At 40.1% G+C, this 72,089-nt stretch overlaps 1 protein-coding gene across 2 annotated transcripts; it reads left to right on the top strand.

Annotated features, from left to right (window-relative positions):
* Nucleotides 1-32,453: 32,453 nt before the first annotated feature.
* MCCB (3-methylcrotonyl-CoA carboxylase) lies at nucleotides 32,454-63,440 on the top strand. Of its 2 annotated transcripts, XM_087696866.1 has the most exons (10): nucleotides 32,454-32,817; nucleotides 33,167-33,286; nucleotides 41,394-41,828; nucleotides 41,997-42,087; nucleotides 60,606-60,838; nucleotides 60,993-61,157; nucleotides 61,231-61,305; nucleotides 62,135-62,266; nucleotides 62,357-62,413; nucleotides 63,033-63,440. In XM_087696866.1, exons 1-10 carry the CDS (start codon nucleotides 32,527-32,529, stop codon nucleotides 63,234-63,236), a joined length of 1,803 nt encoding a protein of 600 aa, XP_087552992.1. In that variant the 5' UTR covers nucleotides 32,454-32,526; the 3' UTR covers nucleotides 63,237-63,440. The 2 variants fall into 2 exon arrangements, with proteins under 2 accessions (XP_087552992.1, XP_087552995.1); XM_087696869.1 differs by lacking the exon at nucleotides 32,454-32,817 and having other exon boundaries at nucleotides 41,401-41,828.
* The last annotated feature ends 8,649 nt before the right edge of the window (nucleotides 63,441-72,089 follow it).

Raw genomic sequence — 72,089 nt, 5'->3', positions numbered from 1 at the left:
ATTGAAGCACTTTCAAAATAATAAGTTGTTATAAAACAAATTTAGCACTTGCACTTTCACTTTGCTTTGACCTTCTTTGACTTTTTCTTTCAAATTTTAAATAATTTTGGTGCTTGCACTTTCACTTTTCTTTGACCTTCTTTGACTTTGTCTTTTACATTGGTTATAATAACAACCACTACCTATAGTCCTTGAGGCACATTTCCTACAATCTCCCTTGGCTCATCAAATTCTTGGGGCTCTATAAAGTATGTTGAGGAAGACATGATTTCTAGTGGTTTTATAGGAAGGGACATCTCTATTTATAAAAGGTTTTGATTCTTATAGCTATACAACTTCCAATTATTGATCTTTGTACCCAATGTATTTTATAAGTTGCAAACCTATATTCCTATTTTAGCTACTGCTCAGTTGTAATACTTTTTGAATGGGCTAGACTTTAAAATTCATGTGCAGTCGAGCAGTGTTGCTCTTGCCATGGTGCTTCTTTAGTTTGTTGAGACGTTGAGCTCTACACGAGTTGGCATCCACTACATGCCTTGGTGATATGGCACGATATTATTCACTGACATGTTAGGTGATTGACATGAGGATACACTAGTGATTCTATAGTTGGATTACACCCATGTAGTCCATCCTTGGTTATTTCATTGTGCCACCACCTCTTTCCTAGAAAGTTCACAATGAATGACCGTGTGTACATACATTGTGCTACATTGAGATTAGTCTTTTATCATGTTGTAGAATTAGTTCTTTTTTGTGGAAGAAGAAGAAGGTTTTAGTCCTATCTCTTTGTGTTCTCAAGTCTCCATTGCTTTTATGTGTGTGTGCTCTTGGGTGCTTCATCTCTCTCTTCTCTTGTCTATTTTCATAGTATTAGAGCCATCCTATGGCTATGCAGAGCTCAATTAAGGGCCGAAGTGCTGGTATTGGAGTAGAAAAGAAAGTAATAGGTAAGAAGCTCTTCCACCTTGCTCGATTTGCCTTAGGTTATAGCCCTAGGAGACTCTTAATACTACCAGGGCTATAGTCTCTAATTGCATTGAAACGATGAGTAGAAAGAATGGTATATATATTGCAGTATACCCAAAACCTATTGTTGGGACTACTTGTTTTGCTGGCCATTTTAGCCTGTGTTCTGGACCTACAAGTGGTCTCAACAGTAAATTTTTGGTATACTACAATTTTGGCTATGTCCACCATTTATAGGTGCATAAGTTATATGTGTTGGATCTATAAGGTTTTAGGTGTTTGCTAGGTAGCAGATACAAAGGACATTTGTATATGGATTACAAATTGTAATTATTATTGTGTACACAAAAAGAAAGTGAAAAAAGTGAAAAAGCGCAAGCCAAGTCAAAGGCAAAAGCACATTCTTAGATGCAAGGTGCCCCTTAAACTTTTTATAAAAGAGTGCCATGCTCCCTCCTATGCAAATTGTAAAGGTAAATGGGTAGTAGAAAGGAAGTTATGAAGAAGATAGGAGGACAATAGGAAAGAAGGCCTAGGCCATGGTCAGCCATGTAAAAAGGGGATAAGGGGATGATCGCCCAGGATTTTGTATATAAAGTTGAAAAGTGAATGAAGAGCTCATTCTTTGGTGTGTGGCAAAAGTGGACTCATCTTCTTCTCTCCTTCTCTTCTCTTTGCTTGCTTGTGAATGCTTGAGGGAGGGAGTGTGATTGAGTGAGGCATCTTGGACGTGAAGCTCTCCATCATCTCCTCTCTTCTTCTTATCTTCTCTTCTCTTCTCTCATCTCGCACGTGGCTATGGAGGATGGAGCTTGGAAGAGGAGGCTTGAGGATGCTTGAGCTTGTATCATGAATCGTGGAGCTATCAGAGTGCTTGAGGGAGAAGGCAACTCATTTGGGCATCAAGGTAAGCTCACTACATCCCAGTAGGATCGAGGCACGTCGGCTAGGTGAGAGATAGCCATAGGTGCTCACTTGAAACGCTTGAAGGAATAAGCAGTCCGTGGGTCTTGTCGGTTGAGCGTGAGCTCCCTTTACATTTTGCTTCCGTTGCCGGGATCAATGGATTCAAGCTTGATCACTTGCGTGCTTCGAATCGAGAGAGCGTCAAAGTAGGGTTCACCCCCAAACCATGCTCTTTGTAGGTAGGAGATTTGGGAGTTTAATCTTCGAAACAAGTATTTTGTGTTGTTGATGATTAGACAAGTAGGAGGGAGCATTTCAATTTTCTATTTTGAATTTCTATTGCATTTAAAGTATATTAGGACCAATAACTTGCAGAGAACTAGTAGGATTTTGCTATTGTGAAACAAGCCCAAACAAGGCATAGATCAAGGAAAAAGAGTGCTAGAAGGATTTATGTCACTAGGAGAATGATTGGAAAGGTCACTGGGGGAGGGTTTATAACCCAAGAGGCCAAGGAAGAGCTCATTTATGCACTCTAGTGTGTGAGAGAGAGCTTGAGAGAGAGAGTTGCAGGTACAAGACGAATCGAGTGCGCTAATTTCGAGCCCGATCTTGCAGTCCAAGTAGCTCCACGCCTTCCTCATGCTCTAATCAATAATTATGGAGGGCTATATGTTAGGCAGCAAACCCCCTCGGGATCTCCAGCATCGATCGAGCTAGCATTCAAGATTGTGCCTACCATAGTCGGGGACCAACAGTCGGCGTCTGACTCCCAAAGTTAGACCAATCGGACCGTCCGACTGTCTAAGTCACAAACATGGCAAAGTCAAGCACTAACCACAAACGAAGCCATGTCTAAGTCACTAATTAGGATTTTTAGACCTGGATAGACCACCACAGTAGGACGTCCAAGGACATCATAGTGGACCTACAAGAGGAGAGAAGACTAGCACGTGAAATTTTGCATGGTATAATGAACTACAATCAAGAGCGGAAAGCTAGGAACTTGCAGCGGCATAGAAATGCAAGAGATCCAATGAGTGTTAGCCTTAGCAAGTAGAAATAGGATAGGTCCTGATGCCGAGAGGGAAAGAGCGCTAAAGGAAGATCTTATGTTGAGTGAGCTTCTCACACGAAGCGACTATTAGACAACACTTCCGTCGAGCGAAGTGCCACTGTGATGGCAACCTCGTTGCTTGCAGGATTAGGGGTTACTTAGGGCTCCAAGAGCCATTCTAAAATCCCAATAGTCACGAAGCAACTAGACAAGTTCGTAGAGCAGTTTGAGCAAGTATGCAAGACCAATGGCCTCACCGATCTTACTTTGCACTCACAATTTTTGGTCTGTACTTAGGAGATAAGGGTAGGACTTGGTACATGATTCTAGACGTTGTCAAGCAAACTGGCTTTAACAACCTTAAGAGTCTCTTCATTAAGAAATTCTTTGAGCCTGGGTACTCAGACAACCTGCTATTAGTGTGGCTCATGAATGTAAAGCAGAGGGATAAGGAAGATATCCAGGATTACGTGACCCACATGAGGAGTTTCTTCAAGAGAATCCCAACTGGCAAGCGACCAACTAAGAGATTAGTGTCCAAAGTATTTAATGGAATATGAATCGAAGAGCTCTACAAGGCCTTGGCCGGCAATTCAAGCTCAAGGAGAGAAACTCCAAGAGGGTCCTTAAAGAGGCCATTAGAGTGGATGACCAACTCAAGGAGAGAAACTCCAAGAGATCGAATTGAGAAGAGAATGCCTCTAGGAATTCCGAGAGAGCTTCAATGACAAGAAAAAGATTGGGCCCAAGTGCTCAAGATAAAGGCAAGGGCACTGACTCAAGCCAGGAGCTAACAGAGATGAAGATGGAGCTAGCTAGACTACAAGAAATGATGAGACGACCAATGCGCCCTCACATCCAATGCGTGTATTGTGACGGGAACCACCTACTAGCTGAGTATCAAGACCCTTAGTCTCGACCTTGTGCCAATTGTGGTAGGTTTGGCCATGATGCCATGCATTGCAGACTACTGAGGGAACTCTCGTACTACTCGCAACCATATAATTAACCATACCTAGTGAATAGGCTGCCAAACTTCTTCTAAAGGGGAGCCCCATTGGCTCTCCCAACATCCAATGACACCAAGCCAACCATTCCTAGAATGGAGATAAACCCTATGGGCATACCTAGACCACCGAGACCCTATGTGACCCATCCACCAAATGATGCTCCAGTTCCCTATGTGGAGGAGCCGAACAACGAAGAGCTTTATGTACACCCTTACATATCATATGATGAAGAGAGCAATGCAATCCTTATGGACTACCGACCAGTACTAGTGATGACGTTAGGTATAGGGAGAGGTGGAGGCTTAGGAGGGCAGACCCAAGAACCATCACATGCTATTGGACTTGCGGCCACCTAGGACGTATCTCTTCACGCTACCCTGAACGTCAGCAAGAAAATTAAGATAAGGCTGATCAAAGATGCGCTGAATGTGGAATCACACACCTCTTTGTTGATTTTCCTAGATGAAATCCCTCCTCTAACTCGACAAACAAGCCATTAGCTCCATTGGGGTTATTCAGTGTCAAGACACTCAATGGGGAGGCCATGCCTATCCTATTGCATGTCATGATCCATGCACAGACAAAGCATGTTGGCATATCATTGCCACGGCCTAGCAACTTAAATGCAACCTCAATTGGAAAGAGGAGTCGTAGGAGGAGAAAGAAACCATCAATTACGAACTTGCTATTGTTACGAAAGAGACAGATGCAAAGATCATGCTAAAAACAGAGAGTGCCACAACGATGCCTACAGGAAAGAAGGTGACGAATGCAAAAGTAGAAACGTCAACCCTAAGGATAACTGAGAAGGAAAATGCGAAGGTCGAGGAGTACTCCAACCCAAAGTGCCAACTCAAAGCCATCGAAAAGGTGAAGGAGTGGGTGAAAGAAGCCCAAGAACACCTAAAAGATGTCGAGCCCATATTGGAGGACAAGATCGATGATCTCTCCAAGCATAAGCACTTCATTGTTGCTCCATGACCAAAATCGAGAAATGCAACTACACCACAAGCAGTGCCGCATAAACAAAGCCTAAACGCTATGGGCCAACGAATTAGCCAAGGCCATTGGCCAGGAAGCATAGGGACAGGAGAGCGACAAGCAGCTCTAGCAATCTCCTCACCTCACTGGTAACCACCCCTATGACACTAAGCATGGGAGATCTGCTTAGATAGCATCTGCTACTGTGGCAAGAGCTAAAACATTGGATCAATGGGGCAAGGTACCGCAGACTTGCATGAACACGATGTAGAAACGTAGATATCGAGTCTGATGCTACACTCAGTGCTAAAACCCTTACACGTCAATGTTTTCTGGGAGGGCACTGAAATGCATATTGTCTTGCTGGTCTTAACTCTACTAGGCGATACCACAAGGAAAGGAATTCTAGACACGAGAGCAAGAGTCGGTGTGCTAAGCCATGTAGTAACTTGGGGTAACCCATGAGTTGAGATGGCCCGGTTTAAAGTCACTCTAGCTAATGGAATGAAAGTGAAGTCATTTGGAGTATTAAAGAATTGGCCAATGAAAATTGTAGGAGTCCAATTTTTGATCGATTTTATAGTCATGAAGAGAGTGGACTGCGATATCCTATTAGGCCTACCCTGGATGCACAATGTGAGAGTCATAAAAGACTGGGGCAATGGACTAATCTTTCTAGGCAATCAAACAGAAGCAATAAGAGTAGAGATGGACACCTAGAAGACCACATTGATCAACCTAGATGCCATCTCCACTATGTTGAAGGATGAGGCCAAAATAAAAAATCTTACGGGCCACTAACTAAGTATATCCCTTGCCCTGAGGACGAGCAAGTTTGGATGCATGTCCTTACTATAATCAACTTGATGTTCTTAGACAATGAGAAATATGAGCAAGTTGTTAAAGCAGTTGGCAAAACCCAAGAAGAGCCCTCAGTGGCAATCCGCATGATTGTTAGGAGCATGCAAAGAGGACCCAACCCGGTCTCATTCCACAAGTACTGATGAACAATGGGCGAGAGCTCCATGAGATCTTAAAACAACTGACCAACGAGTTAGCTGGCAACTCATCAGCAAACCTTAAACCACTCAAAGATCTCTTAAATGAACCTAGCCGGCGATGGATCAAAGTGCACGACTTAAACTTGATGTACAATTAGCCACCGATGAGAAGGACGTGACATGTCAAGACCTAGGAGATGACGACCAACCACACAAAGATAGCTCTAATGACAAATATGAGGACTGTCGTTCCTTCAGTGTTTGACAAGAGTGAAGGGGAAATTGACACAATAGAATACGACACTGAGGGACATGTGATAGAACAAATACGAGCAGACTCCAAACTAGATAGGGGAAATGCTTTTAGAATTGAAAGAGGATTCATACACATGGATTGTGATTGCACCTAGTTGGAGCACATAGGTGCAATAGACTTTGAGCAAGCAGGCCTAGCCCAACCAAGTGCCACGCCATTACTTAAGACGGATTCACCATCAGAGCTACGACCATCCAAGAGACTCCCTCTTCTAGCAAAGACGAACAATTCAATTCCGAATCGAAAGTAAGCTCAAATAGTGATCCTGAGATACCTCGACCTTCCAAGACCAGACGCACCAAGGGGGACTTACCCGTCCACCTCAGGTGCTATAGATTAAAGGAGGGAAGAAGGAAGCAACCTAAGGATGCACAAGCAGAGGAGCAAAGAACACCGCCAGACCTACCAAGGAGATTCACCAAGTTCAAGAAATGAGATAGGGTAGTGATCTTGATGGGAGCCAAATTCCAAGGGCAAGTAAGAGAACCAATAGAAGGACCCTCAAAGGTCAAGGAGGTCAATTTAGCCAAGGAGAGAGAGACAACTCGATCTATCTTTATAGTCGATGACCTGACCAAGGGAGAGGAAGCAAGTACCATTGCTCTCTTGCAAGAGTATATAGATATCTTTGCTTGGTCCCTAGAGAAACTCAAGGGGATAGATCCGAGTATAGTGACTCACAATATATCCATGACACCCGTCACAATGCTGGTCAAGCAACGACTGTATCCCATGAATCCAAAGCACGCCCACACTATCAAGGAAGAAATTGATAAGCTAATGAGAATATGATTCATCTACGAGATTGAGCACACAGACTGGGTCTCCTCCATAGTCATCGTACTAAAGAAGAACGGGAAGATCAGAGTGTGCATCAACTACAAGAAGGTAAATGGTACTATACGAAGAGAGATAGTTATCCATTGCCATATATCGAGCACATGCTCGAAAGAGTGGCTGGTAAAGAGGCCTACAATTTCCTAGATGGCTTCTTGGGGTACAACCAGGTGCAAGTATACCTTGATGCGATAGGCACAAGACTTCCTTTGCCACTGAGTCTCGTCTTTGCCTACATAATCATGCCCTTCAGGTTGACTAACATGCCAGCTACCTTCTAAAGGCTCATGTGTGCGGCTATATTTAAGGATATGCTTAGGAAGGAGTTAGAGGTCTTCGCCGATGATCTATGTGTTCACTCCACTTGGAAGGAGCATATAGACAAACTCCGAGCTGTCTTTGAACATTGTCGATTATATCACTCTCGTTGAACCCCTTATAGTGTTAGTTCAGGGTGAAGCATGGATGCATCCTAGGGCACGTGGTGTTGAAGAACGGCATTACCACCAACTTCTTGAAAATCAGGGTTATTTTCGATCTTCCACCACCAATTGATTACAAGGGAGTTCTGTGCTTCCTAGGCCATACAGGGTATTATTGGCGATTTGTGTTGAACTATGCATTGATTGCTCGACGTCTATACAAGCTATTGATTATATTCAAGTGGAACGAGGACTACCAACATGCTTATAAACAGCTAAAAAAGGCTCTAACCATTGTGCCAATTCTATGAGCTCTAGACTGGACAATCACTTTTCACGTTCACATTGACGCTTCTTAGTTCACTGTGGGAGCGGTGTTGTGCTAGCCTGGTGAACACAACTTAGACTATCCTGTGAGCTTTGCTAGCAAACAATTCACAGATACGAAAATGAATTATTCGACAATGGAGATAGAAGGTTTAGCCATAGTGTTTGTTGTACAGAAGTTTTAGCATTATCTTTTGGCTATACCTTTTACCTTCCTTGTTGACCATCAAGCCCTACTCTACTTGTTAATAAAACCGTGCACTACATGACGCATAGCTCGATGGTTACTTTTGCTTTTAGAATCTGACTTCTCCATGGTCATGTGTAAAGGAAAGCAACATTATAGGGCCGACCATATGTCTCGCACATGAGAGAAGCCATTGGACAAGGCATTGCAGACGAAATACCTAATGCCCAACTATTTAGCCTATCCAGTGCAAAAGGCTAATTTGACGCCTTATTGGGCAAATGACATAGTCCAAGTTCTTTAGCACGAACTCCCTAAACGACCAATAGAAAAAGCCCTACTTAGGCGTCTCATTCTCAAAATCCAACCATATCATAGCAGGCCAACTCTATCAGTTAGGGCAAGATGGATTGCTGCGCGAATGTGTGAGAGAGCATGAAATGTGCGATGCCCTGGCAAAGGCAGACAACGGAATAGCATGCGGGCATTTCAGTGTGGAGACACAATAGCCCACAGGTGCTGCAATCTCAACTATAGTGGCTTACTCTTTTCTGAGATGCAACACTATTCATAAAGCATTGTGATGAGTGCCAAAGGACTAAGGTACTAGTTCACAAGGACAAAATGAAGTTGAGTCCAATCATTACAAGGCAACAATTCAAGAAGTGGAGAATCGACTTAATTGGGCCAATCAGTCCTGCACTATAATACTCACGAGTGAAGTACATCATTGTTGCCACAAACTACCTCACGAAGTGGACAGAAGCATGAGATATAAGAAAGGATGATGCTAGGACCACTGTCAAGTTCCTTTGGGAACATGTTCTAATCATCCATCAAAAATCCTCACCGTACTATCCTCAAGCTAATGGCTAGGCTGAGTCCACAAATAAAATTCTAGTAAACGTCCTGACCAAGGTAGTCTTTGCTTTGCATATCAACTGGGATAACAAACTCATGGCAGCCTTATGGACCTATCGCACAGCCTATAAAACGGCTGTGGGACAAACTCCCTTCAAGTTAACCTACGGAACTGAAGCAATTCTACCTGTAGAGTTCTTCATTCCTAGCCTAAGAATCACTCATCAAGAGAGATGGGATGGAAAAGAGGCATGGACAGAGTGCCTAGTTGAGCTAGAACACCTATCAAAAACTTGACTTCTAGCCAGTCACGCGCTAATATGCGAGAAGGCAAGGTGCAAAAGCTGGTTTGACAAGCATGTCCAAGCAACGAGAATTCGAACAGGGAGACTTAGTACTCTTGTACTCTGTCAAGGGTCATAAACTGAAGATGAAGTTTAGAGGGCTAGGGCCTTTCAGGGTGTGCACCACCAACAAAACTGGTAATGTGGAGCTCAAAACCCTGGAAGGAGAGGGCATAGGCTTCTTCAATGGCAGTTGCATCAAGATGTATTACCTTCCCACACACCCATTACATGAGCCTCCAATGGTAGAATCCCTTGTCAACATACAAGTGGCCACAATTACGGAGATAGGGGATGAGGATGATGAAACAGTAGAACTAGCTTACCTAAGCATAACAGTCACTGCCACCCTCAATGTATTGGTCGATGAGGGAGCTAACTTTAATGTCCTATCTCACGAGCATTGGACCCAAATTGGCAAACCGCAGTTACATCCCACTAATGCCAAACTCACTCCATTTGGGGGGCCGATCATATGCACTCTTGGGAAAGTGCAAAATAGCAATCTCTTTCGAGTCTGAGAGCATACCAATGATCTTTTATGTGCTGCTAAACACTAAAGATGTAGATATGGACTCATTGTTAGGATGCACGTTTGAAAGCAAGCTCATTGCAATGTCAACTACGAGTCCCAGCGCATTTACCTCACCATAGGCAACGTGCATATAGTCACTATTTTCAATAAAGGCTACGCTACTCCTTCAAAGTGTGCAAAGCCACCGGTAGAGAAAACCACCATCAAATCTAAGGAGGGGGGTCATGACCTGTAACCACCCGCCAAACCCCAAGACGAGCAAATAACTAGAGCCAAAGCTGAGGCCTACACAAACCAAGGCTTCAATGGATGCCTAAACATCAAAACCCACCACCTAGGAACACACATCCCTGACCTTGCAAGACTAAGAATCCACACTCGAAACCTAGGAGGCCAAGACAAAACCATAGACATCGACATATGGTCAAGACGTGATGGGTCCCCAAGACCTTATTGCAAGTGCAATGCTATTATGAGGGTAACACTTGGATCTAGGTACCTAAAACCAAAACGGCCAAAGGTCCTACTCAAACGCTGCTCTCAAGCTTGGCCACACAAAACATCAAGACAGATCAGGCACCCATGCCACAAGAGACCCAAGTTGCTGAATCCATAGAGCCCCCAAAGTTTAGGCCCATAGAATCTAAAACAATTTATAAGCCACAATCGCAAGCCGCTACTTACAAGCTGTCTCAACCTAGGCCTATTAGTGCTCCTCAAACCTCGAAAGCACCATTAGCAGTCGCAACTCAGCCTATTGAACAAGAGACCAACCCACAACCTCAAAAGCAATCCAAGCTGCAACAATCACCTATTGAACTATCTTGTCCAACTAGTGGTGGCCTCAGACCCTCTTATCAACGGAGATCCATTCTAACCTTGGCCGCCGTTGACCTAGCTGAAAATATAGGTGACGACTTGGTTGCCTGCCTCAGATGCTTGGATGCCACATTTACTATGCTTGTTAAGAGTTATGATCGACTGGAATTAGGCCTTTTAGACGAGCCTTTAGCAACGGAAGTGCGCACGCTACCATGCTCATGGGAGGAATCTAAATTCATATTCGTCAAAACTCCCCAGGCAACCGAAGAACTCGTTGCCACCAAGATGTCCATTGAGCAAGCCCGCAGACAATGCCTAATCACCTCTTATGTCAAAAGCAAACTCCTTGCCACGGACCAAGAAAATGCACAGTTGCAACAGCTCACAACCAATGACTCCTCCTTCTTACACAAATGGTACGCTCTTCGACTTAAGTGGGAACAACAAGGTTGCCAAATGATGACCAATGTGGAGCAATGGCGCGCCACTAAAACCTTTGAGTATGATCCCACCTACGTAGCCCCTACCTCTTTTAGGGTGTTGGCCACCACTTCACAATCAATTATTGGAAGACCGTGTCATGAACCACCCTTACCTAGATTGCATCCTTATTGAAGAAGAGCTACACATTGCTAGCAAGATCAACTCTAGCAATCTTATCATTAATGTCTTAACCTATATTACACATGTAGGCACCAAACCTCAAGATATGGACTGCCATGCTCACTTGGAATATAACCCATAATCCTATGCATGGTTTCTCCAAGTTATGTCCTGCTCAAAGGCGCCTAAACACCCATAGCCCTTTGCTCTCCAATCCTGGGAAGGGTTCACCTCATTCCCTAGATGGGGGGGGGGGGGGGGGGGGGGGGTGGAAAAGGAAAAAAGCATAAAAAGAAAACTCGAAAAGATGAAACCAAACATGCCTTAAGCATCAATCAACGTTGAGACAACAAGACTTAGAATGTGGAAAAATTAGTAAGGATGCTTTCGTATCACCCATAAAACAACTCGTGGACCAGTGCAGCCTACAAAAGTACATAGAGAAGGTCGGCGGACGACTACAACAAGTGCGCAGAATTTCCAATAAGCTTCCATGCCAAAATGAACTATGGCATAGTGATGATCAGGAAAGGGGAAGAAGTCCACCAAATAGAGGTGGAATTGAGCCTTGTAGTGGTGAAGAAGGCCCTAGGTTTTACTAGCAGGACAAAGAGACACCCAAAGAGGGACGTGCCCAAAGAGGGACGTGTATAGCATGTTGGGGATGAACAAGGCTATTGTATACACAGTGGATGGGATAAGCTTAGCAGACATCCCAAATCCTAAGATCATAAGCTGCAGGCAAAGATAGTTCATGGTCTCTTTTCCAGTCAAAGGCACAATGTCCTTATGAATAGAATCGGGGTAAAGTTGTTGGAAAACATTGCAGGTGGATCCCCAGATGAGGTAGACTAGAACACCTTCATGCGAAAAACTATTGAAAGCTCAGCGAAAGCTTTCACCACTGGCATACTAGCGGTAGGAGGGGAATCCCTAGTCTCCACAGCAAGATCAACCCAAAGGGAAGTCCTCCTCTAAGGCATCCACCATTAGGTTTGATGGAATCCTATCGGTGGAATCTTAACGGCCATCATTTAGGAAGCCTTGAAGGACATAGAAGGAGGTGAAGAGGGAGTAGGGGAAACCCCTAACTGATTGCCTCACCACAAATAAGCGCAATCTGGTGAAAGGACTATAAGTGATACAAAAGAGCAGAAGACACAGTCTGCGGTCAAGGAGAGTCGAAGGCGTCGAAGAAGGCAACCCCATCAAAGCTACAGAAGGAGACGAAAGAAACAATGACAAGGGAGGAACATGCCAAGCTGAGGAGGGCCCAAAGAGAGTCCAAGAGGGCTAAAGATGACAGAATGAGAAAAGTAGAGCAAGAGGCAAAAGATTGAGAAGAAAGGAAGATGAGGACAGACGGCTGAGGCCATACACAGGTTAGTGGAGAAAACCTTGGTTATGGAAGAACTAGCCACCATGAGCCCCTGAGGGGAAGGAGAGCCAAGCAACAGTGCCAAGGCCTCAGAATTCGAAGCAGTCCCAATAGTAACGGGCAAGGGTAAGGCCCCAATGCACCCCCTCCCCCCAATCTTCACGTCCCAAGCCCTAACCACCTCAACCGCCCAAGAAACTACATTTGTCATGGACACGAGCAAGTTAATGTCCATGATGCAGTTTTTGGTGACAAAGATGCAGGAGATAGCTCCAGATTCAAAAGCAGGGGCCCCCCTTGTAGGAGCTAAAAGAATCAAGGCAAGATCCCAAGAGGCAGAAGCTAGAGGCCTCCACAACATACGATGATTATGTCAAAGAGGTCCTAGCACATCTAAAAAAGGCCAAGGAGGAGAGGAGAGCAGTAGCACAGCTGAGCTGGAGATCAAAAGAGAAGCCTCAGCTGCACTCAAGTTGAAAGCAACCCGCCAAGCAGCAAAGCATTAACGAGAAATCCGAGAGTTGAAAGAACAACTTGAAGCCAAGAAAGAAGAAGAAGGAGAGTGGAAAACAAAGTGGGCCAAGGAGAAATGGAGCCGCATAAGCCTATAATAGCTCAATGAGGAACTAATAAAGCTGGGTGAAGAGTTGCAAGGGAATATGAATAACATCCTGGAGGCTACGGAGGAGCTAGAGGCCACAGTAGAGGAGAGGGCACGAAGATACCAAAAGAAAATAGAAGACTTGAAAAAGAAGACTGCCCTCTAGAGTTGGAGGAACAAGGCATACTGGAAAGGGAGATCAAACACTTAGAGAAAGAGAGGGAGGAGGCCATCAAGAAAGCAACCCAAAGGTTGTAGGAGGAACTAGAAAATCTGAAACAGGAGGTGGAGGAGATAAAAGCCATGGCCGAATCTAAGAGACAACGGCAAGTAGGAAACCAAGATGCCCATGCACGAAGGAATGAAGATCTGTATGAAAGGCTATCAAAAACTTCCATACAACTCTCTGTGGCACAACAAGCCCAAAGGATAGCCGAGGAGTAGTTGAACCACCAAAACAAGGAAAAAATACACATGCTAGATGTGTGGAACGAACAGCAACAGGTGGTAATGATGCTATCTCAAAGCATGGATAAGGGCAAGGAGGAGTTGGAAGAGAGGGCCAAAAAGTGGGAAGAGCACAACTTTGAACAAATGCAAGAACTTGCTGAGCACTTGGCAATAGCGAAATGTGAGCGGGTGTTGGCAGAGGCCAGAGTCAAAGCCGCTAAAGTAAGTTCAAAAGCACAATGACAAGCCTTCTTCGGCAAAGTGCGCCATGTAACACAAGTGGAGGGCAAGGATTCCGTGGAGAGAACAAAAAGGAAGCTAGAGTTGACCACCAGAGCCTTGAAGTACAGCCTACACGAGTAAGCTCTCCCAATCGGCACCGGCCTAACAAGAAAACAAAAATGCTAGTATTTGAGGCAAGCCAGCCTCTCCATGGATGAGCTGAAAGAGCTAGGCTTTGAAGAGCACGAGCCGCCGCATCCACCCCTAGCTCAGACCCCATAGGAGCAACCTCCAAAGGAAGGGCCATATTTTGAGCAAGAGCTAGGAGAAGAGTAACAGGCCCGAGAGCTTAGCCCATCACTGCCATATGAACCCCAAGAAGATTCGAAAGGCAGCCAAGTACCAGAGCGCGTCATTGCCTCTAAGAGAAGAAGACGGGAATTGGTGGAGCAAGTGTAGTAGAGAACTAAAGCACAAACCCAACAGCTTCCTGGAGAGCCCATGCCACAACGCGAGTATTGCTATCCTATCAACTAGCCCCAGGAGGTGAGCATTTAGGAGCAAGGAGAACTCCAAACCAGGCCCTTTGAGCTATCATTCCTCCACCCACGGGCCCTGGACTAAGTCCTACCAATGGAAGTAGTGGACAGAATAATTCAAATGGCCAACAACTTGGCAAATTGATAGGTCGCAAGAACGGAGCATAGTTATCACTCAATGGGGGCAAAAAACTCCAACCTACTGGTAGGACAAGGTGTACCAAATCTCCAAGACGGTCCAAGGCTTTGAAGCACAACCCAAGTGGCGGAGGAGGATCTAGGACACGAACCTTGATGCATGGATGGCATTCTGTGGCACAATAGACCACAATAGGGAAGAGCATGGTAGGTACGACTTCCCCAAAATCTACAATGTCAATGCAGAGAATCCCAAGGAGTGCCTAACCTTCAAGGCAGGAGACCTCTGTCCTTCAATCACGCGCTTCCTCGATGATTTCTCATCCTATCCTGGCCCCACTTTTATCACAACTTGTAATTATCTTAGGACCATTAGGTTTCTACTAAAGCAACCGCCAGCTTCGCCGAGGAGGCCCACCTACCTTCACTCTTTTTTTATCTCAATCTAGGGATAGATAGTTGTGCCATGGCTCGATTAATGATGAGAGCTACGTTGTTACCCTCTTTTTGTATGAAGGTGCTCAAAGACATGAATGATAGCTAGTTTACCATGTGTGGACACCCCTTTTTTTCAACCACACCTCTAAATGTCAAGGCTAATCTCAAGAATTACATGTAAAGCCATGCCTTTTTGAGAAAATCCCTTGGTCCACCCCGTGATGCATCATCATAAGACAACTGGGGTATAGCCTAGGAGCGCCACAGTATCTATCAAAAAAAGAAAGAGAGAGAGAAAGAAAGAAAACAAAGATGAAAAGTGAAGAAATCACAACAAACAACAATTTACACCACATAGGCCACGGTCACTGCACCTAGGGGTTCTCAAGTTAGGTGCATTTGGTGGCTTCGATTGACCGCGGCTCCATCCCTAACCCCTAGCCTCATTTTGATTTCCCACTTCACACTTAGGGCACATCAAAGGCAGGACATACCTAGGGAGGTAAAGATATGTCACCATGTAGACGAAACACAGCAGGTACAAACCAAGGCAGCCCCAGTCAAAAAGTGAATGAAGAAGCTCATTTGGAACAGTGCACGACAAGGCAAGATTAGAAAAAGAGGGAGCCCTACCTACTATGACAAGGTCCTCTCAAGGATGAGGGAGGCCCTATTCAAGGATGAAGGATGCTCTGTCAAGAATTCCGGTAAGCACCGAATATTCTAGTAAGGCTCTCTCAAGAATAAAGAAGAACCTCCAAAGGCCCTCACAAGGAAAGCACGAGGCACAATGTAATTCATTTTATGATTGAGGAATACAGGTTTCCTCTTGTGTGAATGGTGAACTCTGAAGAAACAAACATAGGTGAAGACATAAGGCAACTTGAAGGGAAGGGAAAAAAGCCAGTTTCACTTGTGTCGTTGCAACCTCAGTCAGCAAGAGGGAGATCCATCCAACACCATATTCAAGGGACAGATCCACTCCAAGTCAACATTAGAGAAGGACCCGCACCAACTATATCTTCAATTTCAAGGCCGGTCCACCCAACACCATCCCCCGCAAGGGCTTATATACAAACTCAAAAAAGCTATCTGGCTACACCCATCCCACCTTCCAACTACTACCCATTAGTCCCATGGGGCTGGGACTAAACTAGGAGGGGGTAATGTTAACCTTAGCACAAAAAGAAAGCAAAAAAAGTGGAAAAGTGCAAGCTAAGTCAAAGGCAAAAGCGCATTCTTAAATGCAAAGTGCCCCTAAATCTTTTTATAAAAGAGTGCCAAGCTCCCTCTTGTGCAAATTGTAAAGGTAGATGGGTGGTTGAAAGGAAACTAGGAAGAAGATAGGAGGACAATAGGAAATAATGCCTTCTAGGCCATGGCCGGCCATGTAAAAAGGGGATAAGGGGATGACTGCCCAAAAGGGATTTATGGTTTTTTATATAAAGTTGAAAAGTGAATAAAGAGCTCATTCTTTGGTGTGTGGCAAAAGTGGACTCATATTCTTCTCTCCTTCTCTTCTCTTTGCTTACTTGTGAGTGCTTGAGGGAGGAAGTGTGAGTGAGTGAGGGATCTTGGAGGTGAAGCTCTCCATCATCTCCTCTCTTCTTCTTCTTCTTCTTCTTCTTCTCTTCTCTCACGCATGGCTATGGAGGATGGAGCTTGGAGGAGGACATGCCAAAGCCAAGGAAGTTGTCATAGCAAGGAAAGGGAAGAAGCCTCGACCCGTGTCTAGCTGATGATCTAATTGAGCAAGAAGAGGTTGATCTTATTACTCTCTTGTAAGAGTATATGGATGTGTTTGCTTGGTCCTTAGATGTGAACTCAAAGGAGTCAATCCGAGGGTCATAACACAAAAAATCCCAATGACTCCTGACACAACACCAGTGATGCAACAACCTTACCCAATGAATCCAAAGCATGCTCACACTGTGCAAGAAGAAATCAACAAGCTATTGAAGGCATGATTCATCTACGAGATCGAGCACATGGGACTGGGTGTCACCCATTATGATCGTCTTGAAGAAGAACATAAAATTTGAGTGTGCGTGAACTACAAGAAAGTTAATGCCGCAACTAAGAGTGATAATTACATGTTACCTTACACGGAGCATATGCTTGAGAGAGTAGCAGGAAAAGAGGCCTACAATTTCCTAGGATGGCTTCTCATGTTACAACCAAGTTCAAGTATACCCCGATGACAGGCATAAGACAGCGTTCACCACAAAGTGGGGTGTATTCATGTACATGGTCATGGCATGGGCTGATGAACGCTCTTGCTACCTTTCAACATCTAATGTGCACCATTTTCAAGGATATGCTTAGGCACTAGAAGTATTTGTTGACGATCTGTGCGTGCACTTTAGCTAGAAAGAACACCTAGATAACCTTTGTGCAGTCTTTGAATGATGTGGATTCTATAGTCTCTCCTTGAACCCCCTAAAGTACCAATTTTGGGTGAAACATGGATGCATCTTAGGGCACGTGATGTCCAAGAATGACATTGGCATTGACTTCTTGAAGATCAGGGTTATTGTTGACTTACCACCACCAACCAACTATAAGGGAGTTTAGTGCTTCCTAGGACACATATTGTACTATCAGCACTTTGTTCTGAACTACAAATTGATTTCTAGACCACTCTACAAGTTGTTGATTATATTAATTGAACCGAGGAGTGCCAACTCGCTTTATGAGAAGTTGAAAAAGGCTCTCATTACTACACAAATTTTACAAGCCCTAGACTGGAACAAAACATTCCATGTGCATATTGATGCATTAAATTTTGTTGTTGGAGATGTTTTGTGCCAGCCTAGCGAATATAACCTTGATTATCCAATGAGCTTTGCTAGTAGATAACTCATAGATACGGAGATGAACTACTCCACAATGGAGAGGGAAGGTTTGGCCATGTTATTTGTTGTAAAGAATTTTTGCCATTATCTTTTGGCCATGCCCTTTACCTTCTTTGTAGACCATCAAGCCTTGTTTTATTTTGTCAACAAACCTTGCACTATTAGATGCATAGCTTGATGGTTACATTTGCTTTTGGAGTTTGATTTTTTTGTGGTTGTATGCAAGGGAAAGCAACACTATATGGCAGATCACATGTCCCACATACCCATAGGAGAGGCTATTGAACAAGGCAATACAGATGACCGCACACCTTTTTAGTGAGAGAGATTAATTCATAGCTGATTTGACACCTTATTGAGTTGACCACATACTCCAAATCCAAGAGCACGGACTACCAAAGAGACATATTGAGAAGGCAAGGCTAAGGAACCTTATCCTTAAGATTCAGCCTTATCAATTAATCGTGTCCAACTCTATAGGTTAGGGCAAGATGGCTGTTGCAGAGATGTGTATGTGAGCATGAAATGCATGATGTGCTAATGGAACCGCATGGTGGAATTGCTAGAGGACACTTCAATAGAGATACTATGACCCGCAAGGTGCTACAATCTTAACTATGATGGCCCACCCTATTCCGCAATGTTGCTTAATTCATAAAGCATTGTGATGAGTGTCAAAGAACTAAGGTTCTTATTCATAAGGAAAAAATAGAGTTGACCCTAGTCATAGCACACCAACCATTTGAAAAATGGGGCATTGACTTCATTGGGCCAATCAATCCCATAGCATAGTACTCCCAAGTTAAATACATCATTGTGGTAATGGACTATCTTACAAGATGTTGCCAAAGGATGTGCACAAACTCATGGTATTGATTATGAAGAGACCTTTGCTCCAATGGCTAAAATGGACACTATAAGGGATGTCATAGTAGTGGTTGTATCAAAAGGTTGGATCATGCATCAAATGGATGTTGAGAATGCCTTGAGAAGTTGTAAGAGAAAGTTTATGTGGAGCAGCCACCTAGTTATGTAAATGAGAATCATCCAGATTATGTATGCACGCTTCATAAGTCCTTGTATGGGCTAAATCAAGCACCTAGGGTATGGCATGACAAGATTGCAACATACCTTATTAGCATTGGATTTTACTTTACGTATGTGAGAGTGATGCAACTATTGTGGTCATTACTATATATGTGGATAATTTGATCATTGTGGGTGATACTGAGATAGAGATTGATAATGTGAAGGGTCTTCTCAAGGTTGAATTTGAGATAAAGGATTTGGGAGAGCTATACTATTTTCTCGGCATAGAGATAATTAGCACTCCATTGGATAGATGGTTATTATTACTCAGAGTGTATGCATTTGATATGTTGAAGAAGTATAATATGGCTGATTGCAAACCTATTTCTATACCTTTGGATGTTAATGCCAAGCTTAGTGCATATGAGGGTGACATAATTGAGGATGTCACTATGTATCGAAAGATTGTGGGCAGCCTTATCTATTTGATGATCACTAGGTCACCAAACCTAAACTACACAGTTGGTTTGGAGAGCCAATTTATGTAGCTTCCATAGAAGTCACATTTGGATCCAGTGCTACAGCACACATTACTTTATGTCAAGTCCACATTGGACTATACCTTATTCTACAGTATAGGTATACCATTAGATTTGTATGGCTACAAAAATAAAAATTAGGTTGGTAGTATTTTAGATAGGAGACCTATTAATAGTTTTATATTTTGCTTTGGAAGTGTTGGAGCTATAAGAAATAGCCAATAGTTGCCTTATCTAATATAGATGCAGAGTATAGAGGTGTTGCAATTACAACATGTGAGATAGCTTGGTTATGCAAGCTACTCGGTGATTCAAGGATGCAAGTGGATAAGAAGGTTATCATCTATTTTGATAACCTTAGTAGCATCAATTGGCTAGAAACCTAATGTATCATGCATAGACAAATACATAGAGGTCCATTACATTTCATTCAGGAGTGGGTTCTAACAAGTGATATTGACTTGGTTTATGTCAGCACAAAGGATCAAGTTGTTGACATTTTCACCGAGGCCTTGGGAGTTGAGAAGCTTCAATGCTTTAGGACTATGCTTGGAGTTCATGAGCTCATCCTGAGCTCGAGGGGGAGTGTTGAGATATCAAGCTCTACATGAGATGGCATCCACTACATGCCTTGGTGATGTAGCACAATATTATTCACTAGTGTGTTAGGTGGCTAACATGAGGATATGCTAGTGATTTTATAGTTGGACTACACCCATGTAGTCCATCCTTAGTTATGGCACATTCATTCTGTCACCTCTTCTTTCCTAGCAAGTTCACACTTAGTGACCATGTGTACATACATTGTACTACTTTCATATTAGTCATTTATCATGTTGTAGACCTAGTTCTTTTGTGTGGAAGAAGAAGAAAGAAGAAAAAGAAGAACTCGGCCCTATCTCTTTATATTCTCGAGTCTCCATTGCTTTTGTGTGTGTATTATTGGGTGCTTCACCTCTCTCCCCTCTTGCATGTATTATTGGCCAAAATCCAAACTAGTCCATGTTGCATTAGTGAAGCTCAAATGTGCCTTCAACTTTGCTATGTCGTTAGTGATGGAGGTGAAAATTATATGGATAACTTTTTTATAGAGCTCATGTTGTTACAATATTACAAACTCATACACATCTGCTTGCAATTTAAACTGGCTTATTTTGTTGTCATTGCAAAATTTTTTAGCTCATCAGTCAACTTTCTCAATGCCTCCCTTTTCTTCACTTTGTTATTAGTTCGAGTGATTGTGTTGATTAAACTACCTTCAGTTGTTCTTGGGCTTGCTAACTCTGTTGGATCTCTATTTCACATAGAGTAATCTTAGCTCTCTCGTGCTCTAACTAGATTGTCAATTTTGTTATTTGAGCATGCGATTTTTCACCGTTCTTCTTCAACTCTTTGATTCCCTATTTTTTGCTTCTAATGCCAGGTCTCCTATTGTCAATCGTGTCTAGAATTCCTCCAATTGATGCTTGGTTTTAATTAAAAACCTTTTGTAGACCTCTTATCTATCACCCAACCTAATCTCAAGCTCCTACTTTCCTTGAAGTTGTGCCATCTTATCCTATAAAGTTCTTCACATAGTAGCTCTAGGACACCAAATTCCTTGTTGCAATTAGTGCCACATTGCATCCTTAGAGTCAATAGGCATTACTTATCACCTTGCAAAGTAGTTGTGACTTCTTCTGTAGATTTTTGCTTCTCTAGAGTGGTGATCTTGTCTTGTATTACCATTAGTAGCTGTTAGATAATTTCATGATCAAGATTTTGCAAGCTCTCAATAGTGTTTTCTTTGTCTTTACTTGAGTTATCTTCCTTCTTTTCTATGATTATTGCTTATCTTTGCTCGATGATTGTGTAGTTGATCTTCTCTCTTTTTTCAATGATTGATTGCAAGAGAGCCCCATTAATATTCTCAGTATGTTCTCTCTTGACTTCCATCTTCTTTGATTCTTTCTTACTCTTCCTTTTGGAAACATAAGCTTTTGCTCATTATTCAGGAGTATCTCCTTCACATCAAAGTTTGAGGTAGGTGAACTTTCTTTGCTCTCTTCTCTACTCCTCTTCTTCTCCCATTGACTACTTTCTCCTCCACTAGAGGTTTCCTAGAGATTTGACTTCTTCTTTCCAGTTCTTCTTACTCTCTTTGCCTTATCCTAGCTTGGTATCTTTGTGCTTTTTCTTTCTATTTCTTTTGTTCCTAGATTCACTCAAGTGTGGCTACTCCTATGTAGTATCTCCTAAAGTAATGACTCTTCCTATTAGCATGACCATTCCTAGGCAAGGTGGTACATTAGCAAAGAGTCCCAATACTTTGTTCATGCACTCATAATGTTGATGAGCATTCCTTTTGACATAGAGGATCTCGCATTAGGAGCTTGAGTGAGTACTTTCTTCAACTTGACAATGGTTTCATGAACTCCTCTATCCAAAGATCATTGAGGTGTTTGGGGATCCTTGTTTTGAAAGAGTGATGTTTGTTGTAAGTAAACATGTGCTAGAAGCCATGTGGTGGAAGATTTGAGCCATTGTGAGCAATTCTTCCTCCACGATGGCATTAAATAAGAGACGTCTTATGTGATATCCAATAATTTTTTTCATTTTTGTAAGATAGTAGGAGTTCTAATTGGTCCTTATAATCCCCTTCTTTGTTTTTTACCTAAGGTGAGTTCTATGAGTTTTGGTGTCAGCATCACTCCATCAACTCTCTACTCTACCCTTGCCCAATAGGCCAATAGACTTGTTCTAGAATTAGGTTCATAGTTGCACATGAGACTTGGGCATGTAATTAAATGAGTTAGTTTGCTACACACTTTAGGATAAAGGTGTGGCCCACAACATTCAACAAGGTCTTTGGCCATGCCATTCTCATTGAGTATCTCTTCAAAATTCTGATTAGCCAAAATTTAAGATCTCCTAAGTCCCATGTGGTGGGTTGTCCATCATATTTCGTCTATGTGAAAATAATTTTATCTTTGTGTTTGGGTTCGTTGATTAGCATGGAAAATTTAGAGTTAGTCATTATGCAATTTTCAATAACAAAAGGTCATGAGAATTACGAGAACAAAAGTAATGCTTTTAGATACAAAACTTTCTTAATATAAACTCGGCATACAATTCAATGGTTCCCTCCCTCCTTCTCAATATGGCAAACTCGACATACAATTCAATGGTTCTCTCCCTCCTTCTCAATATGGTAAATAGCTTCCTACTTGTAACCTGGTTGGTTTGTTGTGTGTGCCTATATGGTAGATTGTAGGCAAGGAGAATTGTGAGAAGTGAAATTCCACCACAATGGATTTGGTCATATTGTAGGGTCTTTACATCATATTATTGTTCACAATGATGGTCATTAATCAACTATTGTTCTAGGCAAAGTCAAATTGGTGAGTCCCAACTTGTGAGGAAGGGATATTTCACTTCACACTTTTGTCAAATCTTAGCCATTTCAATAAGGTCCTTTACTTTCGAGATCGATGCCCAATTAGGGATAAGACACATAGCTTTAGTGGCTTTTCAAGAAGCGTAATGAGAATGTCCTTTTGACTTGCTTAGCTTTTGGAAAAAATGTGTTCTCTATCCTCCCATATAGTCTTCCAATGGGAGACGAGATCTATCGTCTATTCATCAACAATTCCCAGATCAATCATTTCATAGCTTGAGTGAGCATTTCGAACATGTTCTCGAGTTGGGTGAAATAGCCCGCAAACTAGAAGATTGACTTTACCAATTAGTTCTCTAGCCATTTGATAGATTTGATTGATGAATTGAAGAGGGCTTCAATCCACCTATAGTAGTTACAATTTTGTGACACTCATCAATGAAACTATAGCGGTGATTTTTGGATTGTTCTTGGCCATATGCTTATTGTTTTGAGCTTGTGTGCATTCCATGGTCCTGTTCTTCCCTTCATTTTTTGTAGGTTTTATAGATGATTTTTCTAATGTTTACTTTACAATGATGCACTTTCCGAATTCTTGGTTGGATCTCATATAGGGAAAAACTCTTGAATTTGCAAATATTTATTTGCCTTGATCGTATTCCTATGATCATCAAGATTTTTCCATTGGATTTACTCTATTGTTCTACTTTCAATACTTAAGTTTCAATAAAGATTGTAAATTATCTTGCTCTGCCCATAGTTCTTGGTTCTCGATGCTCATTGCATCATATTCATATGAATTTCTTCTCTATAGTAGATCCAACTATGAACGTTCCCAAAAATTGACCAAAGCCCCTTGGATTTTGTGCTACTTTTACAAGCAATGTTTGCTTATTATCTTCACAATTAGGTAGCATATGACTACAATATCCATGAGAAAACATATTTAATTTTAGAAATTGAATGGTTATTATAATCATGTTGACTTGACCTAACTTTGTCGATCATCTAATTTATCTAAGCTTTTCTAACTAGGAATTTACTCAACTTTGTCTTAGCATTTCTAATTAAAACTAGGGTTCCTGGGTGCTTTGCTTGGCTTATTCTCCTCCTACGTGTAATAGACTTAGTATTCAATACCTAAGTTTTGGATTTAATAAGTTCAAAGTGTCCTAGTGTTTGGTCATCCCTTAATTCCTAACTCTTAATCACTAGGAAATAATCTTATACATAATTTTATTACATAGGTTTACCCATTTAAGTGGTAAAAACGTTATCTCTAATGCTCATCTTGTCACACATAATTTATATGTATGAATTTGACTTATCTAATCTCTTCTAAGACCTTATATCGATATGTTGCTATGTCTTGCGAATGACAATCAACAAGTACTTTATCTTTTTAGATTTTCCATCTTGGGCGATGAGTCTTGATGTTATCCTATGTTGTAGGACCTACACTTTGAGGATTAGAATCCTAATATTTCCATGTTGTCTTGCTTATGTAGACCTATTTTTCCATCACTTCACCCATTGCTTCTTGCTCCTCTTCTTGTTGCCTTGGTGTCTAGCTATAGATATGGAGGAAGGGAGGGGAGTGGTGCTTGCCTATATCATGGTATCTAGCTTGTCATGTAGTGGCATGAGAAGGATAGGAAACTTTTTATCATGGGGGGTGAGGGGGAGGGCTTGTTTATGAAAAAATGGAAGAGTTTTGGTTCAAATTCTCTTATTCATCTCAAGTGAAGAGAACGATAATCTCTTTGATCATCAAAATGGGAAGGTGGGTTCGTGCCAGTGGGGGTTGGGGGATTATTTCTAATTTCCCATTTAAAAAAAAAAACATTAACTCTCTCTAAATTTCACTCACACTCACACACACGTTAGGGGCAAGGGGGAGGGGGAGGGGGAGGGCTTGTTTGTGAAAAAATGGAAGAGCTTTGGTTCAAATTCTCTTATTCATCTCAAGTGAAGAGAATGATAATCTCTTTGATCATCAAGATGGGAAGGCGGGTTTGTGCCAGTGGTTTGGAGGGGGATTGTTTTTAATTTCCCATATTGAAAAAAAAATCATTAACTCTTTCTAAATTTCACACACACACACACACACACACACACACACACACACACACATTTCCTTTTTTTAAATTGGGGGAGTCATTTGGACAACATGAGAGGAGAGAAGCCCATTATTTCATTTCTTTTTTATCCGAAAAAATGTTATTTATTAGTTTAGAGGGAGTTCATGAAGTTTAATTAATTAAAAAACGTTTTTTCATTATTATTTTTGAGGGGGACGACATGACGGTGGCCAAAAATGGTTGCCCCCCTTCCTTTTTTTTGTGCCTTTTCTTCCTTTATTAATCTTACGCCCCCCAAGTAAGGTTTTTTTTAAAACTCTTTGATTAACTATCAAGCTTGTGTTTCTGCATGGTGAGGTTTATAAAAAAGAAAGAATAAATTAGATGCTTCAAAAGAGTGGGTATATTACATTGCGATAGTTAGCATGCCCATATGACAAGACTAAATAGTTGGGTAAAGACCTCAAAGAAAGTCACATAATAAACAATTTATTAAGCTCCAAGCTTTGGTCAAAGCAATTCTCATTGGGACAATGGTAGTAATAAAAGAAAAAAAAGGAGAGAGGTGTTGCCAATAACATGAACACCCCACCTTAAGCAACAACAATAAGATACCTTTACACCTATTCCTTGTAAGAGACTTGGCCCTCATAAGCGGAAAGAGAATGAGAAATCATTGAGAGAGAGAGAGAGAGAGAGAGAGAGAGAGAGAGAGAGAGAGAGAAGAGTCATACATTATAAATGTATTGTTAATAAATTATAAAAGTAAACATTTTATATCTCAATATTTAAGATATGAATGTTTTATCACTATATTTGTAGAAAACCTCTTATAGACAAAATGTTTATAATATAAAATATTTAGAAAAATGTTCAAAATTTGATAATAAAATATATTTGACATTGATAATACACAATGATTATATAAAATGCATTTGACATAACTATAATAACATAAAATATTAATAATATGAAGAACTTTAGTTAATGTATTGTACTATAGTCGCAATATCAAAATCAAGCATTCACATTATTTTATTAAAAATAAATGTTTTTAAAAGATCATAAAGCATGTAATGAGTATATTAAATATAAGGTTTAATATAAAATAATTTTTTATTAAAATTTATATACACTTTAAAAATTATTCATTATCATGTGATATTGACATAATATTATAACTAAGATGTATAATATTACTAAATAGTGACTTTTTGATACTAGAATGTTAACATCTTATAATATTAATAGATATAATTTTTATTTATTTAAAAATTTATAATATCAAATTTATTAAATAATTTATCCTAAGAGGAAAGAGAATGAGAAATGTGTATATGATTAAATCTCTCATATTCACAAAATGAGTGTAGCTCAATTTGTTAAGTTGTGTGGTGACCCAAAGGTGTTAGATTCAACTCCTACATTGCACATGATCATTTAGTATAGATGTATAAAAAAGGGAGATTGACCTAGGTCTATGGGTTAATAAAATAAGTGGCTTACAGCTAGGGTAGCCACTTGATTAGGGGAAAAAAAAAAGAACATCTTATATTATAAATTATTATAATATTATTAAAAATAATATATCTAATATTATATATATAATATCACTATATGTATATAAAAGCATTTAATTATAAATATTATATAATATTGGTATTTTATATTATTAAGACTTTTTATGATCATGTTTGTATCAAGTATCTTATAGATATTTTTATAATATAGAATATTGTGTTTTATATGTTACAAAATTTAAAAAAACTATTCATAGATAGTATCAAATTGTTTATATTTGATTAATATAATAAAGTGTAGAATGAATTTATCAAGAAAAATATTTATATTATATTATATTATTTATTAAATGCTTTATACATTATAAAAATGATTTATAATTAGATAATAGTATATGTGTAATATTACTAATGTACTTTTTAAATAATGTATTGCTAACGCTTTATGTTAAGGATAAACATAAATTTTATTTATTGATAAATACAACACTTTATAATAAATATTAACATTTTAATACTATAGTCTACAATGTGAATGTTCTATTTTACTATTATATGAAATTATCTTCTAGATTAATATTGGTAAGAAGATGAAGAACTTCCACAAGGATAGAGGGCCAACGTTCACTTCTAGTGAGTTATATTTTCAAGTGAGTAGTATTTTTGTATCAAGCTCTCAATCAAGGTCTCCTTGCATGCCATGCACTCCATGTACGAAATCTTAGGTGCAAAGTTAGTTTCTTGTATATGTCCAAGTGTTCTTGCTTTTACTTATAATTCTCATCAAAGTTTTCAACACTAACTTTAATTGAGTCTCTATGCTCATCCATAGTTGGAATGTACTACAAAGTTGCTTGAGGGGGGCCATTACGTTGGACCTTTAGTTCTTTAATCTTTAAATTTTCCTCTTCTAGTGTAGCAACTATAGTGTCTAGTGATATTTGTATTTGGGCCTACTTCAAGTTGAGTCTTTTCCTTGAATCACATAATTTAGCTAGGTTTCCTAATAATCTAACTCTTCATGGGCTTTTAAAAGCTTTGATGGTCTTACTAAGCTTGTTGGATAGCCTTGGTATTGTTTTGCTAGAATGGAGATTGCAATGGGTTCAATGGTTGGAGGAGTGACCAAGCTTTCTAGTTTTCTTCTCTTGGGGAAGTCCTACTCATTACTATGCTCTACTACCTCTCTACTTTATCCTAGTTTCTTTATGCTAATTAACTATTCCTTATGCTTGAACTAATCTTCTATGTTAGATAAAGCATGTAGATCATCCATAGATGCATTAACAATCTCGGTCAATTCAGATGATTGGTATATTCTTCTGTCTTTAAGCTAACTCATTGAGCTTGAGCATGGTTGGGCACCACATTGAGCTAGTAGGATTTGATTTTTGAGGTTTGGATATTTTCTATCAAGAAGTCCTCCATGACATATTAGTGAGAAAAAAGTTGACTCATGGTGCGGGGTTAAACTGTAAGCAAAAAATAAGTGCCATACAAAGTACATTTTCAAAAGCTCCACCAAAGTGCTACCCCACAATATAATCTAAACATGTGAGTGGGGATTAGAGGAAATGTACTTATGAATTAATCTTAGGAAAAGGTTTTAGAAGTAGTGGGCCTTTTATGCAGTTTTTCCATATGATGATTTTTCTTTTTACAAATGAGAAAGATGAGAATTATGGTTGCAAAAGATGTGTGGATATGCAAGCTAAGAAAAAGGAAAAATGCGACCCTCTACAAGAAGAGATGAAAATAGATAGTCAAATAGCAATGTTCAACCTTGAGACTTCTTATTGCATTGAAATGAAGAGAAGAGTTGAAAAAATATGGAGCTTGGATCCCAATTAGTAATGGATTTTCCTTACTATAATGTTTGAACCTTTTTGAGACACCCAATCTTGAAGCTAGAACAAAGGATGCCTCTTTGTTTCCTTTCATGTTGGTCTTTGATAGTCACTGGTTGTGATTGCTTCATTGATGAGTTGCCTCAATGTATAGTTAGTAGTTGGACTACAATACTTCTTAGTTGGTGACATAGAAATGGAGTTCACTTCTAAGCATGCAGTAGGAAAGACTTATGCTCATTTGCTAATGGATGCATGAGACATGGAACTATTCTAGATTTCTTCAATGAGGGTAGAATTAATCTCTTTTCCATATCCTTAAATAGACTTAAACTTGGCCCATGGAGGCCACACGCAATGTTGAATGTAATTTATAAATTCATCGCTAAGGCTTTGGCTCTACTAATTAAGTCCATTCTACCCAAGGTGTTGCATAGATCATAGTACAACCTTATACATGGGAGGATATTTCATGATGTTGTGTTGAACTTGATGATATCAATGGAGTATGCATTGCAAAGGAGAGGCCAATTTGTTCTACTCAATATGGATTTGGACAAAGCATATGATCATTTAAGGTGGGATTTCTTACTAGAAGTAATGTCAAAATTGGGCTTTGGTACAGTTTTGTAACATGGTCAAAGTACATTTTATTGGTGCCAATGCAAAACTTGCAAGTCAAAAGATTAGTGCTTTAGGTAGCACCACTTCTCTTTCACCATTATTGTCGACTCGCTTCTAAAGATGATAGATTGGGAGATGGAGAGTTAGTTGATCTATGGTCTTCCATCACTTAGCTATTTGTAGATGATAATTCCAATATGCTAAAAGTTGAAATTGATAGAGGTTTATGCGAGTTTACAAAGGCAGCCAAAACTAAAATCTTATATATAGGCTTGGATGATTTGCCTAATTGGATTTCTAAAGATTATAGGTTGGGAGATGGAGAGTTAGTTGGATCTATGGTCTTCCATCACTTAGCTATTTGTAGATGATAATTCCAATATGCTAAAAGTTAAAATTGATAGAGGTTTATGCGAGTTTGCAAAGGCATCATGTCCCAAAATGAAAATCTTGTATATAGGCTTGGATGATTTACTTGATTGGATTTCATTGTTTGGATTTAAGGTAATGCAAATGGGCAAGGTATTCAAATACCTTAGGGCTCCATTGGGTTTAGGCATTTTGGCATAACAAAAAACTTAGTGGTTGTTGGAAAAGTTGAAAGCAAGATCGAAAAATAGGGTAGGTTTGTAGTCGTAGACAAAATCCTAACCCCAACCACCATATGTATGTGGGAATTTGTAGCCCTTTTAGTAAAACCCAATGGGTTGGAATGGAGGGACTACTTAGAGATTTCTTATGGAGAAATGGGGACACTATCAAATGGCACTTGAGTGTATGGGAGACTATCAACACACCCAAGTAAAAAGGAGGGTTTGGATTGGAACAATTGGATCTCAAAGCTATTGCTTGATATTCAAGCTCCTTGTGAGGATAGATTCTAATGAACCTTAGGAAACTATCACAAAGGAATCCCTTTAACAAACTACACTTCAAGGGAAAGGATTTGCAAAATCTCACTTGGGAGGACAAAATAGTGGTCATCTCACTAAAGATCAAATTGGAAAGTAGTATATCTACTTAAGGATTGGTGAATGCATGGAAAATTGTCATCGAAGACCTATGTTGGAAAGAAGTCCCTAGCAAGAAAGGAGATCAAGCTCTTCTTCGAGGAATATGGATGTTATGGACTTATTGTATCTACAATATTTAGTAGATTTCACTATGAAAATAAGACAATTTACTTATTTTTGTGGATTTTGTCCATTTATTGCATGATCCATAACTTGTTACATGAATGTGTACATGTGACACTGGTTGCATTATGCTTGGTAGATAGATGGAAGAACACCAACATGCTTTGTGTTGTGTTAAGCAAAATATTAGGTAAATTTAAGAAAAATAATATTTTTAAAAAATTATCGAGTATAAATCATATTTGGATAAATCTATACAGCAAGCATGATATATAATAATATGTGTGTATATGATATCATATATGATTAAAACTATTAGTAATTTGTGGATTATAAGCTCGAGATTTTTTAGTGGTAACTTTAATTAAATTATTGATCTTTAATATTATAAATTTATTTGATTTAATATATTTAAATAAATAATATCAAAATGTTAGATTTAAGATATGTTGTTATCAAAACAAGCTTTTTTTATAGAATGCTTTGATATTTTCTTCATATGATTTGTTTTTTAGAAAGCTTTCCTAGCATTCTTTATAAAAACAATAGGATCAAACACAAAGCAGACTAGTGGCTATCTTTCCACCAGTTTTACCCTCTTTCCAAGCTGGTCTTTGCTCATGTCATTTTGATTAAGTAGCACTTTTTCTAATAATTTCTTTGAAAGGACAACTTTCTTGCAGACTATACTTTGCAAAAGTAGAACATCATAGCACAAAGCATTAAGAAAGCCTTACAACTTAAATATGAAAGCTCGATGAAAAATAGAGCAAACCATTTAGTAGAAAGCTTGAAGGAAGTCTTACAAGTTGAATATCAAAGCTTGGTGGAAAATAGAGTAAACCATCCTTGGATGAAGATATGAACTGAGACATCAACTATCCATTTCCCTTTGCAAGATGGAAATTGCACAAATAGTTCTAATGCCTAGATTATTCAGCACACACAATTCTTTGCAGCAACTATAATAAGCTACAAGAAATCTCTTAACACGCAAAACTTTGTATTTTGATTTATTTTAGTATTTTCTTTGCAATTAGATATTTAATGTAAATAGCTATGTAAATCAATATTTTATAATGGAGGATAACAAACCGCGGCTTTTGTGCATGGGGGAGGTTGGGCCCAATCGTGTGTTTTCTCTTATCCTTTCTAATTTTTTAACTTATTCAAATTCTTTTATGCTTAATTAAGTTGAATATATCTAAGATCTCAAATGCTAGATTTGCCACCTAGTCTGCTTCACACCAATGGATTTATGTAGGAGGGTACAAGGATGAATTTTGTCTAATGAAGGTCAACCCTAAGCTCTTAGAGTCCATCTTAGACAAAGGCATCATAAGGTGGATCGATATATGGGATTTAGCAAGTAGAGAATTCTTGGCTATTGAGGAGATTGTCAATAAACTTGACCTTTCCGACAAACAAAAAATATGATGGTAAAGACACTATAAAAGAAGACAAATTTGTGGCCACCCGCCCTATTTGTTGCCCAAGGTAATCTATGGAACGCCTTAGTGAACTACAAAGGGAAACCAACATGCAAAATGAAGAAGAAGGAAAACTTCTTCCCTCTCGCCAATGATCTCTTCTTGAAGGTCTAATATGCTTGCAAAAGTAAATATCCATCAACTCATCTGTGCACCTAGAAAAAGAGGACTAAAAGCATATATACCAAGTACCAACTTGAATTTCATGTTCAGGAAAATTATCATAAATAAATCACCTACCAAGGATAGACTTGTGTAGCTAAAGTTGTTGTAAGCATATGTAATTAATACATATTATTATTATATTGCAATTAAAAGAAGAGAGTCTAGTCTTCCAATCTCTTCACAAAGATATTCAAGTTTTAGATAGCCCTTCAAATTAAAAATTTAGGCTATGTCCTTCACATTCTAACATTGACACATATAGATATATTGATATACAGATATAACTATACATAACTAAATCAATTATGACATATAAAATAGACTAAATCTTAAGAAGAAAAGGTTAGTTGGGCTTTGTATGTAATGCGTATACAGATATTGAGATCTCATATATAATGTTTATATGTAAAGAAGACTACTAGTGATTTCAACTTGGCAATCTTGCTTTTGATAATGCTGGTATCGCACCTATTCTTGACTGAGGGCAATACAATTTGTGGTCTGGTAAATGTACAAGCTTAAATAAGAAGAAGGAGGGGTCATTTCTATTTTCTCATTATGTCTTGTGTATGTTATGAGCAAGGGGGTTAAATACCATCCCTTTACATGTGCCACGATGACCCTTTACACCATCTCTTTACAGATGCCCTAATGATTCACGCTCGCACAAGTCCTAATGCGGAGCGGTAGCGGTGTATTTATCGAAGATGGACAAAATCTTATAAAAAGTATTTTAAATAAAATGAAAAAAACAAAAAAAAGAGTCGGCTGGGGACCTTGGTGTATAGAATGCGTGTAAGTACATATACGAGGAGTAAAGGCTAGTGGGCCTATAAGAACAAACACCTGGACTGATTCCAACGTGGCTTATGTAATCCGCAGTTGTGTTGTTCGATCGGCGACGGTGAAGGCTAACAATGGCATCGTCATCATCAGCCCTTTCGCGAGCCTGGAGGCGATGGCCAGCAGTCGTAAGGGCACAGACTGCAGTGGCGCGATCCAGCCGGCGAGGAGCGGGGACTATCAGAGGCTCTGCCATATCCTCCTTTCCAGAGCGCTTTCTCTTGAGACCCCCATGCTTTCGCAGCTTCACCACATTGGATCACGGACTCAATGTCTTAGACTATCCCGTCGATGCCTCCTCCTACACGCAGAACTACGAAGCCATGGATAGCTTGCTCTCGGAGCTGCGCGGCCATGTCGGCAAGGTTCCTCTTTCATCCCAGCCTCTGTTACAATGGTTATTTTTGTGTATCCCTCTTTCTTTCGTTCTTCATTGCGAGTTTGGTAGCTTCAGTGCTCATAAAAAAAAAGAAGAAGGTCGATTGCAGGAATTTTTAACTCAGATTGCAGGAATTTTTAACTCAGATTACATATATTTGTCATTTTATAGCTGGAAATTTTGCAAAGTTAAAGGTTTTTTAAGTTTCACACACACACACACACACACACACACACACACACACACACACACACACACACACACACACACACACACGTATTCATGTTTACAATTCATTTTACAATTAACCTTGGTTTTTCATAAACCTCCTTCAGGTCCTCGCAGGAGGCGGTGCCAAAGCTGTGGAGAGGCACAAAGCCAGAAATAAGTTCCTACCGCGAGAGCGCATCAACAAACTTCTAGATCCTAATTCTCCATTTCTAGAGTTTTCACAGGTACACCATTTTTGAAGCAAATACAAAATCCTTTAACTCAAATTTCTAGAGTGAAATTTGAATCAAATTACATGTATTTGTCATTTTAAAAACTGAAAATTTTAAAAAATTCAAGGGTTTAAAGTTTCTTCTTCAAAATTTGAAGGTTTTTGAAGAATTTGCAATTCATTTTACATTAAACTTAGGGCTTTAATGAACACTAGGTATGCATGAGAATTTGCTAAATATTGTTTTGACATACACAAATTTGTCTAATCTAACACCAAGAAGAAATTTAGAACTTTTAACAAGAGCATATTGCATTGAGCATTGCCCTTTTTTGGATCCTAGCACTCCTTTAATTCCAAAAAGCAAGGGTTACTTTTTCTCTCTCTATTCCTAAAAGCGAGGACTACTTTTCTCTCTCTAAAGGCAAATTTTTAAATTCACGGTTCACAATGTCACCATACCGTTGTATAAGCACATGCCCAAGGTAATTGCGAAATGTTTCACCCTTGAAATGTTGTATTTCACCTTGAAACGTTTCACCTTTGGGCAAGTCCCAAGTGAAACGCCAAGTGAAATGGTTGAATAATATATATGAGATAGTTTTTTAGAAATGACGATTTGCAACTTACACATTTATACCATGTGAATCCTTTCATGTCAACAAATGATGTCTATCATATATGCAGAGTGTCTAAAAACTCTCAAGAAAGCAAGAAAAAACAATAATTTTCCATTTAAAAATTGTGTTTCAATTAGCCGTTTCACTCAGGGCGTTTCGCGTTTTAGTGAAACGTTACAAACATTTCAATGTTTTGTGTTTCAGTGCAATGGGTTCACGATTACTATGCATATGCCGTATAACAATGGCAAAATTAAGTACTTTGGAAGAGGTAATTTTCCTTGTCAGTCTTTTTCATTTGAACTAGCAAATGAATGGGTCTTTTCCCAAACCTTGGTTGTTATATTATTGAATTCCCTAATTTTTTTGCCAAGAGTGTGAGATGCCTGGATAAGAGAGAACTATGTATATTACATTTTTGAATCTCCTAATATTTTGCTAAGAGTGTGAGAGGTATGGATGAGAGACAAAACCAAGGAAGAGAATGAGATTACAAGGTATGAGAATGGAGGAGTAAAGCCATGAGGGTTCCTTAGCTAGGCTAGACTATCTCGAGTTTTGTGGGTACTCCATAAAATTGTAAAAATTTTGACTTTGTATAGAAGCTTATGTAAAATTTTGTAGTATCTATTTTGACTTTTGAGACTTGTTGACATACTCAAATTACAAAGACCTTGGAGATTCTATGAAGATCATAAACAACTTTCCTTGTCCAAAATTGGAAGACAACCTTCTAAAAGCACATTTTGATTAGTACATGCATTTTTAGTGGCTTAACACTTGCCATGCCAATGAATGTTAGGTTAGCACTGTCATGTCATCAACACATAAATAGCTCCCAAAACTCTTATCTCTATTATTATAATAGTTCAATATAAATGGATTCCCATGTAATATTTCAACATAAATGAATCCCCAACTTGATCTCTATTATTATGCCTCCCCATTAACTACATTTGACCAACTGGTTGCTTCTACGATTGCTTTTTGAAACTGTTGGTTTAGGGAGTTAAGCAACTATGTATTGGTTCTACAATACCAACCAATAAACATAGATCATGGATGTCCGAATAGTAGATGTATTGGCAGCTGCAGTGCCATGGGTGAATTCAGTAAATATCACCATGTGACTTCTAGATCTATAGAGTGTGTTTGTGACAAGGGAGTGGAAGAATCACATCTTGAGTATTAGGTAATATTGCACTTGAATGAGCTCATTCAATGGGTTTTTGTAACCGAAACGACATTCTGTGGTGGCAACTCACAAAGTCTTCCAAGGCTTGCAAGGTGGCATCTTTTCTTAAGGGTAATGCTATAAAATGATGGTCTACTTTACTACATCTAGGTATAGCTCCAAATGCTTGGGTAAAAATTCAAGCAAGTTTTCTCTTTTGTTTTGCTCACGACGTCTTTTGAGATAGATTTTATGACGATATGCTAGATGCTAAGGAGTGTGCCAACTTGGAATGGCTATCACAAACTGTACCGCATCCTCTTGTTGTTGCTCAAAAACAAGTGACTGTTCCTCTCCTCACTTTTATTCATTGATTACTCTTGAGGGGAGTCAAGATAATCCATCTTTTCTTCACTGTTTGACATGTTGGATCTATCTTCTCTATTACCCAAATGGAAAGTTTATGGTTATCCTGTATGAAACTTCCCTCCAGTAAATCAAAGGATAGCAGAACTTTAATTGTCACTCAGATTCAGCATTTAAATAGAATATAAACCAAAGAATAGACGGGGCTAGAATGGTGCAAGTATTTGGAGCTATATACAAATGTAGTAAAGTAGACCACCATTTATAGCATAACCCTTAAGAAAAGACACCACCATGTGAATCTTGGAAGACTTTGTGAAGTTGGCTCTAGAGAAGGATGCACGAAAATACTGCAAGAATGGGAGGACCTTCAACTTGTCTGTTGGACCACTAAAAGTCTTGAACCTCATGGACTATCCACCTTCTTTATGGTCCTTTAGCTTTCCTTTAGGAGACAAATTATTATAAGGAAGAGGCTTCAAAGATATTTTCAAATGGATGCTCTAGCATTTTGTGCATCTTTTTTGTACCTATGTCTAGATATCCATACATGATTGTACGAGTCTTTGGACTGCATGCTTGCTTGCATCCTCCCTACATCCCAAATTGCTCTCCAATGGCACAAGCTCTTGCCTCCCAGAGGAGCATCTCCCTAAGGCTAGCCTCTACCCATGGTTTGAGTGACCAAATCTCCACCAAAGTAACTAGATATTGTGGATCTAGAACGGCTATGGATTTGCACTTGAAGTTTTCTTCTTCTTCTTGTGTTCAGCTCAAGGCTTGAAGGCAGCAAGAAACATTTATCTTTGAATAGGTCTACAAGCACATCTAGAACTCCACTCCCATGAGCCTCAAATGTAATACCATCCTTTCCATGAATGGCTTACATGACAAACCTCTTTCGCACAAAATGATCGATTTTTTATAAAAATCATACGATTGCTGTACCTAGAATATATGGGCTGATTATTCTAGGTACAATAATTGTATCATTTTTATGTTCCAATGTTTATGTGCTCGATTCTGAACACATGGACATTGGAGCATGGACAAGTTAGTAGAGCGGTAGAAACATGAATTGCAGAAAATTTGGAACAACAAGCTTTTCTAAAGTGAGAGAGTTCTTTCTTTATAGTTTGGGAATCGCTAGCCTAAAGGAGAATGAATCTCAAATGAAAATGAGATTGTGTCCCATTTACTCCGGAATTTTATGACACAAAAATAAAATTTCTGTACAACTGGCCTCTAGTTTTTGAGAAAATTGGTTTCTCAGCAACATTTTGGGGTCTTTAAAAATTCATGAAATGGTCAGCTAGAGGACTAGGTGCTTTAAATTTAAAAAAAAAAAACATGGGCATGATACTGAGTACATTGCACATTGTGGATACACCAAAAACATAAGCTACTTGACTTGTGAGCATTTGTCATGTAGTAGTCATAACTTCATCACCATACAATTGTTATATGCATATAGACAGTAGACTCATTACTGTGATGAAGTACATCTTTTTTAGCATTGCCCTTTAGGGCATATGCTTATACAATGGTGCGGTGACAAGGTGGTATGGGTCCCAAAAAAATTACTCACTGTTAACTTGAGTTAAGTGGTCCTCTAAGCCTTGAAATGTGTGGATATCTTGCTTTTCCAAAAAGGAGCTTATTTTAGAAATTTAAAAAGAAACAAGGGGTTCTCTCTCTCTCTCTGTCTCTCACACACACACACACATCAAACCTCCGTTTTTTCATGCACATTGACTCCAATTCGAAGATGGAGTGCCTCCTCACTATTGTAGTAGCTCGTTGCTTCTGCTTACGTAGCTAACCTCTAGCATCTGAGGAGGATGAGAAAGGAAGGAAAAAGAAAGAACCGTAGGCTGTGCCATCGTTAGAGGTCCAGGCAAATTTCATGGCAAGAAGACCATCAAAAAAGCAGCTCAAGGAAGTGGTTGTCAAGAGCACACTCCTTCAGATGGGCCCTTTCAATGCGAAGGATGCACTTGAAAACAGCCTTCTCGAATGCTACTAGAGTTTGCAGTCTCAGCTTACCCCCCTATCAACCTCTGTCTTGCAGAACATTGCAAACATAGCTACATTGAATAGAGCATTGATATATGCCGTTTTCACTCAACCTCGGGCATCGCAGTCCCTCTTCAAGCATCTTACAACGCCAACAACACACGGTTATGCTCTCTTTGTGTCCATTCTTATCCTGCTTGTGAATGAATCACATTTGAAGTTGTATGACCACTCTCGCATCCAGCTACTGTGTCTTATTAGACAGCCGATCAGTTTCTCTGTTGCTAATGTGGAAATTTGTGCCTTTGTTTGCTGTGGTGCATTGTCAGAGGTAACCTGAGCCAATTGAATTTGTGGCTTTCTATTCAAATGTTGGATATATTGTGAAGCACTTACAGCTGGATAGTGGGCAATTTCAGTCTCTTAATGTTTGCACTTTTCACCTACCTACGGCTCTTACCAGACCATTTCATGACAAGGGACCTTGCACTACATGACTTGAGGTAGGAAGAGGGGTCTTTTTCTGCAAAAATGCTTAGAGAACATCTCCAGGACTGCCTCTAATAGGCTGTCGTCTCATATAGGGTGTAGCTTTCATCCCTGAGTTCAAGTCCATTTTGAAAGATCTGCTATTAAATCCTTCTGCTTTCCGTGTGCCAGAATTTGCAGACATAAAACAATTATACACTGTTCGCACATCCAGTTGGTATATAACTTCTCACTTAACCCCTTAGATGGAGGCACAGATCAGGTTTCTACCCACATTTTTCCGCTTGGGGAATCAGAGGTCTTATCAGTCATGGTTTGACCAACGGTTCTTGTCAATGCCAGGTAGCAAGACTTTGGTGCGTGATTTGATTCACTGCATATGTTGTTCCCATCATCCATCTAACCAAATCCTTCAATCTGACATTGTACCAAGCTGGGCAGTAGTAGGGTGGTTGCTGCAGTGTTGTAAAAGACATCATGTTTGGGCAAATGCAAAGCTGACATTGTTTTATGACCAGCTATTTTTTAGAACTAAGACAGATAACATACTGAATATTGAGCTTGCATACTGTTCATGGTGTATTCAATTCCAAAGTATATGGATATTACACACTTTGTATTAGAATTTCTGTTTCTCTGCATCGACAACTATGACCCTTGTAAAAAGGACTTGATTTGCATGGTGTGACAGCATTTGGTATGCAAAGGAGTTGTATGGTCCTTGGAACCTCTTTCATCCAGCCCATATGTTGCCTCTTGGCTAATGGAAAAGATTACCAACTATTTTCCAACATACTAAAAAGCAGACACTTTCAAGGCTGCAAAGGATGCTCCATTTGAAAGTGTTAATCACTGTGTTTCTCCGGACAAAAAAGGTAGTTCATTCAAATTTGAGAAAGAATTTTCGAGCAAAACTAATGATGTTCAAGGTCTAAATGAGATTGTCATAGCTAAGCAGAAGCAGCAAATAGTAGGTTGAAAGTTTGCAAACCAATTGGACTACAATAATTCAGTCCAACCACCATCTTCTGAGAAAAGGAGTGTCAAGGTGGTAACAGTTGAAGATCTTTTGAGATTATTGAGCAGGCCTCAACATGAGGCTGTCAATGTGCTAGAAAAGCTATTGAAATCAATAGCATCATCAAGATGGATAGCAAATCTCCAACTTCAAATGAAACCAGTTCTACTATTCTAGCTAATTGTGATGAGAGGAAAATCATGGACTTCATTTGCCAATTCTCTGATATTTTGAAAGAAAGTGGCCATGGTTTATTTATGTCACTATCTGGCTTTTCAATGCATTGCCTTGAAGCCGATCAAGTAAATTCATTGATATCTGCTGTCCTTAGAATGTACCTATAGTCATAGCATCTGTTACTATTGAAAATACTCTCATTCTGGGACAAAAAGGGGGTCGGCAATTGGTGCTCATATTCTTTGTTACCTGTCCAGGCTTGTGGAGGACTTTGATGCTTTGATAGCGTCGGTGCCTCCAAGTTGTAGTAGCCAGGAGGATACAAATGCAGGAGTCGGGGTAGGAATGACCCCTTATGTGAGTAGTTGATCATAGGCATTTCTACAGCAAGGGACTGCAGCATATGCTGTGTCTTGCCATTTAGGTCTTGAGGAGGTATCCAATGAAAAATCGGGAGAAATAGTTTTGATCAACTCAGATCTAAAGGCCAATATCTAAGCTTGTTTCCAGTCAACCTGTAAGAGGTTCTTTCAAAGCTTACAAGGGCTATCTTAAGTGTGTTTCAGAAATATCATTGCATTGCACTCAGGGTATTAACTGAACTGAAGCTTGGAGTTCTGGAGAATGCAACCAAAGTAGTGGAACTCTACATTTGGCAGCCAAAGTTGAAAGTGAAAATGAGCTGGTTACGGTGCGAGGGAGAGAACAAATGCTTAAATTGCTACTATTTGTTTTCTACTAGAGTTATTCAAAATTGAATGTAAACTGTCTCAATGAGGCTTCAGTCTTTGTTCAAATTTTGGTGTCATCAGAAGGCTCACTTCAGTGGGATTGCTATTAGCAGCAAGCTTTATGGCAATTGCTTATTGCAGAGTTGCAAGCTGTTGTGCCTACCTTTACTGCAGACTTTGTGAAAGCTTGTGCCGTCTTCCTGAAATCTTAACTGCATTTTGATGCAATATTTGGTCTCCTCCTCTTCCTTAAATTGCAGTGGCTCACACTGTACCTAGTGATGACAATGCTATTTCTTCCCCAAGGTTTTGGAAGGCTAGGTCCTGCAGCATTTGCAACTTGGATATCATTGGATGTAAGAAAGTTATCTGCTTGCTTAAACACTTTGATTCTATTTAACTTAGAGGTATGAGATAAATCGGATAAGCAGTTCCTCTCAGATGAGAAGACTTCATGTGTCTCCTTTAAAATTTCAAACCTAGAGGGCTTCTTAAAAGCAAGAAGTTGGATGGATCAAGCCAAGAAAGTAGAAGCTTTTACAAATAAAGGTGCTTCTTGATGCATGTAGATGTGCCAAAAACTTAAATAGAGAATGACATTGCAGAAGAGCCATAATTTACAGGTGCAAGTTGAGTGGAAGATTTTCTTGCTGATTTCTTTCCAAAACACTATCTGTGGCATTTCAAGTCCTGTGGTTGTATTGCAGATAGGGACTGGAATTGGTTGTATAGGAGGAACTTGAGATACATTAAGAGAGACATCAATGTCATAATTGCCTTGCTCTAGTGCCATTGTGGTGCTTTTTCTATTACTTCAAAATTTTAAGCTAAGGAGCTCAATAACTGCTCTTGGAAGATGAGAGAGTATATTTGTAAGGTTTACATAGACTAGGTCTCTTGGAGTCATATTCTTAATTCATGAAGTTCATCTTCTTTTGGATGATGGTAGTCCACTACTAAGTGTCTACAAATGGAAACAAGGGGAACATACATGGGACCAAAAAGGCTTTTATGGAGGACACTCAGCACATCATCTTTGCGTCTAGCAATGGCATTTTGTCATTCAGCCAATGGGCATATGTTTTTGTCCTGCTATGATACTATATATGGTGTAATATGAAGAGATTTTTGTTGAGGCATCCATTATGATGACTTACCTATACAGCTAGATACATGCATGATCTGTGTGTGTGCATGTGGGATGATAGTGAACCAAAAAGGACACACTTTATTTAAGTGACATGAACTTGTTGTAATTGTCTTGATTTGTGAATAGTGAGTTACTTTTAAATTACTGGTGGATTAGAAACTAGTCTTGTGATTGCATAGTGCTGAAGAAAAGGTCAATGCTCTTGCATGCGATAGTGTGCCCTTGTTCAATTTTGTCATGTCACAAAAAATGTTTTTTTCATGCAACATCCTGTTAGATTTTCATCTTATGCCATTTGTTTTATTCCTATTTCGCATTCTATGCATTTATGTTTCTGAATGCAGTTATCAGCCACTTAAATTATCATAATTGTGAAAAGCTTGCAGGTCATAAATTGTATGATGAGCCACTACCATCAGGTGGGATTGTGACAGGAATAGGATTGGTTCATGGAAAAACTTGTATGATGGTGGCAAATGATTCCACTGTGAAAGGTGGCACATACTACCCTATAACAGTTAAAAAGCACTTACGGGCTCAAGAGATTGCAACACAATGTAAACTGCCATGTGTGTACCTCGTTGACAGTGGTGGAGCAAATCTTCCAAGACAAGCAGAGGTGTTTCCGGATAGAGACCATTTTGGAAGAATCTTCTACAATCAGGCACGGATGTCTGAGTTGGGAATTCCTCAAATTGCACTGGTTTTGGGATCATGCACTGCTGGGGGGGCTTATGTTCCTGCAATGGCAGATGAGAGCGTAATTGTGAAGGGAAATGGAACTATTTTCCTTGCTGGTCCACCCCTTGTCAAGGTTTGCCACCAACCTTTGTGTTTATAATCCATTCAAGCGGAGGTTTGAACTTCACTAGTATTAGAAATAATCAAAGTTTAAGTCTGCTTGAATGTTGCAAGTGGCTTGTGGTAAAGAAGTTTGAAATTAATCTGTATGGTGTATTCTGAGGAGCGTCTTTTGTGCTAGGCTGCCACTGGAGAGGAAGTCTCTGCTGAAGACCTGGGTGGTGCTGCACTTCACTGCAAAGAGTCTGGCGTATCAGATCATTTTGCACAAGGTATGTGGTGTGAGGGGAGAGAGAGGGAGGGAGGGAGGTAAATGTCTGCAAAAGGCCAAAATGGCCTATGAGACCTGAGCATAAAGTACAGTTGCAGCGGTGTCTTCAAAAAGTACATTCAAAAGTATGTTGTTTTAGTGAATCGACTGCAAAGATCTATAGTTTTAGTGAAAGTTTAGTTTTGAAAGAGCTTAGTCTAAAAAACTCAAGATGATGTGGACTTTGTTCACACTAAAACAACTGTAAAGATCTATAGCTATAGTGAAAGTTTAGTTCTGAAAGAGCTAAGTCTAAAATACTCAAGATGATGTGGACTTTGCTCGTCCCTCTCCCTTGTAGGATGCCTCATCAGCTCTAGCATTTGTTTTGTTTTTTTTTTGAGGTGGGGGAGAGGGGAGCTGAAGTATCTTGAATAATGTTTCTTGTAGCGGGCAATGATGGCTTGTATGTGTCGATGCTAGATGGTGAGGACTGTTGGTTCATCACCCTAGGCTAGGGGACACCTTGCTCGACATATGGATATGGGCAACGGCTCGCTCTGGGGTGATCCCTTGTAAAGATGAACTTTGCGGGATTGGGGAGGTTGTTAGTGGGGAAGTAGCCTTGGTGATCTCTGGTGCAAGGAACTTTGTGAGTATTCTCAATCTATGCGGATCTAGATATCATGGGATGTGAATTTTTGATGCTTTTCTTAGCATTTGATTAGTTATTAATTAAATGTGCAAATGTGAGAAGCATACATGTTGTGCAAGTTAGACAGACCACAAATGACAAGCCAAGGACCTTGAGATGTTAGTTGGTGTCAATGCCAAAAGTTGTAATAAGTAGTTATATTGGATAGGTACTAGGTGGTGCTTTGGTGTTGCTTTTGGCCTAGGGCATTTAATTGACCAATAAATGTGTGCAGTAACATTAGAAACTATTAGTGCCTAGTTCAAGGGTAAATTAATGCACAACACCAGTAGGACATGTTGTGCTTGATGGGGGAGTCACAAATGAGATTGCCTTATCTCGTTCTCTTCATCAAGGATGCCCCCTCAATCCTTTATTGTTTGCATTGGATCACTCACCTGATGCTCTCTTTGCTGGATAGGATGGCTGATGATGGGGAGATTGTTGGTTTATCTCTTCTCAATGGTCCTTAGCTTTTGGGTCAATCTTTGGTAGATGATTCCTTTATGTTTTAAGCTGAGTGGACCAATGTAGATCGGGCAATGGCTATTTGGCGTCTGTTTAGTTTAGCCTTGAGCCTTTATATAAATGCTTAAAAATCTACATTGCTTTCTTGTACAGAGATTGATTTGCAAGCATTGGGTTGGCAGGAAGTTGTTGTTTCTAAAGGTAATATTACCCGGCACTTGGGATATCCCATTGATGTGGATGTGACTTCTAAAGCATTGCTTGATTGGATGTCCTCTCAAGTTCATGACAGGTTTATGTATTGGAAATCTCAAGGTTGGCCTCTTCATGCGCGATTCAAAGTGACTCAACCTATTATGATTAGTATGGTCTCTTATTTTTTACCCTTGCTTCCTTGACCAAGAAGTCTCTCTTGGAATTGGTACAGCCCTTTCGCTTTATGTTGTGAAAAAAGAAAGAGAACCATTTGGGTCAAGTGTGGATATCTTGGTAGCATGTCACTACTCCAAAATGGTTGGAGGGAGTTGCATTGTTGGATGTCAATCTTTATATAGTAGCTGCGAGAATGGCACTTTTACAAGCCCTATGTGTGCAAAGTCATCCTGGATTGATGTTTCAAAATTTTTTATCAAGGAGACAAGTATCTCCCATGGTCGCATGGTTATCCAAGCATCTTGGTGGCATGTGCGTAATTCTACAAAGCCTCTTAAAAACTTGAGAGTCATTTGTTCTTTCTCATTTGATTGCCTCTTGGCAAGAGATTCTTCGCTTTACAGGTTGGCGTCCTCCAAATCTTTGAAAGGAAACTAATTCATTTCAAGCAGAAGTGATGGCCATTTCTAGGCTGCTTGATTGGCCAAATAAATATTTACAACGAGATAAATTTAATCGAATGACTCAATGGGGCCTGCACACAATAAGTGAAGTTGTCATTCTTGGGTGGTCATATCTTTATTCCTTCCATTGTATATGCTAGTACTTTTGGGTGGCTAGAGGCTATAGCCACATTTGGTCGACCTTGCAAGAGCAACTTCATCGATATAATCCATTGCTTGCTTTTCAACTTGCTTCCCCTTGGCAGGATTGGATGTTTGTGAAATGTGATGACTTTCAAAAAAGGTCGGTTAATCAAATCTACCATAAGATGGTAGAGGATAAATGATGGATTATTGAGAAAACTAATAAAGTTTGGTGTGCTCGGGATAGCTGAGTGAAGTGGCAAGATAGATTGCTTCAATTGTGGAGGTCCAAGATTCCTTATCAAGGGAAAGTTTTTATATGAAACTGCTTATCGGAGTTCTTTCCATTGGGGATGTGCTATGTGCATGCAAGATCTCATGTGGTACGCGTGTGATGACACACTAATTCATCTCTTCATCTCTTGCCCTCTAGCGAGACAAATTTGGAGCTTTGTTCTCTGTGTGGACGTCGGTGACTTGATAGAGCGGATGCTTTCTTGGGTCCTAGGCAAGATGCCTTCTTCGTCCACTTTGCAATCTGATCATCCTTGCCTCTTCCATTTTCTCAAATAGACAGCTCTTTGGCACATTTGGCACACCTGTAATGCCTTCATTTTTGATTCAGCCTCGAGTATTCGTGGTCATGTGGCTTGTGTTCAAGGATTAGTGTTATGGCAGATCTGTTCCATGGTTTCAGTGGACCTGGTCCTCCTTGATGTGGTTGCACCTTGGCAGAATATTGTTTGCTCTACTCCTATTCTACTGCCGACATGATGTTTGTGTGCTAGGTTTTGGTAGCCTTTTGGCTTGACTTCTGAATTGTTAGGATTTTTATGGCTGGCTTGAAGGCCTGATGTAAATACTTTTACTTATTTAATTTAATCTTCTTCACGAAAAAAAAGACAGAGATTATCTCCTCCCCCTCCCCCTCCCCCTCCCCCTCCCCCTCCCCCTTTCCTCTCTCTATGTACATACTTGTCCGTGTTTTAGACATGCAATATGGTAGCATGAGGATCCTTTAAATTGCTCCTCCAATCTAATTGTTGCATGATTCAATAAGAAGCTTTGTCTTGAGTTTTCTATTTCTCTCAATGGCTGTTCGATTTCCTTTTCTTGCTCAATGAGCACCACAACATGCTGTTGTGAGGTAGTTAATTGTTGGTGATGAGTTGATATCTCTATGTTTGAGCTGAACACAACCTTTATTCATAGTTGTCAGGTACGAAAGGTACGATACGGTACAATACGATAAAATACGGTAAAAAATGGTACCTTATGATTTTGTAAGGTACGGTACGATATTAGTACGAAAAAAAATTAACATGATTTAAAAAAAACCATAAATCATTAAATGATAGAAAACATGTTTAAAGTGGAAATAGCCATTTCATTACAAAATAAGATGAATATATGAGGGTGACCATCGTGGTCGCATGGGCTGCGCAAAACCTGTGGTATAACTACGGACTACAGTCTAGACTCTAGTGTGTCATAGTGGCATCATGCATGTGGATATGATGATAGTATACAAAAAAGAGAGAGACCTATGAATCTGCGATGAGGCGTCACTATCATCATCATCATCATCGTCGTCGTCATCATCATCAGAACCATCTGAGTGCTCATGAAGAGAGTTTGAAGATGACTCCTCGGCATCGGATGATGAGACACACTCATACTCATCCTCACTGATGAGGTTACCATCATCATCAAATGATAGCTCCCTAGGTGGTGGCTGTGTAGGCAAGGGGGGGATGTCATCATGAGGCATAGGATGTGAGCTACTAGAGCCCCACCCTGCCTTACATATGTTTGCAAGCCACTCGAACCACCCCTCCTCGATGTTGGAGTGCATCGAATGACCATGCTCTTGCTACCACCTACTCGAATTGCTCGCCCATGAGCACACTGATGTGAGTGTCACAAGTATCTGGTGCTATAAGCTCTCTATTGAGCTTTGCAAAAATCATTTTCTTCCCCTTGTCCACCTCTTGATGTACACTCCGGAGAGTGTTGCCCGCCAACTTGAATGTATCAACATTCACCTACACAACGCACATAAGATTGTAAATACTAAAGTCTGAATTCTAAAGTATAAACTTCAAACTTCAAAGTTTAAAACAACAAATTTTAAATTTTATGGTTAAGTGTTTAAACTTTACTTGCTTTGGACTATCCATGCTCATCATAGCCCTCATCATGCGTAAGTTAGTGCGGCAATAGATTAGCCACTCTTAACTGTCGTGTGCTAAGCCGATTGCGAATCTTTGTGTGAATGAGAGAATATGCACTCCAATTTCTCTTACATGCACTTGAAGAGCAATCCTAGGCAAGGACCCTCATGGCTAAGGATTGAAGAGTCTTCAATGCGTATTCAAAGTTTTGTCACCAAAATAAAGGCTTCACAAGTGACTCTCTTCTTCAACAAGTGGGAGAAGCAAAAGCCACATGCTATCTCTGATTAGCATAGCATCCTAGCTGCTCCAGCACTACAGTGTAGTCATCCATAGGAACCACATGAGTCAAATAAGAAAGCTGGTCCGAACAGAACTCTCTATCATCCATGACCGTTGGTGACTTGTAGGCCGGATGTACCAATGCGGCAAAACCATGGATGGGATTATGCATCCATGCCCATCTCCTCTCTGCTATCTCTAAAACATATTCACGTTGTGTCTCTGTGATCATTGTACAAGCACGTGCCTCCACCAATGCTGCTCTAAATAAGTGAACGAGAAGGCCCATGGTGGACCTCTCATAATCACTCATACGTAACACCCCATAAAAGGGAGTCACAACAATGACAATGGTAGGGAGTTTTTGCCAAAACTGCTCATTAAAGCACAAGCGATGCATGGCTTTGGCCTTCTTTGTCTCATGCTCATCCCACTCATTCCAGAGTAGACACCATTGTCTAGGCGGATTGCACCTTATAAAGGCGCTCCAGCAATAACCACACGTAAGCAAAGTGAGTTGAAGAAGGCTTCTTCAACTCCAGTGTGCTATGCTCATGATACATTGTAAGCACGTTTATCTTTACCATGAAGAAGGTGACAACTGATGTAGCCTTGCGGACCACCCTCTTCACCCACTTGAGCTTCCCAATGTCCTCCATGAGCAAGTCCAAACAATGACTTGCACATGGAGTCCACACAATCGTGGGAAACTTGGCCTCAAGCAAACGGCCCATGTACTAACAATTCGATGCATTGTCGGTAACAACTTGCACCACATTCAAGGGGCCCACCTACAACCACAATTTATAAATTACAAGTACATTAACAATACTTGGAGGTTAGAGAGAGAAAGAGAGACTCAAGAGTTGAGCCTTTCAAGTTTCATCTTTCAAGATTCAAGAATAAAGAGAGATGGGGTTGGGGCCTAGGGAGAAAGAGAGAATCGAGATAGATATTAGAGAGAATTTAGAAATTAGAATAGGGAGATAGATAGTTATGCATAAATCAATTATAATAATGAAAGAAAGTGAAACAAATTTAAAAGACAATGACAAATGTATATCTCAATGATAGCTTGGCGAATGTGGCGGTAGATGAATGCGCCTGTCGTTTTCCTCCCTTTCTTGCCGGTATCTACGGCCCACAAAAAGTAAGTGCTGAGTAGACGTGAGACGAGTATGTTGATGATGCCCCATCTCTTACGATCACTCCATTTGTTGGTAAGAATGGAGCAACCATATTTTATCCATGCGGCCCGAATAGAATCAAGGGCTCTATTAATCCTTTCCTTCTCTTCATCAATCTTTTTCGTCCTCATGTCGTTGTATGTGACACTGGTCCATCCTTCACATGGACCCACATTGGCAATGGCTTTTACCATCCTCTTCCATTGCTTTTGCTTTACGACATTGAATGCAAGATTGCACTCAATCACCGTGCATGCAATTTCAATGTTCGCAAGGCATTGCCTTTCTCTAAGAAAGGCAATCGATCCACGCACATGACTGGGAGCTTGAGAGAGAGAGGATCATCTCTCCAGCATCGCATAAGCCTTCACTCCTTGTCTTTTATTGGAGCTGGATGTGGATGTGGAGTCCCCCATCACCAATTGTAGAGGCCTCTCCCGCATCTGTTGAAGTTAAGCTCACATTTGATACTTCCTCGTTAGTAGGCATAGGAGTTGGTGCCGATAAGCTACTTCCTCTTCCTTTTGTGGATCCCCCTCTCATCTTGGAGAAAATCTCCTCCGCAATGTTTTAAGGGATCTCCTTGCATGGAGCAACTTGCTCCCCTCATCTTGGAAAGATGTTGGAGAAGCCAAGTTGCACTACTTGTGTAGCACTTCTCGCAATACTTGCATGTCCAATGGTGAGTTGGACTTCTCGTGTCCCTCTCCACATGGATCACGTGCAAATTGAAGGCCTCGTGCTTCTTACGAGTCATGGTGCCAATGACGAATGAAGAGGCCCGAGAGAGAGAGAGAGAGAGAGAGAGAGAGAGAGAGAGAGAGAGAGAGTCTCGACTCTTGAAAGTTGAAAGTTGAAAGAGAGGGAGAGGCCCAAGGGTTGGGGTAAAGTTGAAAGAGCAAGAGTGAGAGAGAGGGATGGGAGATGAGATTCGAGAATGGCAAATGCTTTGATAGGGTGTGGGAAAGAGGGGATGGGAGATGAGAATGACAAATCACAAGTCCATTCAAGATCCAAGAGAGGAAGATGAGAATGGTAAATGCTTGCTGAATTGGTGTGGAAGCATGGAGGAGAGGAGCACCTTTTGTAGATGAGAGAAGGGTCAAAGTTCAAATAGTCAAAGATGGCTGCTAGTTGGATGGAATCCAGGGAGGGCTTTGGGAACCGGGGGGGAGTGGATAGTTGGAAAAGGGGGTGAGATGAGGTATCCAAGGCTTCCCACCTCCCCAAAAAGTGCCATGCAGGTGGAATGCGCCGGATTAAAGGCAATAGAACGTGGAAGGACACGCAGACGTGGCGGCAAAAGTGGCCCCGTTTTATCGTATGAATCCATACGGATACGTATGTATGGTACGATACAGATCGTATGGCACGATCAGTACCATACGATGTATGGAGACAACCATGCCTTCATTGACGAGGTGGTAGAGGCCTTGGGCTCTAATATGGATGAGGACGAAATGGTTTCAAACTCTGATTCTGAACATGCTGAGCCGATTGTGAAGCGGTCCAAATATGTTGAGGCTAGCTTGCGAGTGGGACAAATGCATTACGTTTTGGGGAATCTCAAACATTGCCCTATGCTCTAGCGATTGGTCACACTCTGTCCTATGCTCAAGTAGTTGGATAGTTAGATGACTCCCATGACTTGGATTGGGAGTCTCTTTTGGATTTGCCAATATGTTGCTCAGGGAGTATGTGCAACATGGTCAGAATAATTGCCAAGATTTTGAGAAGAATGGTGTTCTTGTTACTAGTATGGATGTAAAGAAGGTGTTGTGCTCATTTTTCTCCTTTCATGACAAAGGAGTTATCTTGTTTTTTGCTACTAAAATTCCCACAATGTTTTCTATATGATCATGGTTGATAGTTGTTGTGCAAGGGGATTGTGTCGATGACTTTTTTGTAGGCCCAAGGGGGTTTTATGAGATCAGATCCTCTCATCACCATAATGTGATTTTAGCAAGCTGCCATTGTCTTATGATTGTAGGTTCCATGGAGACCAATGGTGGACTTTACAAAATTGCTCAAACAAGAATGCCCAATTTGGGTGGAGGGCGGAGGGTTGCCATGCTGTTTATTGGTCTCTTTTGTTTGAACTAGGGCTAAGATTGGCAAAGTGTTGGTTCCTCCCGGTACTTGAGCCATCAATAAAAATAGAATGTTTATGCTCTAGGATGCTTTCTGGAGGCATCCTATTTGGTTGTGTGTGAATTCTCTCGATATGCATTCTTTGCACTTTCGTCTCAAATGGGGAGCTTTTGCAAGACATTGCTTCAATTGCGGCCGTTTGGGCCATTTTTATGGCAGAGTGTATTGAAAGGAAAGAAGAGACGAGACATGCAAATGATTTTTCTGTTGTACCACAGGATGTTCTCTAATGATGCACATGGTTGGTAGGAGGTGCATTTGAAGAAGGGAAAAAAGTTAGATGATGCTTGACACATTGGATCCTTGGAGGATATAGACTGTTTTGCATACCTATGGGCGTCATGCCAACCATTAGAATGCGAAGTCCATCACATAGAATGTTGCTTGCTGTGAGCAAATACCCTGTGCATTCCATGTAGCTAGCTTCATGAAAGACAAAAGAAATCAGGGTTGAGGTTATAATTGCTTTTTTGGAGCTTTATTTGCTAGGACAACAAGAACATCCTCATCCAAAAAGTCTACCAATACCGCAAAAGCATTCGTCACATGATTGTGCAATTTAGAAGTGAAGGGTTGATCCACATCAACTGTACTACAATGCGGATATTTGCAGCTCCATGGAGTAATCACTTTAAGTTTTTACCACATTTATCAAAGGCCAAGCATTTAGGGGGGGGTTGTGTGAACACTCTTGTTGGGACCTTGGATCGTAGGTAGTCTTAGTGCTCAAAGGTACCATATAGTATGGTGGGATGAGGGTCACAATCTCTCGAATGTCCAGATAGGGATAGATTATGCTCACCGCACAAGGCAGGAAATGGTGATGATTCAATTGGATTTTGAAAAAGACTTTGATCATTCAGAATGGTCCTTCTTGGGTCAACTAATGTAGACAATGGGATTTGGTCCTAGAATGTCTAGACTTATTTGCGCCATTAGCTTGGATTCTTCTTTGAGAGTCATGCTCAATGGTGGCATCATGGAATCATTTTCTCTTCGCCAATTTGTTAGGCAGGGTTATCCATTGAGTCCTTTGTTTTTTGCTTTGGCTACCCATCCCATTTTGACGATGTTGTCTAGCCTAGCGGCTAATGGTGAGGTGGTCCGTCTCTCTCTTCCTTCATGCAAGTAGTTGGTTGGCCAAGCTTTGGCAGATGACACCTTAGCGTTTCTCAAAGCTGATCGTGATAATATACGAAGAGCAATGGATACATGGGACTTAATTGGCCCTCTTCTCATATGGCTTCCCTTCTTGCTTTTGAACCAGCTGTTGTTGGAGAAGGAAATGCTGTCGCTATACTAAATATTTGCTTCTAACTTCATCAATTGTTGCATTGCTCCCAACCCTAGTGCTGCTGATAGGGTTTATAGAAATTAAGAGTGCCACATTGGCTGTACAACTTGTCAGAGTGAAGCAATGTGGAAGTCAATGACCGTGACAAAGAGTGAATAGAGAGAGAGAAAGAGACAATGAAACACAAAAAATATGCAGTGAAGAATTAGATAAGGATGCAGAATTATACACGGGTGTAGAGAAAATATCTGCGTATGTCTCCACCTCGAGGACCTTGATCTCGATCAGCCCCGAGTGCAGTCTCCGTCACCAGTAGGCTGAAATCTGTCAGATACAAGTGTACAAGACTACTGGAAACTCAACCTTATAAAGGCTGAAAAGAATGCCCGAAAAATACTTGAAATAATCAGGTCGACTGCATTTAATGCAGCCAACTGTAGTCAGATTGCAGTCGGCGGACAATCCGATTGCTGCCATGTGGTAGACTGCCACGTGGCATTGCTGACGTGGCACAAGAGATGACTGACTCTCAACACCCCCTCTCAGATCTTGGACAAGGCAGCAGACGGAGGGATCTGGAATATCGGTGCAGCAAAGCCTGGGGAAGTGCCTTTGTAAACAAGTCTGCAAGATTGTCTTCAATCTTATAGTATTCCACATTGATGGTTGCATCTAGAAGCTTCTCCCTGATGAAGTGATACTAGATCTCTATGTGCTTCGTCTGGGCATGGAATATGGGATTCCGTGCCAAGGCAATGCAACTCTCATTGTCGCACCGCAAAATAGTAGGACGAGTCTGGGGGCAGCCAAGCTCCTCCAACAACCACCAAAGCCACACAGTCTCACATATGGTAGAAGACGCAATCCGATACTCTACTTCAGTCGAAGATAGGGCTATTGTGGGCTGCTTCTTGCTACTCCAAGAGATAGCACCAACACCCAAGGTAAAACAATAACCTGTAGTAGACCGCCTTTAATCCACATCGCTAACCCAATCTGAATCACTCCAACTTGCAAGAACAAGATTAAAAGGATATGTACCCACTGGATAGGAAATCGCGAGGTCAGAGGTCCCCCTCAGAAACTGAAGTATCCTTTGAGTAGCCAGCCAATGCTTTTGTTGAGGTGCATTCATGAACCCGGCCAAAAGACCTGCATCAAAACATAGATCAACGCATGTGTTGAGGAGCCAAATCAAGGATCCAATTAGCTGACAGTAGCGGGTAGCATCCGCCAAAGGAGAATCTGCATGTGAAGTGGCCTTCCAGTTTGGATCCATAGGAGTAGAAATGGGCCGACAATCCTTCATCTTAAAAGTCACCAAGATCTCCTGTACATATCTCTGCTGAGATATGAAAATCCCCCTCTGAGATTGATAAATCTTGTGGCTCAAAAAGAAATGGAGACGTCCTAAATCCTTCATCTCGAACTTCTGATGTAGGGCTGCCTTCATCTTTTCGACCTTCTGGGTATGATCACTTGTAACAATCAAGTCATTAACATACAAAACGAACAACACACGACCACCCTCGGAAGTGTGCACATAGAGCTACGGATCAGCCCTAGAGCGTCAATAGCTCAACTTGGCTTGGAGAAATGAATCAATCTTCTCGTTCCAAGTGCGCGGAGCCTGCTTCAGGCCATACAAGGCCTTCTTCAACCTGTAAACCTTCCCATCTGAGGAACCAAAGCCAAGAGGTTGCTCTACATAGATCTCCTCCTTCAAATCACCATTTAAGAAGGCCAACTTCACATCCAATTGAAAAACAGGCCATCGCCTATGACTAACCAAGGCAAGAACAACGTGAATAGTCGCCATGCGAGTTGTAGAGACAAAAGTATCATGGAAATCAGCATTTAGGCACTGTGCAAAACCTTTAGCAACAAGGCGAGCCTTGTGCTTGTCCAAAGAGCCATCACTATGGTACTTAGTCTTGAAGACCCACTTGACACCAATCACCTTCTTATAAGGGAGATGAGGCACAAGGAACAAAGTGCCATTCTGCTGAATAGCCTCCAACTTGGCTTTTATCGCCTTCCACCAATGGTCAGACTGTAAAGCCTTATTCACTGATGTAGGCTCTCTATCTTGCATAACATGGGACATTAAATAGTAGTTAGAGCAAACAAGCTTCGTAGAATTTGCCTGGTGCCTTCGTGACCTCCGCGGTCCATCTTGCGGTTCCCACTCCTTAAGGATTCCCTCGATCCCTGAATCTCAGAGTGTGTCATGGGCCCAATGAGGAGGAGGCCGGATCTCTCCTTGTCACTCTTCATCTATTAAAGACTCGGGTACATCCATTGGCGGAATCTCCACTGGGGTGGTTGGTGGAAGAAAAGACTCGGAATCTGAAGAAGAATCTCCAACAAGAGGCTCTGGCTCCAAAGGAACTATTTCAAGGTCCCAGCTCACCCTTGGATCTCCAAGTATAGGGTGCTCCTCACCCCCCTCTTTGGCCGGAACTTCCACAAACTGCACATCTCGGCTTGTGTAGACATCTCGCTTCACGGGATCATACAAGCGATAACCTTGGGACTGGGAGCTATAGCCAACAAATACCTGTCGTCGGGAAGCCGCTTCAAATTTGTCACGCCGCGTCTTTGGGATGTTCACGTAGGCGTTACACCCAAAGATCTTGAAGTAAGAGACATCAGGCTTAGTCCCAAAGTAAGTCTCAAAAGGGGTCATTCTATCAACGGGCGAAGTGGGGGATCGATTGAGGATGTGGACTGCCGTAGCCACTGCCTCGGTCCACAGAAATTGAGGTGTGTGTCGGTGTTCTTCATCATGGTGCATACCATCTCGATCACTCTTTAGTTCTTTCTTTCCAAGATGCTATTTTCTTGAGGAGTGTTGGTATTAGCAAACTCCTAGTGAATGCCTCTATCTGCACAAAAACGAGCAAACTCGTTAGAAACAAATTCACCATCCTTGTCTGATCGCAAGGTCTTCAATCTCCGGCCCGATTGATTCTCCTCGAAGAGAAGCCAATCCTTGAAGTGGAAGAAAGCCTCCGACTTTAGCGCCAAGAAATAGACCCACGTCATCTTGTTGTTGTCATCTACAATCAACATGAAGTATGAGCTCCCCTTCAAGGACTCATTCCTCATTGGGCCACAAAGATCCGTAGATATGAGCTCCATAAGTGAAGTAGCCCGCCTTGAAGCGTTGTTGGGAATCACATCTCTATGCTGCTTCCCACGAATGCAGGAGACGCATGGTTGCTGACTCACCACTATGTACGGAAAACCCTCGAACAAGTGATCCTCATGACGCCTTCCGAAGATACTCATAGTTTAGGTGGCCAAAACCGAGCATAAGTATCTGTACTTCTATATATATACTACCTCTTATTTTCGAATCTTCTGAGGTTGAGCCACCAAAGTTATCTATAAGGCCCAAACCTACATGCCATGATTATAGGAGACTCAAGTCTAGAACACACACATGTATCAAACACTCTTTGTTTAAAATAAAGCAGAGTCTCACAAAACAAGACCTAAACCTACATGGCATGATTATAAGAGACCCAAGCCTAGAACACATGTAATGAACTTTATCTGTCTAAAATAAAGCAGTCTCACAAAACGGATGTTTCCCCAAAATTAAGCCCTCAAAAAATACAATTATACATGGAGATGCCAAGTCGAAGGAGATAAAATAGATTTAAAAACGAGTGCATAACAAGGGGTTTGGCCGACATTGCAGAAGGGCGGCCCTCTCGATTTGCCATGAGCGTAGAGACACTCTACCTGTGGCCGCCAACTCTGTGCAACGCCTTGGAGATAACAGTGTCTCTTATAATCATGCCATGTAGGTTTAGGTCTTGTTTTGTGAGGCTCTACTTTATTTTAGACAAAGAGTATTTGTTACATGTGTGTGTTCTAGGCTTGAGTCTCCTATAATCATGCCATGTAGGTTTGGGCCTTATAGATAACTTTGGTGGTCAGCCTCGGAAGATTCAAAAATAAGAGGTAGTATATATATATAGAAGTATAGATGCTCGGATTGTGTGCGAGAGGTAAGAATAAGAGAGTTAAGAGCAGAAGAAGACGTCAATTTGTAGATGCCATTCTCCTCATATCTTGAAGAAAGAACCTTTCTGGATCCACGATCAAGGACTCCAACAACATCACTGTCAAACTCCACCAAGAGACCAAGAGAACAAATCTTATGGACCGAAAGCAAATGATATCCCAAACTTGGCACATGCAACACCTTGGAAGTGTGGGTACCACCATGTCCATTTGGAATTAGTTGTATCTCACCCTGTGCAACAATAGAGACAGAAGAGTTGTCTCCTATGAGAATCTACCCACGCGAAGGGCACAAATGGGCAACACCAATTGTTGAAGGAGTCATGTGTCGTGCGGCATCACTGTCCATGATCCACTCTTGAGCTTGGGGAGCTGCCATCGCAGTATCAGAAGTCTTTGGTGTAGAGTCCTCAATGACTGCTAAGTGTAGAAAAGTAGCTGATGAGGGTGCAGTCACCCCTCCAAAATCCTTATTGTCCTTCTTCTTGGTGTCCTTCTTGTCGTTGTCGGGAAAGTCCTTCCAATGGCCGGTCTTACCACAAATATGGCATGTCGATTCTTTCTCTTTGTCCTTCTTGGGTTTGTTGTCCTCCTTCTTTTGATCCTTCCCCTTCTTTTGAGAGGCTTGACCAATCAATGCCTCCGATTTGGAAGCATTCTGTCCCTTCAATTGTTCCTCTTGGTCCAAGACTATAGCAACTAACTCTTCCCAACGAAGAGTTAACTCCCGCTCTGAAGCAATAAGAGCGGAATAAAAGGCACCGAATCGTGGTGGCAATTGGGACAGTAAGGTGATCGCCATGTCTTCGGAGGAAATTGGCTTCCCCTCATTTTAAACCTGCATCTAAAGTTGTCAAAGCTTGTTGATGTGTTCCCGAAGGGAAGAAGACTTATTCATGGACAGGGTCCGCATCTGCACCTCCAAAGAAACCCTCTTCATAAGGGTCATTTGGTTATACATTTGGTTAAGCTCCAGCCATATTTTGCGAGCCACCGTCAACAACTCCATATGGGCTATCATGGCAGAAAAAAGAAAAGAATGCTCCTCCATCACAAGCTCCGCCAAATCATAAGACTCCAGTATGGCCAACATCATCATGCACCAGATGCGGTAATTGTCGCCATTGAGCTTTCGATCTAATGGAAGAGCCGGTAAGACAGGCATCTTACAATCCATGATCGCTTGGAATTCCACGTCAGTCTCTGTAGACATCTTCACCTATAATGCTTGCACAAACGCAAAAGAAACCCCCTCTAATTGTGAGAACGCAGCTTGCTATGGCTCTTTTCTTTGGTTCGCGAACCTTCTTTAGCTGCCGAAGGTGATGAAAGGTAAAATCTACACTTGAAGGCCAAAAACACAGCCTTCTTCCTTCTCTAACAGTAGAAAAACAGAAGCAGCTTCAGCAAATCTTCGCTTTTCTAGCACGCCCACACTCGCCTCAGCATTGTTCTGATGCGCAGCCCACCTGCTTGCACTTGAACGCTAAAAATGCAGCCTTGTGTTGTGCTGAAAACTCCTCTTCAGATAGGCCCAGTCCTTCAATGCTCTGATACCATACCAGAGTGAAGCAATGCGAAAGTGAATGAGTGTGACAAAGAATGAACAGAGAGAGAAAGAGATATTGGAACACAGAAAATCTGCAATGAAGAATGCTGTATAAGGATGCAGAATTATACATGGGTGCAGAGAAAATATCTACGTATGTCTCCACCTTGAGGACCTTGATCTCCGTCAGCCCCGAGTGTAGTCTCCGTCACCAGCAGGCTGAATCTGTCAAATACAAGTGTACAAGTCTGCTGGAAACTCAGCCTTATAAAGGCTGAAAAGAATGCTTGAAAAATACGTGAAATAATTAGGTTGGCTGCATTTAATTGCCGACTGTAGTCGGACTGTCCGACTGCTGCCACGTGGCACAGGAGATGACTGACTCTCAACACAACCACCACAAAATATGCTAACTGCCTTACTCTTTTGGAGCTTTGATATCACCTAAGGACTATGCTACATGCAACCTGTGTTTATGATCGATGGCTATTGAACGGCCGTGTTTATGATTGATGGGTTATGGCTGCTTAATTAGAGATGGCTTTTGTGGTGGTTACTAGTAGGATTCTTAGAAGTTTGAGGCTGGTCTTCTTACTCTAAGACCAACTAGGATTTTGTACTCAAAATGATGGAGTTTTTGTAGTTTACAACCTTAGTACGAGAGATCAAAGATCGGTGATAGGCGAGGGTTGTTGCATGTTGAACATGAATGTTGTTGAGAAACCCTAGTCATTAAGTGCATTTCTTTTCCTTAATTCCCATTTGGTTTCACACTTACAACCCCAAAAAGTCTAGGTGCCCATATTTTGGGGCACCACCCTAGACTGATCAGTGCCTATAGATACGGCACGGGCTTCATCCATTAGTACACACTTTCATTCATCTTATCCATCCATCAGATCACATTCTCTTCTTCCATTATTCTCATCTTCATTATTTAGCCTCTCCACTGTTGTCTATGCCTTGACACGGAGGACATCCTAGTTTGTGGAGGACTCTCTTGTGTTGTGTGCTACCGGTCCCTTGTTCCAGGTTTCATCGTCTTCAGGCTGCGCTTGCAGGCCAGATTTGTCTGCCTAGCAGCTACTCCTCTGTGGCTGAGTGGCAACCTCCTTTTGCATGTTGGCGATATCATATCGTGTGTTGGTGACCATTCTTTGAGCAGTTTGGATTTGCATTTTGCTGTTCAGCTGCCTCCTGCGTTCACATTTGACTCCTATTGGTAGCTTACAGCTTGGGCAGATCTGCATTTTGCTGTTGCAGACCCTGCTACAGTTGCATTTGCTGTTGCAATAGGCCGCCTAGCTGATTTCCACCTCTTGGAGCATGCGGTGATTGCCGGTCATCATCTTCATCCACTCTAAGAGCCCTCGAAGATTGCATTTTACTTCCAAGGAGAAGGCAAGGGCAAGAGGGGCTCTAACTCTTTAATTTCGTTTGACTTTGACTCTAATTCTACTCCTTACATGTTAATTCATGTTCCATGACTGAAAACTGCAATATCTGCAGCAAAGAAGAGGAGAATGGCTGTCTCCAAACTTGTGCCTTTTAATGAGAGAGAAAAACACACTAAGATGAGCTTTTTAAATGAGTAACCAGTTGCTCCTTAATCCAATCTCGTTTTTTTATTATGAGCTAATTAATGACTTGGCAATTTATCATAATGAGTTGCTCATTGGACCAAACTTAAGCTTAGGGCTTGCTTTATAACTCAAGTGCCCTAAATAAGTTGCTTATTGGAGTTTGGGAAAAAGTTTCAATGTAACTCAATTCTAAAATGCAAACTTTTCATTTAATAAATGTTTCCCATTGCACCTTGTTCCTTTTTCTCTATCCTTGTAGCACATAACCTATATACTTATCTATTGCATACTTTGGTTTCAAATCCTTCATTGCTAGTGCAATGGTTAGCATGCCAAGAGCTAGGGGTATTGGAATTAGCGTTCATTTTAATTAATCACTAAGCATGTTTCTTGTTGTAGTGAAGTATTTCCCCTCTTGAAACATTGCAAGCAATCTTGATTGCATGGAATTAAGATCCAACATGGCATACAAAATGACCAGTACATGTTTTCCAGTAACCAAGCTTGTTGCTGTTATTGCATGTATTCTGTAGTCGTAGGGGATGCAAGGGACACGAGTTTGGAACATAAGGGCATTGTCTCGAAATGTGGGACATGTCTCCCATGCGTCCCGGAGATAGCACGTTTTCATGCAATGGTCCATAACAAGGGGACACATCCCCAAACGATGGAGGGGACATGGCGTATGAGACGCAAGAGATGCCACATGTCATAGGGTTTATAGTGTTTGTATTGTTTCTCCACTAGTTTCATTGTTTGTATTATTTCTTGTAGTCTTTAATCCAAGTACTCATTATTTAGTGTTAACTGTTGGACTTTAGCCTTTATGTCATGCGGCATTTATGATTCCTCGGTTTTTAACTTTTATTACATTTCTCAGTTTGTTTTGTTTCTTGTAATCTTCAATCCAAGTACTCATTATTTAGTGTTCATCGTTGGACTTCAGTCTTTATGTCATATAACATTTCTCAATCACCATTCGGCATTGACAAATGTTACTTCTACTCTTCAGTTTTGAGTATTGCTTGTTAATTTATGTTTCAACTTTCATGGCTAATGTATTGTTTAAACTTTCATGGGATATTTTCAGAAGGTTTTTGAGTTAAGGTATAGTATCTGTTTAGTTTCTTTATAGAGTATTTCAATTATGTCTAGAAAACATATAATTTTTAGGTCCCCGTTCTGATTGTGGTCTCTTGTCCCGTTCCATATTTTCCTCAATGCCCCCATCCCATCCCCGGTCCTTGATGACTATGATGTATTCTCAACATACAAATATCTAGACATAGTTTCAAGTAACCAAGCACACTGTTGTTACTCCATGTATTGGCAAATATACAAATGTCTACACATGGTTCCAAGTAACCAGGCATGTTGTTGTTCCACTGTGTACGGCCAGTGGATAATTGTGGAAGATGGTAGTTACTGCATTGGTAAACAACCAATCACAACTATTCAATCCATGGCTATTAAAGTGGTACTCACTGTACCAGTGAATAACCAGCAGAGCTGTAAAAACACGAGTGTCTGCCACATTGATCTAGGAAGTCTCAAAGCTCACTGACTACTAAGATAAAAGGATGCAACAACCCCAATAGCATCAGTCAAGAAATGCAAATTTCGTACACAAACATCCATGTCTTGTCTCCAAGTTGGCCAAAGAAAGCCTTAAACAATTTCTCAGCAACATCAATCCGAGGTTGGCGCTCGCTTTGGTATTTATTTATTATTATTATTCAAAGCTTACATGAATCTCGAGTGACTTGCTGTCACAAACCAGCACTCTCTTAATGCCAATGATTCCCATGTACCTTATTCTTGAATCAGCCCAGACTTGTCTCTATTGTCCTTAGTTGCTCTCATCCAGGGTCAAAATGAATTGATTGATTAGAGAAATTCTGCAATATGTTCTTTTTTTCTCTGAGAGATTCTGCAACAATTGAGAGAGGTGATTAAACAAAACTTCACTCAAATGAGATTTGGCCATGTTCTATGTTTTCAAGGTAATTAGTATTATAGACAAAATTGAAAAAAGTAATTGCTGTAGGAAATGGATGATAATATGCAACACTATTTTTAGAGAGCTGTTGCATTTAGTTTTTAATGTGGTGTTAAGCTCCACTTTGGCATTTGTACTAAGTTCCGTATTTGTGTCAAGCAGATGAGTTGCATGCACTAGCAATTGGACGGAAGATTGTTAAAAATTTGCACCTTGCCAGTTCCACCTTCAAAACGTTGGGGAGTCAATGTGAGTTCACAGAGCCTTTGTACAGTGCCGAAGAGCTTCGTGGGATTGTTCCTGTGGATAGGCAACAGTCCTATGATATTCGTTCTATTATTGCCCGCATTGTGGATGGGAGTGAGTTTGACGAGTTTAAGAAGTTGTATGGCACGGTGAGTGAGTTTTACTGTTTTGACATCATTTGGTAATGTTTCTTTGTTGTGGACTTTAAAGCTAAAAAGTGCTTTAATTTGGGCAATGGAGCTCCTAGCTATCTCCATTTGCATTTGCTTGCACAGTTTTAACAAGTTGAAATTGCTTTCACAGACACTTATTACCGGCTTCGCAAGAATTCATGGACAGCCTGTTGGTATACTTGGCAACAATGGAATACTCTTCACAGAATCAGCTCTGAAAGGAGCTCACTTCATCCAACTGTGTGCACAAAGACACATTCCTCTTATTTTTCTTCAAAACATCACAGGCTTCATGGTTCGTATTCTATAAAAGATATGTGTATTTAATGCTTCTCTTTACATGCAGCTGAATTCTTGGTTTGCTGCAGGTAGGATCCCGCTCTGAGGCTAGCGGAATTGCCAAAGCTGGAGCCAAGATGGTCATGGCTGTTTCATGTGCCAAGGTTCTGCCTTCCATTTACTCCTGATGCTCATTCAATTAGTGGAAGCATAAATATATATTTTGAGAATCAAGTTTTCTATTGCCATTTCTTCATCTCCAATCATTCCAGTCTTACGCCTAAGTATTGCATACTAGCTTATTTGTACCACTGTGGGCTTTGGCCTTCTGTCAGCTTTAACTCCCCATAAATTCAGTATTCGAGTTCAGCCTCAGTTGATTATATGGCCTGCACTACAAGAGATAAAATATGTATGTACCATTTATGTATTGGAGAAAGCAGGAATCATGTGTATGGCTGTTGTATGATTGTATCCAAGAGACAAGATGTAGCGCAGGAGCGTGTCCTATTATGTAGCCTTGTATCAGAATGGTTTCAGCCTCAGTTGATCATATAGCCTGCATACATGAGACGATGTATCATTGTAGCAGTGGCTATGTTGTGTAACATTGTTCAAGACAACAGGTATTGGAGAAAAAATGTATCCATACTCGTCTTCAAGAGGTAAGATGTATCAGAGGAGAAGTATCCTATAGTATGAGAATCATGTGCAGATGTAGGGAGTCTTATCTCTTATATGGAAGCATGACTGAAAGGATTTCCTTCATCACCACGAGATTTTTGTGCATGCTCCTTAACTGTTTTGTCGAAAAGTTACTGTGTTGTTTCTTATATAGCAGTCATGCACACAAAACTGTTCTGTTTCTTTTGTTTGCTTCTTTACCTTACACTTGTTTATGTTGTAATGGAGGCACAATCTAGGATTTATATAATTTGATTTGATGCCATGCCTTGCTAACGCTTCCTCTTATGTTTTCTGTTTACTTTTCAGGTGCCAAAGATCACAGTCATTGTTGGTGGGAGCTTTGGTGCTGGGAACTATGGAATGTGTGGTCGTTCTTACAGTCCAAATTTTCTCTTTTTATGGCCAAATGCTAGAATCTCTGTGATGGGTGGTGCTCAGGTATACAAAGCATTGGCATGCATACATATTACTTGAACAATTCACTTAACATTATTGTGAGTTATTCAGCTAATCGTCCAAGATCAACAGGCAGCTGGTGTTCTAGCACCTTTAGAGAAGGAGCGGCACAAACGTCAAGGAATTCCGGTATGTTATACAAAATTAAGAACCGTGTTTTATACCACCTTTCTAAATGTAGGCAGTCTTTTGTTTCGTGGCATGCAATTATGCTGTGGTAGGAGCACAGGGTTCAAGTCTGCCCTGCTGTTTTTACATACATACACAGCTTTTACATAATACTACCTAGGTAATGTGCACATATACCTAGTCCCTAGGTACTCAAACACTCTCATGACTATACCTCCTTAGCTGCCTATGTGAGTACACATCTATCATATGTTGCCACATTAGATGTAATAAACATATACAGTTATGCATGGATAGTTAGTGTTGCAATTATGAATAAATTGTATATGTAGCAGGGTCTTATGTACACCCTTTTGTACAAGCAAAAACATTTTAAATAATTCTTTCTTCACAATGCTTCGCTGCAATGAACTCATAAATCTTTTTTACATGTTTGGCACATGCACAAAGAGTCATTAGAGCTATGTATTGGCATGCAAGCAGCACCTAAAATTAATAAAATAAGTGCATCACAGATTTGTTTGGTGATTATCTAGGTGCAATGTTCAATGCATCATATGGTGTTTCTTTAATGTACATTGATTGCTAAGACAGGTTAATGCATTTGTATGTTGTGCAGTGGGGTCCTGTTGAGGAAGAACAGTTCAAATCAAAAGTTGTGGAGGCCTATGAAAGGGAGGGTAGTCCATACTATGCAACAGCAAGGTTGTGGGATGACGGCATTATTGACCCGGCAGACACGAGGAAGGTTTTGGCTTTATCCCTGTTAGCTTGTAGAGGCATGGACCCTCAACCTCCAAGCTATGGAGTCTTCCGCATGTAATTAAGAAATCCTTGAGAAGGGAAACCATTGTAAATATCAGAATGTAAAATGATCATCCGTGTAAAATGACCATTCATTTGTAGATCTCAGTTCTAAATTGGAAGATTGGAAGCGCAAGCTTCCAAGGCACAATCATATGCCCTTGTATTTTACCAATTTAATTAACATGACAATCTTGTCAGTGCTCCTTTTCCTTTCATTGAATTGTAGAGGATGGTAGTTTTTGAATAAATTCCAACCCAGCATCTCCAAATTAGCATAAAACATATTTCTTGCTTTACATGCTGTCCCCATACTGGCACCTTTTTTGGGTGAATATTACACGATTGTGGAAAACTCCAAGATACAAATTTTCATTTCCTTCGACTTTGAAGGGTGAAGGATAGAGCAGGATCAGCCACCCCTCTCTCCAGAACAGATAAGGTTGTTCATGTTGCCTTTGATCCATAGCCATCAAAATATATTGGAACTGGTGTTACATAGGTACTGCAATATCCTATAACTTTTGTACTGTCTTGAGCCCAAGGCTCCTTTTAGCAAAAGGCCATTAATCTGACATGCTGTCATTAGTTAAACTGAAGGTTTCTTTAGAGTAGAAGCTATAATGGCTTGTCGATCACAATTAACACTAGTCCACAAGTGTCTTTTTGTACTGATTGAAAAGAAAACTGAACAATAATTGTCTCTAGGAATTAAACCTTACCAACAAACAATAAAGACAGCAATGAACCATAAGGGATGCAAGCCTTACTCACCTTCCAACTGTGATGGTCATGAGCAATAGAATATCGATTGTCTTATCAACCACAATTTGAGTTGCTAGGACAGCCATAGCATCCTTGCATCAATACCGCCAAAAGTTGATTTGTATGGAACTTGAGGGTGGCATGAGCTTGACTTTCACAATATAAAATCTCTTTGAAGCTCTGCCTTTATATGAATAGAGCTGTCACCTCTCCCATAAAGTAGTCTGATCGGTTAATGGTTGGATTTAGGGCTGCAAGGCATGCATAGCTTGGAGAAGAAACTTGAGAGAGTACAACACAATGTGTATTGAGTGGTATTAATAGAGAAGATTTACAAGATTGACTATGCCCTAGAGTGAATAAGTATATATGCAAAGCTAGGGCAAAAACCTCTCCTAAAGAGTTTAGTGCTTCGTGCTTAGGCTATGCATAAACATGCTCATCTATGAGATTGCAAATTGAATGTCAGGCCTTGTAATGTATACTTAAATCAAGCATACAACTCATTGATAGAGAAAGACATCAAAGCAATCTTCAATATCATGAAGGCTCAACTTCAAACTTAGTCCCCATACTAGTAGTAGTAGGTTTGTAATCCTCAAGACCAGATCTTTGCAATAATGTCTCAAGATATTTTGTTTGACACAAAAGTAATATCTCCATCACAAGTGAATGCCCAAATTGTGACCTTAGGTCCTCATGTCTAGCATATAAGGTGCTCTGAGATGGACTATTATGAAAGCCACATGTAAACAAGTATTCACGCATCTTCTCATATAAATCTAAGGTGCTTGCTTCAAACCATACATTGTCTTTCTTAGTGTGCATTGTTTGTTTTCTTGCCCCTTTTGCATAAAATATGAGGCTCAAGTCATAACTTTCTCACATAAATCACCATTTAGAAATATAGTTTTGATGTTTAACAAACATCTGTTCCAATCATTATGAGCTATAATATACAAATGTTATGAGTTGTTAAGTGGCAAGTAGAAGCAAAGTTTTCATCAAAGCCAATACCATAACCCTTTGCCATAAGCCATGAGCCTTATAACAATCAACACCACTATTTGGCTTTATACTTCAATTTGTAAACCCAATTACTATTGATGGCCTTTTTGTAAGGACCAAAAGTGCATTATTCACATTTGCATAAGAAAATAGGTTGATATATGGATTCACAATAAACATTTATGTGTTGAAAAACTATCTTATTTGATGCTACATGTGAATCCACACCATTGAAAGAGGCAACAAAGTATCATAGATATCCTATGAGTCCATAGGTATTGTTTTGATACATGAAAGTAAAGGTTGAACATCATATTCTACAAAGACAATATTGCAACTGGCCAGAATGTTAATTTGTGGATGGTATAACTTTTAACTATTGCTTCCAATATTGCATCTAGCAAAAATGCATTTTATAGCTTTTTGTCTAATGTTTTGCCTTGTTGCATTGATAGTAAAGCATAAGCCAAGCAATGAAAAATGCATAAGTAATTAGTAATGGCAAAAGCTGTGCCAAGCCTTATACAAAGTAATAGACTATAATGCCTTAGTGGGACAATTGTTAAATACATAAGTTGCACACAAAATAATCTCAAGCTAGAAATTGTGGCAAAGTTGGACTTTTAATCATGTAGCATGCCATCTCCATGAGAGATATTTTCTTCCTCTGAACTACACCATTTGGCTTTGGTGTATAGGGTATTGTATATTTAGCTTGATGTACATTAATCCTTAGAACACTCCCCTCATTCAAAATGAAGTGTCCACTTCACATCCTTACAAATCTTCAACCATGCTTACAAACTACTTGAAGAACATAACAATTTCGATTTAGCTTTCAAACCATATAATCATGTATGCCTATAACTCTTATTAAACCATCTTTTGAAAAGGAAGCATGTTACATTTTACTCATTATGTAGGCCTCACAAATGTATTTTGTAGATGCCTCACGAGTAGAAAATGAAGACACCATATTAAATTTCTATAGATGCAACACACTAGCCAAATACGAATGACCAAAATATACATTCCAAAGTTTTGCATTTGAAATGGCCAGTGAATATACAACTACACATACCATGTCTTCCACACACACACACACACACACCTAGAACATAGTGAACTTGATACAATAATTATATTAGCATAAGAGAGATCATGAACTATATACATCAATAACAAGCTTGATAATCAAGCAACCTTGGTAATAGAAAAATCTAAGAAAAAATTCTTCTTGACCTCTAGCACATAAAAAGTATCCATAAGTATGAAATTGCTTCCATTGGTAACAATGAACACAATTTTGCCAACTCCTTTAATAGGATAAGTGAGTTATTTGCGTATGTGATAGTATTGCCCTTAGGGGCAAACTCAAGAGAAGTGAGCAGATTGTGTAGAGACGTAAAATGCTTGGTCGCACCACTATCAAAGTGCTATATACCTAAATCCATACAAATACCCAAGAATCATGTAAAGAGTCATAATTGCATTATGTACTAAATACACACTATATCTTACACAACCTTTGCAAATTCCCATTGAGGAGGGATTTGCTTAGCTATATTAACCTCATTCACAATTGGTTTAGAATAGCCATTAGTAACATGATCTTTTGCTTCACAATATGTGCAGTTGGTTTGGCTCTCATTTTTCTTCTCATCCTTATCTACCTTCTTTGTTCAAGCAACATTTGTATATTCTTGCTTACTAGCAAAAAAATTAATTTTTTCTTTACTTTTCTAACTAGTCACAAGAGCTTTATCTACAACATACATTAATAAATGACAAAACATTTAGATTGCCTTTCATCTCATTAATCGAAGAGTAGATGCAAAACTCCGATAAGAATCAAGGAGATCATTGAGAATAGTCTTTGTACATGTTGAATTTTCAAGCAAAATCTCATTTGTAGTATTTAGATGCTCCTTAAGATCTTTTATCTTTGTCAAAAGTTTGTCCATGGAGTCATCGTCATCCATATGTTCACTTACATGAGTGAATGTGTGGGATCATGGTACATTTAACAAACAATGCAATCAAGGCATGAGCCTCTATATCTCTTCCATGCTAACAATGATCCCACTTGATTAGGTGGTAATGGTACTCAAGTGGCTATAGCTAGAGGGGCACTCAAGTACTTTGAAATTGAGTGCCTCATGTAGTGATTCTAGGAACGATCCTTAACCTAATCTTGTGCTTGCAGACTTGAGTGCCTCATATAATGATTCTAGTAAAATGATCCTTAATCTAATCTAGTGGTTGTAGGCATGAGTGATTGTTGAGTGCATTTGGACTTGATGGCAATATCAAAGCCAGTGCTTCAATTTGGGTTGACTTGAGTGGTTTGAAGTCAAAGTTCAAGTGTGGTCACTTGAGTGTAGTGCACCTGAATGGTGAGTGGGTAGAGATGTGAGGTGTCATAAGGTGTGTGATGTGGGCATTTAGAAGTAGCCTCCAAGAAAACCACCAGGTTCACTATAATCTGTTGTAATTCTTTGCTATCAAAAGCTTCTCTTTGTTCCTTTGATGCCTCAACGAGATTTGGGCCCCATAGTAAACACTCAAATACTTCACTGTTTGCAAATATCTCTTTATTGAATACTTCAATTCAAGTAACCTCTTCAGCATTGGTAAAATACATGGAATTTAATGAGGATTTTAGTAGTATGGAACCCCATATAAAGCTTGATCACTCACAATGTTGAAGTAGACAATTTTTTTATGAAGCCACTTCTTAGATAGCATGTCCTTGTTCCTTTGATGCCTTGATGAAGATTTGGGCCTAATAGGAAATGCTTTGATATTCCATTGTTGCAAATATCCCTTTGTTGAATGCTTCAATCAAGGAAATCTCTTAAATGTTGCTAAAATCCATTATTGCAAATATCCCTTTCTTGAATGCTTTAATTGACGAAATCTCTTAAATGTTGCTAAATCCATTGTTGCAAATATCTCTTGCTTGAATGCTTTAATTTGGGAAATCTCTTCAATATTGGTAAAATCCATAGAATTTGATGAGGTTTTTAGCAGTAAAAGTGTTTGAGAAGTGGAAAAGCTTTTGAGCAAAATGTTGGAAGAGATTGAAAACTTACTTCAAGTTTTAATGGTGACCCTGACGAGTATTAGGGTTTTAAGAGATACATTTTTATGCTAAAAATCATGATGGAACAAGACTAAGGGATATCACAAATCATGTCGGTTGCCAAGAATAGAATGTTGCTTGAAGCTCCTCATACTTAAAAGTGCCCCTTGTTGAAATCGTAGAGGGATTATTTTTAGTAGCTAAAAATATCTTATAGTTCCACATGCCACACTATCTAGCATCCCTTCCAAGAATGCCACACTTAGTTGAATATAGTAGTTTGGGACTTGCTTCATAGAGCAATGTCAAATGGCCAGTCTAACAAAATTAACATCCATCTAAGAAAGATCACTTCATAACTTTTAAAAAATGAGAGTATCAAACATTGCACTTTTCTTAGAGAGAGTGGTAGTATTTCAAACTTTCATGGCCTCAAGGAGTAGTACTCTACTAGAGACCGTTTCCCTAAAAAAATGTTAGCTTCGATTCTATCTTTTATGCAAGTGATCATGATCACTTAACTTTAACCATAACAATAATGTAGCAAGATATCTGCCTAATCAAGCCCACCTATCCATAGGATGGGGTCATCAAGGCATGCGTTCTCTCACCTTTCACCCACTCAACCAACATTAGCGAGAGATTGAGGTTATTTTTTAGCCTTTTAGCATGTAGAGAGAGAATAGGCTCCACCAATGAGGAGAAGGATTTCGTGACAAAACATTTTTAAAAAAATCATTTTTGTAATTTCAAAAAATAATTTTGGCATTTTTGACATTATTAGTTTTATTGAAATGAGTAGAGTAATTGTCACTTTCCAACAATAAAGGAGAGTGACTACCATTTTTTATAGTAATGTTTTATCACCATATTTCAGTTGTTTCTCTTATTGAGGGGAAAAAAGGTGGCTGAAGTCTCTCGTCGTTTGAAATCTTTGAGTGCTCAATGCTCATTCCCTCTCTCTTACCTCGACTTTGTACCCTTTGAGTTTTTGTTTGTTTTATCTCCACTCAACCACCGCACATTCTGCCCTCCATCATCCTACTCCGTGGAGGCGCCTTCTCGATGCAAAAGACCTAGTGCTTCCATCGAGTCTATAGTCACTTTTAATACACTCGATGAGTAGCAGGTGGGTTCCCTTGACCATAATGAAGGGAAGTTGGATAATCATGCATCGAAGAAAGAAAAAGAGATCTTTGACAGGCCAACCCTTTTTAATAATGCTAGAAAGGCATGGTAATAGATTTTAGGCTTGAGTAGCTCCAAGAAGACAATCAAAGAAGTGCATGTGTAGCATATTTCATGCACGAGGAGCTTCACCTTGAGCCCATTGGCTATAATCTCCCTCTCCATAGACCTAAGTGTTGGTGCATTTTGGTTCCATCTACTTTTTGGTATGAATGAAAGTTCGTGTTTCTTATTTGCCTTGTGATTGACAAGACCATTTAATGTTAACAGACTTGTATCTATCAAGTGTCCAAGAGTAGCAGCCAGTAGAATGTGTGGTAGATGTTTTGAATGTCATCCACGACTTTGTTGGCAAAGAGCTTTACAAGGGGAGGACAGACTGAGAGGAGCATATTCTTTTATGACCATTTTCATATACCACCTCCCTCCAATAGGCAATGGGGAGCCTTGTCCAGCCTTCCTCTTCCAAATTTCATGAGCAGAGAGTGGCCATTACTACCAGATTCTAGAATAAGCAAGTGCAGAAATACCTAAAGCCAAACATTTTAAGTAGTCAAAGCAAATATCCACTTTTATGCCTATAGCCATTTTCATGGACTTCTTATCTAGCAATGAAGTTTGAACCTCAAGAACCATGTTCCTAGTGAAGCGCCCAAATACAGACAATATCCTAGAGTTTGCGGATGCAGGCTAGGATACAAAGGTCCAAGATGGAATCACCTGCAAAGTGCAATGAGATTCTGTTGTCTACAAGTATATGATTGCCACTCAAAACTTCATCATGACCTTTTGGTGATGGTACCATGTTCATGGGAAACTTGTGCTACTAGACCAAGACATGAGGGAGTTTTTTGGAAATTCATTACAATATATTGATGTTTGACTGGATAGTGAACTTTTGATCATTATGAAGGTTGGGTCAATGCGCACATTACGATGATTGAGGACGCGGACTTGCACAATGAAGACATCCAACTTCCTACTTCGTTTAGCTTTTGTGTTATGATAGAAATGTGCATTTCTATTTGCATTGTCAAAGGAATTGTTTGCATCACATTATCTCTAATTACTCTCTTAATGTCTGCTAGGTTCCAAAAAGAAAAAGAAAAGAGCTTCACATATAACTACATAATAAACAATGATATGCATCTACATTGCCATTAGCATTTTGGTAGAGCTACCTTTAAAGTCTGCATAGTTGTAGAATAGCATGTGCCTACTTGCAAGATTCAAGGAGATACACCTAAAATCAAGGCTTGGACTATGAAAGAAAGATACATTTCATCATCACCTAAGAAGTCCGTCTACACTCACCAATCACAAAATGAAGCTAGCCTCACTTCTATAAAGAGATACAACTCTGTTGTAATGACAGAGACAGAGTGAGAACATAGAAATAGAACAAAAGTTGTATAGACATAAAGTAGAATAGGATGAAGTTTAAGCATCACAATTAGCATTTGGATAGCACATTCTCTAGCTCTCAACAATTATTTTGTATTCTAGAATCATTTCATACTTTTGTCTAGGATTATCTTCGTTGGTGGTTTTCTCTATCCTAGGGTACAAAAATTGGTAGTTTTTAGTACTTCCTTAGTACCATTATTATATGTCATTCTTACTGTACCATTATTGGTAGTCTTGGTACTTTCGAGTACCAAATTTGGTAGTCCCACAATACCTTTCTATGGCACCTAGGTACTTTCTCTACATGATAAATAGGTTCATAGATGCACGTTCCTTGTGCCTCATTTGAGTAACCTCTCATATCAGTGTGTACTAGTCTACTTTGGGTTGTGAGAAAATCACATTAGAGCTAACTATCATTGAGAATGCATCAAATTTAAGCAGCCTACACTTGGAGTGTCACGACCAAGCGATATAGGGGCTGTCACCCCAGGGAGGTGCCTCTATTACATTTATGCACACGAAGGTCAATATCAAGCGAAGTGGCAGCCCTTTGGCCTAGGGAGGGGCCTCCTTTGCTTAATGGTGACCCTCGTGGGGTTCACCACACATGATCCCACTTCAATCAACCCAACTATAATCAAAATAAACAAGCCTTTTCACGATTGTAGATACAAGCATTTTTCACAAAAGAAAGGTAAATGTTTCATGGGGCTCTATGCTCAAGAAAGACCATTCCATTTCCATTTACAAAGTGGCGAACAAGAACCAAAAAATTACAATGTAGAGGCCTTAAAGGCCAAGTTCAAGGGTTTGCTTGAGGATAGGGGTCGAATCTTCAAGAGTTAGCTCGACTGTAAGGGTTGCGAGGTTGCTCATGAGGCAGTGAGGTTGTCCTCAGGGTTATCATTGGGATGGGAGGGCAATGTTGTGGCTAGGGCTAGGAGATTTGATGTGCATTCTCCATATCATGCCAAAGGGCTTCCAATCTCTACAATCCCCTCTCCACCACTTGCAACCCGCTCACTTCTCTTGATTCAATGCATTAACGAACATCTTCCATGGTGGCCCCATGACCTTGTATATGGCATCTTCCCCCTCTTGTAGAGCCCTTATCTACTCTTGTTCCTGCTTGTGCCTCCTCTACATTCTCTCTCTCTCTCTCTCTCTCTCTCTCTCTCTCTCTCTCTCTCTCTCTCTCTCTCTCTCTCTCTCTCTCTCTCTCTCTCTCTCTCTCTCTCTCCGCAACAACTCCTCCCGTGGTGCTTGGCAAGTGTGTATGAAAAAAATTGAATGGCACTGACTATGAATTTATTGACTTCAAACTCTAAGTAACTCCCTATATCAATATCCTGCACCAAATAAGAAATTACAAACTATGAGCTTTGATTAGCAAAACAAGCTTGCATCATAAAAACC

Source organism: Lygodium microphyllum, chromosome 2, assembly GCF_053477565.2.
Source record: "Lygodium microphyllum isolate KBCC chromosome 2, Lygodium_microphyllum_v1.1.10, whole genome shotgun sequence".
NCBI lineage: Eukaryota > Viridiplantae > Streptophyta > Polypodiopsida > Schizaeales > Lygodiaceae > Lygodium > Lygodium microphyllum.
Note: the sequence above shows the minus strand (reverse complement) of the source record. Positions and strands in the feature narration are given on the sequence as shown.

Excerpts from the sequence above, each read along its gene's own strand:
- MCCB (XM_087696866.1), top strand. The coding sequence starts at position 32,527 with ATGGCATCGTCATCATCAGCCCTTTCGCGAGCCTGGAGGCGATGGCCA. Across the intron at positions 33,287-41,393 it reads CATTTCTAGAGTTTTCACAG|CTTGCAGGTCATAAATTGTA; the intron begins GTACACCATTTT and ends AATTGTGAAAAG. Across the intron at positions 62,267-62,356 it reads CTGTGATGGGTGGTGCTCAG|GCAGCTGGTGTTCTAGCACC; the intron begins GTATACAAAGCA and ends CAAGATCAACAG.